Genomic DNA, 60,948 nt, shown 5'->3' with positions numbered 1-60,948 from the left:
GGAAATACAAAATCATTGGCTAACTTTGTACTTTGAAAGACTAGAAATGGGTTAGCATGGTCATAAATAGGCTTAAGGCTATAAGGTAGCTTGTGTAAGTGTCCAAAAGCTTGCACACACACACACACACACACACTCTCTCCCTCTCTCTCTCTCTCTCTCTCTCTCTCTCTCCCCTTGGTACATATATATATATATATATACATATACACTTATGGTATATAAGTATAAGTATGCCAAGTACAAAGAATCTAGGAAGGTAACTTTGGTGGGTAATTTAGGGTTAGGCCTATTAGTTCATAGGGTTGCATGCATGTATGGCTAAGGTATCTTCTTTTGGAAGCAAAATGATGGGATTCTTTGTATGACTTGTCTTATCATATACATATCTTCATTGGCCAAGTCTAATATTTATTGTCTGATGGACAATATTTTTTCTAACATTTATTGTCCAAAGGTCAAAGGGATTTTGGATATAATTAGGGTTTGAAATGACTAGTCATGGGGTAATAATGATTACCTCTATGCTCTAATGGTTTAATAGGGTTTTGAGGGGTTCATAAGGCTCAAAGATGGTCAAAAAGGTCCAATTAGGGCTAGGGTATTGTAACTCGGTGGATCGGTGGTCCGGTTCTTTAAACTAATCGGTTGGAAACTAACTTTACTAGCCAAATAGGGCTTTTAATCAAGAAATAAAATTTGAAGGGCTAAAATCTAATTGTGACGAATTATAGGAATTAAAAGAAATATTTAAAGTAATATCGAGTAATTAAAAAGAAATAACAAAATTTAAATGAAATTTTTATTCAATGAAAATTAGAGTCGTTACATCTAGTACATATTATGTAGAGAAAAACAAAGATAAACAACAAAAAGTGACGTGAAAATCTATGCCAATGCCCAATCCATCATCACACTTGTGAAAAGGGTGGGTGGAGTGACCCAGATCTCCTGCCAACTGAGTTTCTCTGACTAAATGACTAGGACTATCACTAGATCCTTATAAATGTCGTCTGTGTAGCTGTTGAACCGCTCAAAAAATCAATCGACGAGACCAACACGATTCAATAGCGTTGTATATTGGATGTGACTTGGGTCATGTTTCCACTAATAATTTTGGGTAACAAGTTATGATATTTTAGTTTGTTGTTCACACTAAGTAACAAGTTTTGCATGTCATCTAATCATCTTTAACTTATTAGTTAGTGAAAACAACTTAATATTTTTTAACAATTCTTTTTCACAACAAACTTAAAATTTTCAACAACTTATTGGTTAGTGAAAATAACTTAATATTTTTCGACAATTTATTGGTTAGTGAAAACAACTTGACATTTTTCAATAATACAAATCATCCTCAAAATTATTGCATACCGAAAAACACCCATGGTGTGGTAATTGAAACATTGTACTACTACTGATAAGGGATGTAATTTTGGCACTCCAATTTTAGCCAATGACATTTCACTTTTTGTTTTGTTTTTCTCACATGATCAAGATATAAAGTAGAGTGTCAAGCTAAAACTGGAGTGTCAAAATCAATTTTTTAATAATAAGTAGCCAATTCAAATAGTTAGACACCGTGGCCCAGCCCCGAAGACACTGTGGGCCCGAAGTCAAGGAGTATGCATAGACGTTGAAATTATCATTAAATTAAGGGTTTTTTTTGGATAAATAAGTTAATTGGCTATTTTTTGGTCTTTGTTTTTTTTTTTTTTTGCATTTATTATTTTCGCGGCAAATTTTTGTGGATTACTAGTTTGACTCGACGAGAAAAATCACAAAAGTAAAATATTATGGTCTAAATCTAAAAGTTTTTGAATAAAGAAGAAAAAAATTGGCTTATTGATTTATTTTTGTCCTTATCCAAAAAAAATTGAGTTTTGATCATAATTTTTTACTTCTTATATTTCTCTCTTCATGACAAAGCAATAATTTAAAAAAAATAAAAAATTAATAAATACAAAAAAAAAGAATAATAATAATAAAAAACTCATTGGCTTATTTAGCCAAAAAAGCCCCAAGTATAAGGTGGCGTTTTCACTCATCAATAAGTATAGACCACAAACTTTTTGTTTTATTCTTATTTAATTTTTTTTCACATTTGTTAATTTTTTGTCAAATACTATGTATTATTGGTTCATCTCCACAATATGAATAAAAAAAATATTTTTTTTTGAGTGTTACCCAAATTTTTAAAAAAAAATAACCAAGGAAAAGTCAAAATCTGACTTGGTGAGTTTTTTTTTGATATTTAAAAAAAAATTGTATAATACATAAGAACTTGAAGCAAAATTAATAAACGTGAAAAATATTTGAATAAACACAAAATAAAAAGTAAGTAATCTACGACTCGTTAATGAGTGGAAACAGGTCCCCGAATTGAAAAAAGTGCAATTAACAGTAGTAATTTGTTACAAGCATCAAATTCTAGGGTTTTTCTTTCTAATCGTCGCCGCACCGCTTATATCCAATTTCTACACGATCAGAACCAGCCCAAATTCGAGCAGGTACCTCTCTCTCTCTCTCTCTCTCTCGCGTCGTCGTCGTAGTCGTCCTTGAAAGAGTATTGGGATGTACGATCCACACACCAGGTGTGAATTCAATCTATCGCAGATGTAGTAGTACTATTCTCTTTGGGCCGGCCCTGGTTGCAATTGTAAACGTCGTCCTCTCTTTTATGTTTTTTATCACACGAGACATAATGGAGTTCGTGGATTTTTCGATAAAGATTCCAAATTTATGGCATTGACAGTTGTGCTGATTATGCTGCATAACGATTTCCATTTATATTTTCATTTTTACCAGACTGTTGGATCGTGAATTTTGTGGACGAAGATTTATCGAGCAAATAAATCTGCTTTTTAGCTTGTTAATCGTTTCTTTGACACCTTTTCGTCTCTGTAATGCCGGCGTAAATCCATTATGTAAATACGGCCCCAGTTTTGTTACGTTTCTATTGACAGCGAGATCTTATAGCCGGGTTTTATCTATCTGTTTACATATGGTAGGCCGTTAGGTTTTTGGATGTGTTTTTGGAAGAGAAGGGGGGGTTGGGTCAGCATTGGGTGTTAATTATAACATATGACATAATTAGAAGAAGCAACTGATGGCTGTGTATTTTGTGTGCTATCAGCATAGTTGGTGAAGAATTTCGTTGTCGCGGTTCTTTTCTTCTGTTGTTGACGAGATTTATTTGTTTTTCTACAATTTTGTGTGGCCAGTAGAGACAAGTGGGTGGAATAGCAGAACAGTTGCGAAAAACAGATCTGATGTGCTGGAACTAATCAAAGAAGGTCAAGAAAACACTGGACGGTTGTGTAAGTTACTTGTAGTCCATGTGGCCTTAATCTTACTTGTACACACGCGCACGCGCGCACACACACAGAGGTTTGTATATGTGAATTATGTTATTGTTTCTATTAACTTGACTACATGATACTCATGATTTGTTGATTTAGAGCACAATACATGTTGCTCAATCTTCATATGGTGTTTACCATGTTTCTTTTTGATGTTATAGGGCTAGTACCAAGTGCATTATTTTTCCCAGCTAAACAATTTAGTAAGATGAGTTGCGATTGTATGGGTTCAGAGTCTCTTTAGACTATAGAATAGAGGAATTGTGTGTGCTCCATTGACATTATTGGGAGGTTCTTACGTGTATCAGTTACTCCTCACATGTTAGCAGCCGTGGGCTACTTATGGTTATTTCTACAGCTGGTGGATCATGTGCAAATCATTTTCGTGTTCAATCGCAAAACACATATCTTCTTTAAACCTTCTTCAGACAGCATTGCAGGCTTTGCCGTTTGCGTAGTGCTTGGGGGTGCACATCGTGAAATCTATAATCAGTAGATAGAACATGTGAAAGTAGCAATGGTTGGATGACTATGTAATCCTTTAATATTTCTGTATCCAATAATTAGAAGATGAGAGAGTGTAATATTTTCATTCATTACTATGATTTCGATCATGATTCTAAAACTGACCAAGCTGGAGGTGGGAATTAAGATAATATTTCCACTCTGTGTGGCTCATTGGTGCAGGCTACTTTGAGTGCCGGTGTTCATTTTGGCTGTTTAACCTCACGTCATCCTGCAGATAATATATTGATTTATGAATTTGATGGTTTCTGCTATCGAGGCCATTTAATTTTTTGTGTTAAGAGAGTATGAAGATGGATGTTTCTGGGAAGAATTTGATATTTGACGAGTCCAGTAGAAGGGAGGCCAAGTTATGAGGTTTGATTCTCGGTTCTCAGAGGCGTAATTCTATTGTTTGTGCATCCATTACAGGAAAGGTTTCCAATCGTCCGCTCCTGAAATTTCTGAACGATCATCAAGAGCTTTGCAGGGAGTATCTGGTCTTGCAAGATATGGATCCTGGTCGTTATGGTCTTCAGCAAGGATGGGAAAATAACAGCGTAATTGTGGTTTCCTTCTTAATCACCTATAACGGATGACATACAAGAATTAGGGCTCATGTGATTGTCCATTTTTTCCTGGCATTTCATCCTTAAAGAACAATGGGATAAAGCCGTGGGACAGTGAGGATATGGAATGGAATTGCCTACTTGATACCATTACTATAAGTTGCTGACATAGCTTATTCTTGAATCCACAGGCTTTGGAGGGGTATGGTGCAGTCCATGAGCCAAACTTCCGGTGAGTGCTGATTGATCCTAGTCCCAAGGGAAATTTAGCTGCTCATTGGTAAAGAGCGTAGTTCGATGCCTGTTACTTGCGGCGATGTGAAATTTATTGCTGTAGATATTTTGTGACCATGGAACAGAACTGTTATTAATTTACAAGGATTGTACTTTTCGTTCTCGAATGCATGCTATACGTTATATGACCTTTCAATTTTTTTGTGTTCTATGCAGTACAATTTACAGTTTTGTGTTGTATGCTGTATTATTTACATTTTGCTATATCATTGCTTCTTTTCCTTTTCTTTTTATTGTGTCCTTTGGATCTGCCTTATACTCTTTTGGCAGGGCTGGTGGTTCCTATGATGATAGGAGGTTTATTGAAGAAAGACTACCAAGGGATAACCTCTACCCCAGGAATGCCTTCCACCGGGATACATTGGAGAGGGAGAACTATCCACCTCCACCTCCTGCTGTTGGTCCATGGCCTCGATCAAGAAGGAGAAGTTATGAAGAAGAATATCCACTTGAGAGGGACTCTAGACGACATGAGAAGCCATATGCTGATTCATATAATGATTTGGATTCTTTTCACAAAGCTGACAAGTATCACGAGATTGATACATTTCAGGAGATTGATACATTTCAGGAATATGACAAGTCTCGGGATGGTTATCGCAGGATTGACAACTACTCTGATCACGTCTATGACAGGCCTTCTAGATATGGGGGACGTGGGCGTGATGATCCGGCATATGAGGATTATGCATATAGATCTCGTGTTTCCCATCAAAACCGGGAAGATAGCCACGAGAGGGATTATGATTATGGAAGGCATAGTTATGATTCAGATTACGATAGAGGTAGTAGGAGAGATAGTAGTTGGAGTCGTCGTGAATCTCGTGATCGTGACAAGATAAGCCGTGAAAGAGATAGGAGTCCACATAGAAGACATGACCGTTCTAGGTCTAGGGGACATGACGATCACCCAAGGTCGAGGTCGAGATCAAGGTCTCCTCGGAGTCGAAGTCGCGGTCGGAGTTATCGAGAGGACAGCTACGACGATGGTCGATATGAGAGAAGTGAGAAGCGAAGAGATCGTGACCGTACGCATGAGCATTACTCTGTGGTATGTCTGATTTTGCAATGTTGGATGTTATTGTTACAAAAATAGTTCTGAATTGTTTAATTTAAAGGGGTCTAATTCTTGATGTTATTTTCTTGCAGTCTCCATCTGCCACTGTAGTTGTTAAGGGTCTCTCCCAAAAGACAACAGAGGAAGATTTGTACCAAATCCTTGTACTTTTCTACTTGATTGATCACTACTTCAATTTGTAAATGCCTGCTGTTTACCTAATTGGTGACGACTCATCAATTGTTAACCATCAACAGGCTGAATGGGGACCCCTTCGTCATGTCCGTGTGATCAAAGAACGCAATTCGGGCATCTCTCGTGGATTTGCTTTTATTGATTTTCCTTCAGTGGTACAGCTAAGCATGGCATGTCAATAGTGGATGTTATAATTTCTCTGTGGCACATGAGGGCTAATTGTTGTGAAACAGGGAGCTGCGCGTGCGATGATGGATAAAATTGGAGACGACGGTCTTGTCGTTGATGGTAGGAAGCTTTTCTTTGAGTACAGGTATATACATTTTGTGTGCTTGTTACATTTAAGATTAACTAATGGAGCTCTTTTATGAGCACTTCTGTCGTAATTTGTTTTCTCTTGAGTATAAGAATAAAGTTATTGATTAGCACTTTGAGCTGCCAGTGCCTCCTCATGTTTTTATGTTCATCTCGTGTATAAATTGTGTTTTCGTGGGATTGTAGCACATTAAACAGTGACTTCGATAACTTTTAGGAGTTAAGTAAACAAATGATGTCATGTTATTATTTTCTTTGTTTTGGTCATGTCAAATGTCTGAGTCCTAGTGCTTTCTTCTTATTGCAATAACCAAGTCACTGTTTATGTTTGGCACAAATTCTAATGAGTCATGAAGCATGCCTTATTTGACTTTCTTCAGGAGCTTTAGTTTTTATATGCTTTTTTCCAGTTTTGTTCTTCTATGCAATCAGGACGTTCCTCTAGTTTATCGGTAGATTTAAGCTTTCCCATTGAAATTTTGGTATTTATTGCAATGTGCAACTCTTTCACGTGACAGTAGCAAGCCAACTGGAGGGGCAGGTGGACCGTCATTTGGGCCGGACAATGCATTTAAATCAGGTCATGCTAACCACAGAAGTGTCACAGTACCATCTGATTGGATGTGCACAATCTGTGGCTGCATCAATTTTGCAAGGCGAACATCCTGCTTTCAGGTCATTTCTCTCTTATCCTGCTTTCTGTAAAGCACTTTTATGCGACTCTCTCTCTCTCTCTCTCTCATTATTAAGAAGTTGGTAGCATTTTTTGTGTTCATGAACAACTTCATTGCTGTCGGTCTTGCGCTTGTTGGCTGGTTCTTTTATGCATCTTGTTCATTGAGATCAGACTGCAATGGAGACATTTGTCTGTTGCAGTCTTGAAACGTTTCAATGTTTCTGGTTTGCGAGAGGCCTGATCCTCATTGCTGGTACTGAAATGCGGAGCCAAAGACGTTGCCTGATGCATTGTTGAGTACCTTCATATGAACGTTTCTCTTTCTTAGGAATCAGGATTTTGTCCAGGAAACCATGTACGCGTGAGTACTTTTGCTATATTGTATGGAGGCAGCCTCATGTGTGCTTGACAGTTGACAACAATCCAACTCCTCTGGTGGTGTTTTCTGTTACATACATACATATTAGTTAGCACGTTGTATAGATGTGTCTGCTATTAGTTATTTACTGGAGGTCAACTGTCCATAACTAGCCCGCTTTTATGCTCTCTTTTTTTTATTGGCAAAAGTAACATTTTATTAAGGGGAAAGGGAAAGGGGAATTCCTACCAAAGTTGGAATGTACAATCAGATGGGACAAAGCCCAATCATACCTATTGGGACAGACCCATTACACCTGTTGGCCTATATGCCCAGATCTTACAATTAAAAACCAAAAACATCTGATGGCCTAAAAGCCCAAATCTTACAATTAAGCACAATAACCTAGCCCACCAAAGTGGGCTAAGCCCAGCCCGAGAAAACCCGAAACCTAAACTACATACTTCCTCTATAAACTTGGTTCATCCAACCCTATGAACATCAAGATTGTGAGAGTGAGAATCTAACTTTTCGGTTCATAAACATATGTTGCAATTGAGGATCTACCTCAGGGATTCTTCATTAAGTCAGCCAATTTTTTTGTTCTTCCCGTCTATGGGGTATTATATGCCTTCAGTTCTATTTCCCAATTAGTTATGGGTTATACCAAGTCATCTATTTTCTTCCCCTCTTTGAAACAGTGTAACGAGCCACGAACAGATGATGCTCCACCAGCAGATATGGCATCATCAAATCCCACGCCAATGGGGAAGAAAGGGGAGGCAGGTTAGTTTCTCAGATGCTTTCACCTTGCATATGCATTAAGTTGTATGGCAATTTGCTAAGTTGACATTTCACCAGGTCCTACCCATGTTTTGGTTGTCCGTGGATTGGATGAAAATGCTGATGAAGAAATGCTTCGTTATGAATTTTCTAAACATGCTCCAATTAAGGTAAGACACACTGAAGTTGTTACTTGACTGCCTTGTTTCATCAAAAAATGCAGGGACGTCATATGATTTAGAATTGCAGGATCTTCGTCTGGTCAGAGACAAGTTCACTCATGTTTCAAGGGGATTTGCTTTTGTCCATTTTCATACGGTAGGTGTATTCCTTGTTCTTGAGTCAGTTATTGCAGAAATGAGCGAATTTATATATATATATATATATATATATATATATATATATATATTTGTTACTTTGCTGATGTTGTTGAATTAATATGTGGCAACTGGCAACCAAAGTCCTATGATTTATTTTTACCACCTTTGTGATTACCATAAACCCATGCATGCTTCAAAGTTACAAGAAAACTGAGTTTCTGAAAGGTCTTGAGATCCATATTGGATCACTATGATAAGTTCTTTCCGTCCTTGCTTTCCACAAAAGCTTAGGTCACATCCCCCCAGTTAATAATGAGACACGAGTCCGCGTCTCCTTATCTTAGCAATCAAGATTGGTTATGTTACATAATTTGATTTTATTTTACAAGTACGCGAATCAGGTGCCCCCCCTAATGAGAAGAAAACTTGTATTATTGTTTGCTGAAACATATTGGTATTCAGGCTCATAATATTGGTTTTCCTCGTGTTCTCTTGTTCTCCAGGTTGAGGACGCAACTAAAGCTCTTGAAGCAACAAATGGGACAACTCTGGAGAAGAATGGGCAGATTTTGCGAGTAGCATATGCAAAAAGCATTCTTGGACCAGCATCAGGGCCATCAGGATCATCTCAGTCGAGCAGTCTTGCTGCAGCTGCAATTGAGGCTGCAGCATTTTCTCAACAGGTTTGTGCCAAACATGCACACACGTGTACATCTATATTTTATTTTTCAATATTTCAAGGTCCGTACAATAATCTGAAACTTTTGGGCGTTCACTTTTTTGGTTACAATAAATCTCACGTGTTTTGAGCTCTGCAGTGATAAATGTTATGGTGCAAAATGTTAGGCAAAATGTTAGTGAAGCTAAAGGGGTCAGAGAGGAAAGAAAATAGGAAACTAATTCTTGGGGAAAGAGTTGATGTAGCTGGTGACTTTTAGCATTTTCACCGGACATGAAATCTTGCCACTTTTCACGCAAGCACTCGTTTACTCCCAAGCCAATGATTAAGTTTGGAGGGATGCCCTACAAGATGAGGTGCTGGTTTTTTATTTTGTAGGTTTTTTTTTTTTTTTTACAGTTATCCATTTTTTCGGTGTAAGTAGTGGGTACTCCACTGGTATGTAAATGAGATTGGTGGTAGTAGATTTTCCTGTGTTCACTACGAAACATTACTTTACAAGAAAACCCCAATAGCTTGAAAGTTTTCTACATATTGTGATTTGTTCCCAAGCTAAGGCTTGTGTTCCAGTCAATTGGGGTCAGCTACGTAAATCTTTTTTTTGCTTTTAGTTTCTTTTTATTCAATAATTTTTTCTTCGGAGGTTGATTAATTGACATTTTCGTAGGTGCCTATGTTTCTTCATATATTACCAGTGTCTTAGAATCCAAATCGGGAATTGAGAAATTTTACTAACTATAATTTCCTTGACACCCATTAAGAACAAAGATCCAAAAGCATTAATTTACCCAGCAAAAGGCCCATAGGCAATCACTACAACTCACCCTCTTTCCTCATTTATTGGTTTGTTTAGAGCCGTGCTATTTACGCATATGCACAGGTTTTTTGTGGGACCCACACAAATGATCCGATCCGTTCATTAATTTTGAAATGTTTTTTTGTGCAACTCTGTAAAAAATCAGCTCAATAGGATACATGTAAGTGCTTCATCCAATCTTATAACTCTTTTCATTGAGAATTCCAGATTAAAATTCTGAATGGAAAGTTGTAAGATTGGATCAAGCACTTGCATGTTTCCTTTGAACTGATTTTTTACAAGGGTCGCTCAAATATTTTTTTTAAATTGATGAATGAGTTGGATCATATTTGTGGGCCCCGCAAAAAATCTGTGCAACAAAGTCTGTGTCATCAGTGTTTTCGTTTGTTTAAATGCAGTTAGGCCGAGTCTCTTTGACAGACCTTATCGAATAACTACACTTGTCAAAAGAAGACTGATTGAATAATTTTTTGTACCTCTTGTCCTTGTAGTATGATGCAGTTGGATGGGCACCAAAAGAATATAATGCAGATGATACGCAGTCCACTGGTGGGCAGGAGCAGGGTAGTGGAGTGGTTGCAGGCCCAAAGGATGCTTCTGCTCCACAATCTGGCTTTGTGTGGGATGAAGCATCTGGCTACTATTATGATGCTACTTCTGGGTTCTACTATGATGGAAATACAGGTATTTTGAATTATCAAATCTGCCCGCATTGGAATAAATTTTTTGTGCACAAATTAAGCACATGTTGCATCACATGGTCCGCAGCCCTCTTGATAACATTGACTTTATCAGATTTAAAAGTCAACATTCGTGATATGCGTTGCTTGTGCAGTTGCTTTTGACCTGGCATCCTACATCTTTAGCGATGTTGTCATATGCATCAAATTCTTTGTTGCAAGAACAATTGCTGATTTGCGTTTGTGTTATGTGTTGCTCGTACAGTTGGACTTGGCCTGGTATCTTAAATCTCGAAGAAGTTACTTCATTATCCACCAAATTTTGTTTAATAAATAGTCTTTTGGTGCCGTTGAATTTTTTTAAAATCTGATTTGGATTTAATCTGTCAGTGACCATAGCATTATTGAAGCACATTCTTTTTTGTTGATGTTGTTGATAGAGATGGAAGGAGAGACATTGCGCATTAAGAATTGTCTAGCCTTAGGATACTTATTGATGGTGGTGCTGCGGAAACTTGTATAATTAACTAATTGGGATTCTGTGAACAAATGTTCATTGAGGGTCTTTCCTATCAAGTTTTGAGTTTACAAAAGGTATACCGATTTGCAAAATTTTCATTGGTTAAATTAAGGAATGCTTAATTGGGATATCACAAACATATGAACTGAAGTCTATGAGAAACGTTAAACCCCCTAGCGACATTATTTTGTCATGAACATAAACCAAGGGAGGATATGATTTCTTGATACATTTGAAGCTTGTCGTGTGCCCAAGTCCTAAGTTCTCTGAGTTAAATTGTCATTTTGGTTTTTATTCCAACTCTTGTAGTACTCAAATGTGAGGAATCTCGTGCAAGTATTAATGTTTTCAAACTCTGTTCAATGCTCTGAACTCTGGCGATGATATGTCTATGTTATACGAAGCAATGATGGGATGGATTTCAAGTTTCGTCTTAGTTAATCAATGAATATGCAATGTGCAGTATAAATCCCTTTGACTTTTAACACATGATAAAGGTGATTTCTTTGATAATACAACCTTTTGATAACACAAAATATGCACCTTGTGAATCAATGAATATATGCAATAGTCCCTCCTGCATTTGCTATTTACTAAATTTCTCTTGTTGATTTATTCTTTGGCATTCTGCAGGTTTGTATTATGACGGTAACAACGGAATTTGGTATTCTTTCGATCAGCAAACTCAGCAGTATGTCCCTTGCTCTGACCAGAGCGACAACAAAACATCTGGAAAATTAACTGAATCTTCCAAGCCATCCGATGTTTCTGCCAGTAGGAAAGTGGTTATTTCTGCACCAGCTGCTACGATAACTTCATCAAGTGTCAAGGCTGTGTCGTCATTGCCAGATGCCGTTCAGGCCGCTGCCAATGCAGCTATAGCTGCGGAAAAGAAAGAGAAGGAGAAGCTGAAAGAAATTAGGCTTGCTTCAAAGAGCAGTATTCTGGCCAACAAGAAGAAAATGAGTAATGTGTTAACGTTGTGGAAGCAGAGGAGCCACGAAGGGCAAGCACCACGTGTTGCAATTGAGGAAAATCAGCCATCTGTTTCAGCTGAAGACAGATCTAATTCTGTTGCTGGAGTTTCCACAAAGAGTAGGTACAAAATGGAATCTGCCAGTATGAAGGAGAATGTTGTAACCAGTTCTGGGTTTACTCCAACCACAATTGCTGCTCAGTCGGTTAGTTTGGAGGCTGAGGTTAGGCCAAGGCCTGTGAGTAACAGCTCAGGGGGTACTTTAATGGGGGTAATTAGAGGGTCCGGTAGGGGTGTGGTGAAATCAGATACTTCATTCTCTTCATCTCCCGCTCCATACTCTTTATCTCCCGCTCCTTACACAGCAACAAATGCAGATGCACCACCCACAGCAACTGTGACACCCTTTAGAACGGATGCATCTGCCTTGGGTTCTCCTTACGTTCCACCTGTAGCAGCTGGAGGTGGCAAGAGGAGGTTTTCTGAGATGCCAATTCAGTCAGCTTCTACTACTCAGAAGGAACAACAGGCTCAGACTGCCTATAGGGATCGTGCAGCGGAGAGGAGGAGCTTGTATGGTTCGTCATCATCAATTGGAGACGGCGCATCTGACATTGGCCTTGGGGATACAAGTAAGCTCAGTTTAGAATTTTGTTTACAGTCTGCTTCTTTTACCTTGATAGTATTCTGAGTCATTGTAGATCTATGGTTGTCAAAACGGTATGATTTTGTGTGAAATTGATACGACTGTTATCGGTGAATCTGTTTTGAAATTGAATCGGTGATGAATCGAAGCAGTTCATTAGATTCTAGAAACTATAGCGCCTAACCAATTTAGAACCTTTTGTTACGTCTCTTTTTTGGTGAATAGAAATTATAGAAGTTTGTAGAGTGTGCAGTACAAAGTTACTAATGGTCATGTGTAATTCATTGTCCAATTGGTGATTAGAGTATTTCATAGATTCGAGACTACGTTCATTTTTTTCCCCTTAACTGTTTTCTTACAAATGTCAAAATAGAAATATGTCACTGCTATTGGAACTTCAGCTAGCCTTATTTGTAGCTGTGTGATATTTGCAAACAATTTGCACAATATAGTGTAGTCCTTGAGTTTAAGTTACGTGAGCTCAGTGGTCCATTGTTTGCTTCGCTGTTGTATTAACTTGTGAGAAAATCCCGTGTTTTACATATTCCTGAACTTTGAAGATCGAGATTCGGCATTCAAAAAGGGTTTAGTCGATTCAATGCCTTTTCCCCCTGGTGTTGGGGGAGGACGTGGTTCTGGAGAGGCTAGCACTCCAAGTTATGAAGTCATTACAGCAGAGAAAGCCATTGATGAGAGCAATGTGGGAAACCGGATGCTTCGCAACATGGGCTGGCAAGAAGGCTTGGTATCATTTTGTTCCACTCTTGCACTTTGTTTACATCCCAAGTCTTTAAATATTTGTAGAAGCTATGGAAAAGCCTCACAGGTGATGGTAACACTCTTTTCCTAGTGAGTCGAAAGTTTTTGGTCAGGTTTGTTGTATAAGTTGGCCCATGTATATTGAATTTTTGTCTATGCTTTTCTGAAATACCTGTTCCCTTCATAAATCACTCTCCAAAATTCTATGATCCAAACTGTGCCCTAGGGTGTCAGAATTAGGAAAGCCTTTGGGTACACACTGAACAACTTGCTTTGTAACTAGCTGCAATAGTTCATGACAAACACCAAACATTTTTGTAACAAGCACAGTACTAGGTAACATTTTCACGCGCATTATACATGCTTATTCGTAGCTAGTAAGAATAATCCCTACGTAACACCAGAAGTCATAATTAAAAAGGGCAGACGTTTACTTGCAAACCATACCACAAAAACGCGTAAGAATGAGCCACAATCACAAAAAAGCATTATTCCTATTCGGCATTGTGCAACCCATCATATCTAGACCAAAGATATTCGTGACTAACACCACAAAAGTGCCTTCTGTGATACACGTGTGTACCAAAGCTTTCTCCTCTAGAATTGGAAGGTGTAGTGGTAGCCAGTGGGTGTTTTCGTTTATCGTTTAGATTGGATTCTGACATTATTTTCTGGTGGTGGTGCTTTTTGGGGGGCGTCTTGTTTCCTCTTTGATTCAACGTGCAGGGACTAGGCAAGGACGGGAGTGGGATGATAGAGCCGGTGCAAGCAAAAGCCGTGGAACACAGGGCAGGACTTGGGAGTCAGCAAAAGAAGGTGGTGGATCCAGGGTTAGAGGTGCAGGCGGGAGACAGTTATCGGACTCTTATTCAGAAGAAGGCCATTGCCAGGTTCAGAGAGATGTCATCATAGGGCTATTAGAGGATTCGGGGGCTAGTTGAGAATTTAATCGAATGTTAGGTGTGGGCTTCATCGTTGTATGAATTACGAGTGGTCAAATAGAAAAATGCTTTTAGGTTATGAAGCTGCTCCCCTTATAGGCTGCCCATTTTCTTCGAATTGTCGTTTACTGAAATTCCAGTTGTTGCTTTTTCAGTGTATATGTGCTTCTTGTAGTTCAAGCAGTTGCAACTCTTGTAGATCTCTGAGATGAACTATATACTGTGATCTTTTTTTTTTTTGGGCAAATATTTTAATAAGAAATCATTTTGGTGCTTTTTTCGGATTAGTTCAAAACCTATATGGATTCTGACATCCTAGAAACTCGGGAGAACGACAAACGGTCACATATATTGTTTCCTCTTGTTTCAAAGGGGAGGGGGACAGTGAGCAAGATATTTGTTAGAAGCGAATTGCGAAGAAGCTTGCCTTAATAGACGTGTAGAAAACATAGTTCTAAGAGCATTCCTTAATAGATGTGTAGAAAACATAGTTCTAAGAGCATCCATATTGTAATAAGCAAATTGGTATGGATAAGCAAACTTAACAATGCTAAAAAAACATCTCACATTGTAATAAGCAAAGTTACAAGTCTTTTAGCAAATAACTAAATTTCACTCATTCCATAATCAAATTTAACAACTTTTACCAATAACCAAAACTCAATAACCAATCCTAATAACCAAATTCAAAACTAAAAAATTAAAAAACACCTCACATTAGAATCGTCTCATTGAGACGAATAATTTGGTGTGGTCGGGGTGTGTGATTGAAACTCGTTTGCAATTGGACATAGGTGCATTGAGTATTGTGGGGTTTTTTTTATAGGGATACAAAAATAACCAGTGTGGAGGTCAAGTTTGTTAAGTTTGATTATGAACTAAATGGATAATCAAATGCTGACGTGGCACATTTTGGTTATCGATTTTGATTATTCCCATTGCGGATGCTCTAAGACTCCTAACATGCTTATATATATATATATAGACACACACACACACACACACCCACACCCACCACGGATCAAGTGAGAGATCTCTTACCAGTCTACCGTGTGGACCTCCCCTTTCCCGATCGAATTGCGACGATCCAAGCCACTCAATGTGTTCAGAACGTGATTTTAAGAAAACCCGGAAGAAATCAGCAAAAAAAATGATCGAGAAGGGCTTGATCCGAGCAGTTTTTACTGAACCGTTCAATAAAAAACTGCTCGGATCAAGCCCTTCCCGATCATTTTTTTTGCTGATTTTCTCGCGGGTACCCTTAAAATCACGTTTTGATCACTTTGAGCGGCTCAGATCGTCCCAATTCGATCGGGAAATGGGAGTCCCGCACGGTAAGCCCGTGTGGGATCCCTTAAGGGAACCGATATATATATATACATATATATAGGAATTTTCAAGTGAGGGATCCCTCATTTTGTTAAAATGAGGGACTTTCATTTCCCGATCAAATTTTGAAAATCTGAACCGTCCAATGTGTGCAGAACGTAATTTTAAGGGTCCCCGTGAGAAATCAGCAAAAACAATGACCGGGAAGGGCGTCATCCGAGCAGTTTTTTTTGAACCGTTCAATGAAAATTGCTCGGATGAAGCCATTCCTGGTCATTTTTTTTGCTAATTTCTCACGAGGACCCTTAAAATCACGTTCTGATCACTTTGAGCGGCTCGGATCATCGAAATTCAATCGGGAAGGGGAGTCCCGCATTTTAATAAAATGAGGGATCCCTCACCGGAACCTAACTCTCTCTCTCTCTCTATATATATATATATACACGCACACTACAAGACTTGGCGGCTAGGAAACTTGAACAAATTAGGAAAACATGCCGAACATGGAAACAAAGATTAATTAGGAAACATGACTAATAGGCTAGTCTAAACAGGAAACCCAAGAATAAAACCTAGATAACAAGGTACTAGGAGCCATGAACCAGGACCGAGACAAATCCAATACCTAGCCACGTTCAAGATAGATACTGATTCTTTAGGCTTAATTGCAAGAACACCCCCTAAACTATCACTTTTTGGCAACTTCATCCCCTTAAGTTTAAATTCAAGCAACTCACCCCCCTAACTACCAAATTCGAGCAACTACACCCCCTCCCCCATTTTCCGTTAAAAAAATGGATAGAGACCAACAAAATTACGTAGGTACCCTTTTTTTAAAAAAAAAATACATTGATATCTCCTCTCTCTTTTCCTTCGATTATTTTCATCTTTTCTTTTCTCTCTTCTCTTTTGCGTCTATCTCTCTCCCTCCACTCTCACAGAGATGGAAACCCAAACCCACCCAACGTAGTTCTCCTCTCCTCCATCCAGACATCTCCTCCAGATGACGCAGACGACGACGTACAACGCCGACGCCGACGCCAACCTAATTCCCTAGAGAACGACGACGACGACCTGATTCTTCACCATCTGTAAGTCCCCTATTAAGTTAAGTTGGTTTAAGGCAAAAAAAATTGGGTGTTTTGATGTTTATTGACATGCATAAGGGCTAAAAAATTATTTATTGTTGTTTCTTGTTTTCGAATTTAATAAGCCCTAAATTTCTGAGATTTAAGGCTAAAAAATTGAATGTTTTGATGTTTATTGATATGCATCCGAGTAAAAAACATTTATTGTTGTTTGTTGTTTTCGAATTTAATAAGCCCTAAATTTTCAAGATATCAATAACAAAATAAAAAAAAATAGATTTCCCTTACAAATCCGCAAGTCTGAGAGATTTGGCGTGAAAGAATCGGGGATTTGGGGATTAGGGATTACGGCTAATATAGTAAATTAGGGCTTACAAAAGTCATATTCAATTGTGGGTTTTAAAAAATCCTGTCTTTTAATAGTAGAATATTGTTGTTAATATAGTAAAGTAGGGTTTAAAAAAGTTGTATTCAGTTAAGGGATTAAATTTTTTTTGTGTTCTAGTAGTAGAGTAAAATATTGTTGTTCATGGTTGGGATTAAACAACTACTAACCATTTTCTGCTTGTGTATTGAGCTTTCTTGTAGGCATTTAGAGTTTCACTTTGTTCTCAGAAAAGGAAAAACAAATCCAATGCCATTATGGGCTATAACAATTCTTGGTTAGGATTTTTAGAAAGGAAAAGGGAAACAGTTACTGAATATTTTTCTTCTCATTGTTATTGAGCTCTTGTAATCATTTTACTATCTATGATTCTTGGAATAGAAGCAATAGTAGAGGAATGATTTTAGTAGTCAAGTTCCAGAATCCAAAACTAACTTTCATATTGATTGAATTCTATCCCCTTGGCCGTGTTTTCTTTCTAACTTACACCCTCCATTTTTTTCTTTTTCGTTTCTCTAATGGAAATTCCGCAACGATAATAATTTTTTTTCTTAGTTTTTTTCACGATCAAAAGGTTACAAGTCCTTTTCATGGTAGGCAATATTATAAGCCATATTATGAGCCTCACATGCAATTATACCTCTCCTGTTATTAATCTAAGTTAATTGTTGCAGAGAAACCATGGTGGAGCTCAGGTGTACATTGTTCATACGCGTAGGTGGTAAACTAGTAAGGGGTTCGCAGTCTAAATACTTGAATGGGGTTATTAAGGTAGATCCAGATTCCTTCAGCTTTTATCAATTGATGGATATAATTAGGCGAATGGGGTATGGACTAACATATAGTAATGGAGTAACAAAACATGTAACTGTGTTTTATAAACTTTCAATGCATGACATGAATGATGGATTAGTTAACTTGACTTCTCATTATGACATGGTTGAAATGTTCGGAGGTATAGGTCAAAGTAAACTAGTGACAACATCTATAGCCCCAAGGGGTTGGTTTGCCATTACCACAAGTATGAATGGGTGGAATAGTTTATAAATTTAGTAGTAGTATTATGTATGAATGAAAATTTGAAAAGGTGCATGTACATGTGTGTAAATGTAGGGATGGATGAGATCGACAATGATAGGGAGTGCTATTTTTTGGAGTCATCCAGCAGGGTCATTTGCAGCATCTTGTGGGAGTGGTAGTACCACTGGCAGTGCAACAATGCCAAGCACTAGTGTAGAGACCCGTAAATTTCCGTTATATGTTTTAATAATTTATAAATGAATAAGTGTTGGATTATTGAGAATATTAAAGTTGGGGGTCAATGTGAGAGAATATGGAAATCAGGGGTGTTGGTGCAATTAGTGCATGTGTGTGTGCCGTGTATACCAGGAGAACTTTTTCTTTTTTTCCATTTTCTTCTTCTCAGCTCTCTCTCGATCTCTCTCACTCTCTCACCCAATCACTCAAAACTCACAACAATCAAGCTTAACTCCATCGTCTACTAGTATATTCGAGCTTGTATCGCGTTGGACAAAGCTTGGTTCGGTGTATTGTTGCTTGATTTGGACTCTGAAAGCTAGAGTTTGCACAATCTTCTTGATTTCGGTTTGGATACTTGAGGTAGGAAATTCTATCTCTCTTTATATGTTATTTGGGTTCTTCTATGTCTTATTTGAGTATTTCCATGCCTTGTTTGAGCTTGTATTGGTTGTTGTTTGATTTGGATCAAAATCTGTTATCTGATGAAAAATCGCCAATTTCGGATTCCTACCGGTAGGATATTTTCTTCTACCGGTAGAACTTTGTTGTTGTGAAAATATGTACTCTCTGTTTTGATTTGGTATCGGTAGAAGTTATTTTCTACCGGTAGAATTACTAATTTTTCTCGAACTCCTGCCGGTACCATTTTTTCTCCTACCGGTAGAATTCTTGCGAGCCAAAATTGTGTCCCCTCTGTTTCCAGTTTGTACCGGTAGGTACCCATTTCCTACCGGTAGGTAACCTGTTAAAAGTAAAAATTTCCCTGACGCTTGAAGTCCCATTCTTTCTTTTTTTCCAAAGCCTTGGACCATTTAAGGGTACTTATATTATTATATACATACATAATGAGAAATCTGGTGGCCTTACTTGTTTCCCTATTTAACGTGGCATGCTTTAAGATTGTTCAAAATTGGTAGGACCGTGAAGTGATAAATTTGGACTCCTTGCACGACATTTGTACGAACGATACACTTGAACTTGTGAACGACGCGCGAACACTCAGGGCCCATCGACGGGTGGGTGCCTGGCAGGGGATATCAGGGTCCCATAATTAGCCTGGCAGGAACTAATGCTCAAAATAATTACTCAAGGCCTAACCTTCAAGGTGGGTGCTTGGCAGGGGATATCGGGGTCCCAAAATTAGCCCGGCAGGAGCTTCGGCTCAGACACACAAACGACACAACATGTTGAGACATAAATTGAGCGGGTATGATTTATGGGTTGAATAAAAGAAAAGTTGGAGATTTTGGGACACTTGTTCATGAAAATTGTGCTTCCTCCGTTGTCTTGTGATCTTTCATCATTCGTTCATTCGTCTCGCTCATTTGCATATAGAGTTTGCGTAGACTTTTCTACTGGGCTAGTGTAGCTCAAGCCTTATATTATTTTTAGGTGCTAACCCGGGACCATAGCTTGCATTGCTTGGCGTGCTTGGAGTGTGGACATTATTTTTGAAAGCTAACCGAAGGAGTTACTTATTCATCTTTGTAAATTTATTTTGAAAGATGCATTTGTAACTTAAATTGTAATTCTTTTGACTTGGAAGTGTAACTAAGGGAATGAGAACACAGTGATCTTTTGGGTACCGTACGGATATTTGTGAGTATTTTTATTATGTAAATCATTTATAATTATGTTTAAAATCGAGGACGTGACAACTAGCCCCAGACAGTTATCCCAATGAGAATCATCAACCCTAACCAGTACCCAGAAGGCTAACACTTGAAAACCAAATTTAGTAGTATTTTGGAACCTTATTGACTTGTTAGTAGTCTTTTGGAACCTTTATCTTAGTTTGGCAACAGTAGTTGTAACCTTATGTTGACTTATTTGAAAGTACTCATTTAGTATCTACAAATGACACTTCTCTTTTTAATGTAATGAATGGGTACTATGTATTGATCTTTTGTGGGTATTTTTTGTTGACAATCTGTTATGTTTTGGAATCAATGGAATTGTGTCCTTCATTATTTTTGGGGTGCTTTATGGGAATTATGGACTGAATGTTTTTGATCAATGGAATTGTGTCCTTCATTTGTTCTGAAAATACATTGTGTAATCTGGAAATACATTTGTATAATATGCAAGCTTTGGAGCTTAAAAAGAGTAGGGTTTGGTGGTTACAAACACCAAGGTTGTGGTGTTCAAAAAATATAGCTTTTTTAGCTTCAAAACTGCAGGGCATTGTGGTTCATAAAGGATATGGGGTCGGATACGTATAGTTTTTGAAAGGAGACGATATGAATCGTAAGATACGAATCCCGAATTGTAGGATTTTGACCACCACGGACTGCATAGTACTTTGTAGGCCAAGTTACTCCTTTAGGGGCCTAATGTATAGTGTATGGTTTTCCTAACCAAGCTTTACATGCAATGGTATGGGAATGTGGGAGGCCAATGGCTGAATTACCAAAAAGTAGTATTTTGTTTTAAATTTTTAGTTTGATGTGGTTGAAAGATCTAAGTGAAAAATCCAAAAATAGTGGATATTGGGGAGAGAAATGGATGCACGTCACTCGGCGTGCGGATAGTCCTGGTCCGTGGAGCATCAATGGGAATGTGGAACCCTTGTGCCATTGATTGCAGTACGATTGGTGTATACTTTTATAAGTTGCAATAGTAAAATTTGTTGCTTTCAAACAATAAGCATCTAGTTATGGTTTGAATCATCATAGTAGTTTTTTGCAAATTTGGATATATAACTTCATCATTTGGCATGAGTCTATGACTGTTACAGTGTTTCGGAAGGGGTGCTCAAAAATAGAAATTGCCAAGGGATATAAATCTAGGTTGAGTTGACACTTAACACCTAATTGGTAAATATCTTATTGTGCTTAAAAAGAGCAGGTTTTGTTTATGCTTGGATAGTGTAAATATCTTATTTGCATCATTTGGAGTTGTTGGCGTACTTAGGATATGATCCAAGTCTGAGTCTCCATTTATTTTTCGAGCTTAGGGAACCGGATGTTTGGAGGGGTGTTGGAAATTGTGTTTTAAATTTTGTGAGGTGGTTTGGGAGTGTTATGGATGTGTTAGAAATGATTGGAAATGGATCCGGGGGATGCAGAGTAAGAACCATTTTCTACCCAGTTGCTACCCGTAGTGCCAAAAAAGCCCTACCCAGAGCCAGAGATCAGAATCTGTGCAATGTTAAAAATTTGGACGGCTACCCGTAGCCCAAAAAAGGCCCCACCCATAGCCGCTGGAAAATTTTGAAAAAATAAAAAAAACCACGATCCACCCCACTATATAAAAGGAGGGAGGAGGAGTAGTAAGAGGGAGGAGGAGGACAAGGTTGAGATCTCGTGGAGGTGTTGAGTGGAGGTAGTGCTAGTGGTGTGGGGTGGTGTGGTGAGAGGGGGTAATTCTGGGGTAGAAGGAGGAGCATAAATGGGTTTTAGGTTTAGGATTTTTCTGGTGATGGGTGTGGAGGTGGGTGTGGAGGAGAGGAGAGAGAGATCATGTACGCAGAGATAGAGAGAGAGAAAGAAAGAAAGTTTTATCTGGTGTAGAGGAGAGTTTTTATAAAGGGTGTAAAATGGCATTTTTGTAAGTTGATTTACTTTTCCATCCAATTTTGAACTTTCCATCCAAATTCCATAACAGAATTGGACGGAAAATGGGGGAGAGGGTGAAGTTGCTCAAATTTGGTACTTAGAGGGGTGAAGTTGCTAGAATTTAAACTTAAAGGGGTGAAATTGCTAAAAAGTGATAGTTTAGGGGGTGTTCTTACAATTAAGCCATTCTTTATGGCTTGTACCATGGATCTTGTGCAAGTTCACTTGAGACAGCAGATGAAGCAGCAGGGTTACTTGACACGGAGAGAAGTTTCTTCAGGATCCGAACCTGCCCGGAGCGAGCGCCCCATAGAGGCTTTGATCAATAGCAAATGACGCAAGGCAGTCCACTCTCATTGAACCCTCAATCTATAATTGCGAAGAGAAATCAAGGACCGGTCTGAAGTCTTTTATGATCCCATCGTTGTGAGAATATCCTTGATATCATATCACTACTAAATGCTGAAGACGCCGGAGCACTGCGGGTTGGGGAAACAAAAGCAGCGGGACCAACATTACCAGCAATACTAGATGAAGCAGCAAAATAGTTGAACTGAGCAACATTGTTAGCATTTTTATCGGTATTATGTGGGCAATTATTTCTTTGATAATGGCAATGCTTGCAAACTCTGACTGGGCAATTGAGTAACAAACGATCTGTCCTATCAGGCAATAGTGGCAAGGTTTTAGTATTTATTTTGAGTGGTGATTACTGAAATTCGAGTTGTTGCTCTTTCATTGTATAAGTGCTTCTAGTAGTTCAAACAGTTGCAACTCTAGAGTAGATTTGGAATTAATAGGAGACTGAATCTTGTTGTGGCGTCGTAAATACAAAATGCAAAATCAGAGTAGGGTCACGTGCCTCCACTAGTCCCTTCTTCCCTCCGCCGTTATTTACGATAACGAATATCTATTTTGTCAATAAAAAATTAAAAAGTGAGGTGGCCCCGTGTTGTGGGTTTGCCTAGGGTCCCAATGTGGGTGTTTGCGACAAATTATATTGATAGATTTTTAGATTCTAGCTTGTAAAAATATAAGTATAGAATGTTGTCAAAAATTCAACATAACTAATTTCTAGAATCTAGATATTTTGAGAACCTGAAAAAGGAAAAAAAATTATCCAAATTTCAAAGATGGGTTTGGGTAGCTTTTGAGATTCTATAGCACAAAATTTTAAAAATAAGAATGAAATTCTCATAAACTCGTAGCCGCAACAAACAAGTTTTTCAATATTTACTGAAATTTGGAAATATAAAACATTCATCAAAATCTGAAGCTAAATCTAAAATATGACAGTTAGGAAATTTATAGTATTGAGTAAGATCCGACATGATATTTACCATCTCATTGTTGGACGAATCTAAACATATAAAGCTCTCCTTCATCTCTTTGGTGTCGTGCCTTTGTCACAATCAAATAGGGGATTTTGATATTCGCGCTCTATTTTTTACTGATGGCGCTCCACTTTGTTCATGAAATTACTAGTAACTTCACGTTAAAAGTGTTATTCTTACCATTCAGCAGAAATACCTTCTAATGAATAAATTCAATACGGCGACACCACAACGTCGACAAGCCAAGCGTGCTTACAGCCATTCCAGGTGTTTATGGCTGCAACCTTAAGATAAAATTGGTGCCATCCAAGTACCAAAGTGAGGGCCTCAAGATTATATCAGAAAAATCAATCATGAAGGAGTTAGCTTCTTCATGTTTCCGAACTGCTAACATGATTCTACATCAATTCAAACAGCTCTTTTCTACTAAAATAGCACATACCTAAAAACAAGATAGAAGATTACCTTTGGGCTAGACCTTGACGAGATACTCGCCCCCATCCCAAGTAAACCCTAAGCATTGCGCATAGTTTAAAAGGATACAAGCAAAGTAAACTTAAGAATTTTTCAGGTTTTTTCCCTAAATAACGAACCGGTAATTATAAACTTTTTTTTACCAAGCGAAAAGAAAAAAACGAAGATAGAGAACAATTACCGGTAAAAGGAAATCAAAATAAGGCAGGAAATGAGATCCATGACCAAGGGTTTATTCAAATTTTAGTTTTAAAATCAGATCAGGTATGCAAAACAAAATTCGTGGGAACATAATATGAAGCCAGAAATTATAGGGAAATCCCTCTTTTATAATTTTATCATGGGCTCCCAAGTATCTTGGCCAATAAGGCATCCTGAGTAGATGAATTGGCAGTTGAACTACTAGGTTCGTAATCTAACCAGAGATGGGCAGATGGAAATAAAAAGGGATTCCATAGCATAAATGATGCAGTCAACATTGCTCAACTGGTCCATGACAGTGGAGTTTACATTGGGAAAAACCCATTCAACAGAAAGCATAGAGGTTTCTTAGAACAGCAGACAAAAGGAATCAAAGATGTTCTAACATGTACTTCGAAGGAACCGCGCAGTAGTATAGCTTTTACCAGCGGCGAATAAAAGTTTAACTCCAAAGAAAATAAGGATTATGTAGAAGTTGGTATTCTACATTTGTAAAGATCAGACGCTATGAAGTATGTTTAACAAAAACCTGACAAATGTGAAACGAAGGACAACCTTATTTTAGGAAAGGTTTACCACACCACTAGCAGCCTAACCATTGTTGGTTTGTCAAGTTGCAGTTGCCTGGACTGAGGCCATCATAAGAAATACAGGAGTCTTTTCCCTCAGTAGTTTAAAAAACATGGGCCTTCGTAGCAGAATACCAACTGAGACCAGTATACAAGTGTATTTCTTGTTTGGAAAGTGATAGTACCTGTGCATTTGCATGTTGTACTGTAAATGGTACAATCAACAAGCAAGTGATGTATAATTCGCGTCATGATAAGATAACAACACCGGTACATAACATGTTGTATTATAAATGTATAATTCACGTCATGATAAGGTGATAACACCGGTACATAACATGTTGTATTATAAATGGCACAGGCAACAAGCACGTGATGTACTATTCACCTCGTGCAATAAACTGCTGCCCTCATTCAACGTGTGGAACACCTGCTTTATTCTTGATGGAAGTACTGGGTTACTTATATGCTGAAAATCGAAACTGTATTGAAAAGAAAAATATGCATAGTTTATTCAAACTATTTCATATATAAGGGAAAATCACACAATCCAGCTTAGTAAGGCTGGAAGGTTATAGAGGATGAATTTGGATTTCAGCCCTCAGCTCCAAATTACTCAACAAGTTATAATTATAACTAGAGAAGTAAACAAAAATACAGGCCAGCAGCCAAACGTTCAAACATGCGATGGCAAAAGCAAAAAATCCTAGAACCTGATATGATTTCTCCTCAACTTGCCCTGTTTTTCCTGCCTTTTTTTTATTCATATACTTATCATACTTAGCAACCATGTCGCTGAAGTCCTCTGGCAGACTACGCAGCTTCTCCACCTCCTCCTCCTCCTCCCTCACTAGCTCATACTTTGCAGGCAAAGCATCGTCCATTACTTCCAACTCTTCCGGTTGTAATGTGACATCAACCCCATCTGATTTCCGACGCTGCAACAATTAATCAACCCCTTTGGCAGCAGTCTTGTCTTGAGTGCCAGAGCTGCCAACGACATATACATGAGGTGTTCCAAGTAAGGTCCCCGGAGCAATCCTTTCATCCTTTTTGTCAAGTACTCGATAAAGATACTTATCTGGCTCTGTTCTTGGCCTCTTGCGAAGATCAATAACATCCGGTGTCTCAATGCCAACAGATTGAATGTTGGCCTCTGATTCCTCTCCCCCGGTCTGTTCCTCTTCCTCGGTCTGTTCTGACACCAGCTCCTCCTCTTCTTCTTCTTCCAAATCACCCCAATGCTTGGTGTTGCCGACTAATTTTTCCTCCTGGTTGTACTGGTGTTGAACCCCAAAGACATCCCCGTATTCACTGACAGGAGGTTTGCCCAAACCTCCGGGATGATAACCATAACTAGCACCGGGAGGAATAGGAGCATTCACCCCAGGAATTTTCAAGTTTGGATAAGAAGGAGGTGGACCATGTCTCTGCATACTGATGAGCCACGGGGGAGGAGCGCCGCCTCGTATCATACCAATTGCTTCTTTCAATAGCTGTGATAGTTGCATCCCAGGCTTCATCTCTCTCGTTAGCTCGACCTCAAACTCTTTTCCTTGGTAATAGATATCGCCGTGTGCTGTCAAATTCGGCTTCTTTTGGTACTTGAGAAACGCATCATGGAGAACCCGATAATCGATATCAGTTCTCCCCATCTTTGGATGCATCATCTTCTCACTTTGCTTCTGTTTAAGCTTCTCTTGTTTCTGAATGTAGCCCTCCCTGATTTTGTCAATCCCCGTAGCAGCAATAAAATCAGGGAGTTGAAAAGGCTGTTTCTCAATACCATGCTTCCCCTGCAAATACTTTCTCTGATGACTCCTCCAATGTCGTGGCACGGGTACAGAGTTCCGATGCGATTTGAGAAACACCAATAACTTAGGGTGAGCAGAAGTCACATCCCAAACCTCTACCAAATCAGGCCTCGAACAAATTTTCTTAAGTTCAGATACTTTCATTCGTCGATCGCATCCCCGGCATGTGCCTCTGTGTGATCTGTTCTTGGTCATTGGCGTGTTTTCTCACCGAACCGACCAGTTCGGTTTGAGTATTATTGGTTCGGTTTGGTCGGTTTCTATGAATCCAGATTTTGAGTACGAAACAGAGAACTTTTGGATACAAATTTCAGATTTTGCATACAAAACATGGAGGGATGACAAATAAACCTTTCACAAATCTTTTCGAGTATTTTGAATTTCGAACTTGCTATCTTCGATCTGTTCTTCAGATGGGCGATAGACGGACAGAGTTTGCGACATGTTCTTCGTGCGCGCAGAGAGAGAGAGAGAGAGAGAGAGAGAGAGAGAGAGAGAGAGAGAGAGAGAGATCAGGCTATGGCTGGATTGTATAACAAAGTATGTGACTCCGACGTTTAATGCGTGGTGGGCAAGTATTCTGGTACTCCAAGAGCAAGAGTACTGAATAGTCTCACTTTATATTTGCAGGACCAGAATCTTAGTTGGAATAGGAATATAATTATTAGGAAATAAATTTTTAGGAATTTTCTTGGGTAGGAATAGGATAACGATTATCATGAATCAAATTTCTGGGAAATTTTATGTTGAAAACAACTAGCATCGAACCCGTGCTATGCACGAAAATTGTCACACACATAACAATATTAAATTTCATAGAATTCGCCCCCTTGTTTTTGTATTCGGAACTTGTCCTACCGGATCTAGGGGAAGACGAGGATATGAATGAAAGAATCCGGATTTCGGATACCTCAAGAAATTCCTACTCAGAGCTGGATAAGAAGGAAGCTGGATGGTCCCCAAAATCGCTATGGAATCAAACCTGGGAGACACTGGGATGGAGTTGCAACGGTTTGTTTTCACTTTCACCCCTTTTCATTCATTCAGATGCTAAATTTCCCTTTTCCCGTTTCGAACTTTTTTCCCATGTGAATACTTACACCTATATCATATTGATCAGGTATCGCAATCATAGAGACTTCAAATGACTAGGATTAGGCAGAGATCTTAGGATGTATTGCTGTGTTTTTGAAGGTGGTAATCGAAATTGGGAATAAGTTTTCCGCTTGCCAAGTGTTTTTTGGGTAAATATGAATTCTGGATTTAAGAATTTTTTTTTTTCATACTGTGCATGAGATAGGCCTGAGAAAGTTTTCAATCTTCGGTAACTAACGGGAACGATGATCTTGGGTCGTGCCTAGTCTGGAACCAAGTGGATTGACAGAGTGATGGGTAATACTGGAACTAACTATTGTAGTGTCTAGGACTTCATCCATTAGTTACACTGTCTAGTGGAGCCTCTGGAATAAATAGAGGTTGCTTTTTTCCCTGTCAATGAGAGGTACCGATCAATGTCTGCGGCTATCTTAGAACTGGGCCTCTTTTAGGTATTTTACCAATTTAGTTTAGTTTGAAGTAATCGATTAGAGGTAATTTTGGAGACTTGGATCTGTCTCAGCATAACCTCTGTTTTCAGTGTCCCGAATAGGCAGTGTGTGTATTCTTCCAGCTCCGGCTCTTGCTAATCTTTAAGCAGGTGAAGGTGAATGCTGAATTTTCGTTCATGGAGGATTTCAGTAAATGTTCATTAGATTTTTTGCTCGTAAATCAATCAGGCTTGATAAGTATAGACTTAACTCCAGATATTCTTATTGTTGAGGATTCATAAGATACTGTGTTTGTGGTAAGACTGATAAGGCTAAGTAAATCTCCTATACCAATCTCATCATGCGTGGAACTACGATTTCATTTCGGAGGAGCAAAACCTTGTAAGTCAGGTGGGAGAGTTCCAAATAGGCAGGAGGACATTTTGCTTTGATTAGTTACTTATTGACCCCTAATTAAAGTTGTTAAATATTCAGGTGTGGGAGGGGCCAGTCATGCTTGAAAACTTGCAGCATACTACCCTAACCACACATAAATGCATATAAAGAGGGCAACACGCAAAAAAATGAAGGGGGACCACGGCCAAAGCATAGTTCTGCCGTTCAATCCAATTGTGGTGGCCTCTAGGTTGAATCATTGGTACTTTGTGGCCAACAAAACCTGAAAGACAGTCAATGCTTGGCGATATGAAAATCCTCTAGCTCCTTTAAATCTGATTGAAGCTACTTAGAAACAGGACTATACAAAATCCTGCACATAGCAGCAGTTAAATTGTTTGTTTCTATGTCATCCTTGCAAAACACCCTCCTTGCAATATTATGTCATAAGAACCATACAGCAGCAATTGAACTTCTGAGACAATTCATTTAACCGATGGGCACATTCTTTGTCATATGCATTTATGATTCCAAACTTCAGAGTGGAAGAGTTGGTAGTTGCTTTAAAAAAAGTGGCTCTTTGGCAACTGATAAAATTGTGACGTTTCAATAAGGTTTTGTTTTATATTTTTCTCCATTGGCAGTTGTACTTATGGTGGTATGTCTGTGCTTTTTAACTCTGTATCTCCTTAATCTATAAATCCTTGTGGTTTTGGCAGGATATGAAGCAAACGTATTCAAGGGAGAACTTATCTGCTGAAGAAAGGGGTTACAGACGTCGAAGAATGCCAATATCAGCGCTAGAAGTTGAACTGGTCTTCAACACGGTTACAAAGCTACTTCAATTCATACAGTGCATAGTTTCTTGGTCACCTGATTTCTGCATCTTTCGTTCCACATCTGCTTGATGAAGACCACCATGTAATTGTCGATTGTGTGACCAAGCTAGTTTCCTGTTCACAGTTTTCATTGTAAAATTTTTCACCTCTGTCAACTACTTGGGCTACATTGGGCCGCGGAATTCAGGGGCCCAGATTGAAAATTTTACAGTGCTTGTGATGTGTGTTTCTCCTGCAGATGCACTTGGCCTGGTATCCTAAATTTTACTTCTTTATGCATCAAATTTTCATCAAATTTTCATTAAGAGATAGTCTTTTGATGCCATTGAGTTTTTTGAATCTGAGTTGGATTTTATCTGTCGGTGACCATTACGTTAATATAGTATTTTCTTTTTGGGAGGTTGGGGTTGGCTTTGATTGTTCTGCATTTGGTGATGGTTGTGACACTTGACTACTTGAGAATATGTTACTTTAGTAGTTATGTGAATTTTTGTACCTAGATATAGGTAGATGTTGATATTTGTTGATGTTATTGAGAGAGATGGGAGGAGAGACATCACCTATTAAGAATTGTGCAACCTTAGGATATATAAACTCATCTGCTGGTGCTGGGAAACTTGTCTAACTAACTAGTTTGGATTCTGTGAACAAGAGTTCATCAACAATCTGTTCCATCAAGTTTTGAGGTTTACCAAAAGGTAATTGTGGATTTGCATAATTTTCATGGGCAAACTTAATTTATGCTGAATGCTGATCTTGCAAACTCATGAACTGGCGTGCATGAGAATCTCTAAATCTCCCGTCGAGCATCGACGATAATGTGTCATAAGCACAGGGAAGGTATGGTTTGTGGATACATTTGAAGCTTGTTGCTTGCCCAAGTTCTCTCTATTGAATTGTCATTTTAGTTTCTATTTCCTGTCTTGTACTCTAGTACTCAAGTGTGGAGACTCTTGTGCAAGTATTGGTGTTTTCAAACTCTGGCAATGATATGCCTGTGATATCTGAAGTAATCAAGGGATGAATTTCAAGTTAAGTCTTAGTTTATCGATATGCCGTATAAATCCCTTTGCCAAACTATGCATCTTGTTAATCAGGTAATCATTGGTGGCTCTACATTGAGCCGTAAGGGTATTCCAATGAGCATTCTTCCTATTCGTGATAATCTGTATAATTCGAAGGTCAGTCCATTGTTATTCAAATCAACTTTGAACACCAAACCCATTTAAACTTGAACACCTGATGGTTTTTTGGCATTCTTGCATGTTTATCTGTGGCTTTCTAGTCTTTTGATTATGCGCCAATGCTATTTCTAAGTGATTATCTTGTGTATTTCTGTTTTCTATCAATGAAGTTATTACCATTTTGTCCACACAAAAAAAAACAAAAACAAAAAACAAAACCCAGCAATATGTCCCTTGCTCTGATCAGAATGGGAACAAAGCATATCTAGATGAATCCTCCAAGCCACCTAATGGTTCCACCAGACCACCAGTAGGAAAGTTAGTTATTTCTGCACCGGCTGCTACGATAACTTGATCAAGCAACAAGGCTGCGCCGTCATTGTCAGAAGACGCTGTTCAGGCCGTTGCCAATGCGGCAATAGCAACAGATAAGAATGAGTAGGAGAAGTTAAAATAGATTCGATCAGCTTGCTTCGAAGTGCAGATTCTGTCCAACAAGAAGAAAATGAGTAATGTGTTAATGGTGTGGAAGCAGAGGAGCCACGAAGGGCAACTGAGGAAAGAAAATTAGCCTTGTGTCTCAGCTGAAGGCAGGTCTAATCGTATTTTTGACTCTTTTTTTTTTTTTTGTAGTTTACGCGTGGCAATTGAGGAAATTTTTTTCGATCATACCAGTTATATCAATCAGAAAAAAATTACAAATAAAACAACGAACAAAATACAACGAGACAAAAAATACAAAGGTGGTTAACTGAAGAAAATTTGATTCTCATGAATATGCATGCTAACTGAGGATTGGATTGAACCTCTTCTTGCTGTGTATTCAACACCTTCTCCATGGTACAGATTTTTAGGGCAGCTCAACCAAATGTAAGTGTGAAATTGGTGGATACTCATACAAATGATTATTGGATTAATTTTTCTTCCAATTGTTATTTTTTCGAAGGATCTTTTTCATTTTCGATTCATCTTTCATTATATGAATCTAAAATAGAAAAAATATTACTACAAACAACAGAAATTAATTCATCAAAGACAAAGAAATATTAGACTGCGGCAGGAGGACGGGTGGGAATGGGAAAATTTATTTGGTGATTCGCGGTGGCCTAGCACCCTTATCTACCACTTTTAGCCACCCTTATCTACCACTTTTTTCTGAGGCCTAATACTAAGTGTATGAACCCTATACAAATATGTGGTGTGGATAAAAGTGTTGGGTGTCCCAAGACACTAAAATATTTATCGATGAATAGAGGGAGAGAAAGGGATGGGGTGGACTTATCTTAAGCAAAATCAGGCCTTGAAGATGCAATTTGTTCGGCTTAAGACGCTGATCTCCTTAACTTTTAGCACTTTTTAGAGCTTATCTTTATTTGGAAAAAAATTACATTTGTTAGTTTTATGTCAAACTTTTGTGAATTATTGATTTATCTCGACGGGAGTAATCAGATATTTTTGGAAATATTTTTTACTCTTACCTAAATATTTTTGGAAATATCCAATTTTAAGCCAAGAAAAACCAACTTTATGACTTTTTTTTTTTTTTTGCTGGAAATGATTATTTTTTGAAATATTTGGATAGGTAAATATTTTTGGAAATATCCAATTTTAAGCCAAGAAAAACCAACTTTTTGACTTCTTTTTTTTTTTTTTGCTTGGAAATGATTATTTTTTGAAATATTTGGATAAAAGTTATAGGCCTTGTTCGTTTTCAAATTTTACTTTGTTTTAATTTTGTTTTCCAATCATTATCCTATTTTTTCAATTATTAATTTTATTTCTCTCTCTATCTCTCTCCACTCATTACCTATCTTTCCAATTATTACCTCTCTCTCCACTCACTATCTTATCTCTCACCACTCACTACCAAAACTAAAATACCCAAAATTACCAAACGAATAAGGCCATAAAAAGTAAAAGTAAAAGTAAAAATTATTACCCCTCTCGCCAATTGTTTCGATTGATGGATGAATCGGGAAAACCAAAAAAAGCTCTGTTTGAAACCTGTGGAAAGGAAAGAAAAGGAAAAGAAAGGAAAATTAAAAAAATTTCCTTTCCATTGTTTGGTTTGAAGAGAAAGAGGGAAGAAAATAAGAATTTTAAATGTATTGAATAGTAAATTTTTCCTCCTATTTTCCTCTCATTTTTATTTTCCTTTATTTTCCTTTCCTTAGGTTCCAAAGATAGCCTAAAAGTCCAGAAAGTTCTTTTATCAGAGGAACAACAACTCATAACTCGCGCTTTGAAGCTGGTAGATTCGTTCTTCCCGAAGGCGAGTTTAATGCTTTGGACCTCGGCATTCCCAGATTGCAGAAGGGGAACCCCAAATCGCGTACCCCATTAAAAACCCCTCTCTCTCACCCCGCGGCAACTGCCAACAGACGAGAACCCCGTCCTCCATCCACCACCGCACCCACCGGCATCCTACCACTGCACCACCAAGGTCTCTCTCTCTCTCTCTCTCTCTCTCTCTCTCTCTCTCTCTCTCTCTCTATATATATATATATATATATATATATATATATTCATATACACACATATATAAGTGTGCGTGTATTTGTTAGGGATTTTGCAAATCCTTATTGCCCATGTTACCTAAGAGTTCCTTGGTTGTCTTTGGCTTTTGGTTCTTGATTGTTCCTCACTGCTTTCAATTTTTTAGTGACAGTCATAAGAAAAGCTCTCTGTTTATCTCAATGTTGCAATCCCGTCCTGTACCGGTACACATACCTAGTGGCGGACCCAGAAAATTGACACACTGGGGCCACAATTTTTTTGTAATCTTGAGGGAAAAAATAACAAACATAAGATTCAAGCCCAAATATTCAGTAGTGAATAAAAGTTTATAATCTATATGTTTGCATAAAGTTTCTTAAATGAATATACGTTTTCCACGTTTTTTCCCGAACAAAAAGATATTTCAACCCAAAGAAATTTGGCCGAGTGAAAGAAATTTGGCCAAGTGTGTATGAGAAAGTAATTAAATGGCTCGTCCCTCACAAGTTCGCAAGCTCGAATACCACGAAAGCGAAACATTTCAAATCTTAGGGTCACTGGAGGTTGCCCGGTCATTAACTTCAGCACCCCAAAATTAGTCGAGGTGCGCCCGGACATCCGTTTTCCAATTTCTCTTGTCTTTTACACAAATTAAATACTCCTACCTAGTTAGACGAAAAGCCTTACTAATGATCAAGTAAACATTTTACAAGCGAGGCTACAAAAATACATTAAAAGGCCTAGTTCTCTCAAAGGATCAAGGATAAGGTTATAGTCCTAATTTTTAAGGATATACTTATATGCTAGGTACGCACATATTTAGGAGGTGGCCAGGTGGGTGGGTGGGTGAGTAGCGGTGGATGTGGTGGTGCTATGGAGTCCGGTCGTGGCAGTGTGAAGAGCAGACAAACAATTCTTCTTCTTTGAAACCTTCAGTACTCTGATATAAAGAGCTACTATAACACATACAAAAAAAAAAAAGAAAAGAAAGAAAAGGATTTGGGTGGGGCCGTGGGGGCACGTGATCCCACGTGTCGCATATTGGGTCCGTCCTTGCACATACCTAGGTGTTCCATACTGCCCCAAATACTGTCCTATAGCAGGTGTACCAGTTGGTTCCGGGTTTGTACCGGAATCACAGCCGGTAGAAAAAATTGCTTATTTTTTCTTTTAAAAATGCTTGAATTTTAAGATAGTTTTACAAAATTTGGAGTCTATAATATGTTAACTGTCTTAATTTGTTATTAGGACTAATGTTAAGGCATATCAAAGTGTTAGAATTTATTTACTTCTCTACTTTAAGGTTTTTGGTTTCTTGTAAATATATTAAATATATGTTGCGGTCAACTCGGAACGGTACTGAGATAGACGCCGTTACCGGTACGTACCATCCTAGTTGAGAAAATAGTACACTTGCTGGTATGAGATTGACAACTTTGGTTTATCTTTTGCGCATTTCGTTGGCAGTATTAATGTGGGGGTTCAATAAATTTATTACTTATATAAAAAAGAAGAGGAATTTTTTTCAAAAGGTCTCTCTAATAAACCCTATTATTATCAGGCCTGCTCTTCCTTCTTTCAAAGTTGGGGGCGATTGCTGATGAATGTCTAGTAATCTCTGCATTCACAATTGAATCAGGAAGGTAATTGAGAGAACAGACAATGGCGGCTGCTACTTCAAAGTCTGCATCACTCAAGGAATATCTGAAAAGATATGAGAATAAGGTTGAAGAGGAGAAGAAAAAGAGGAAGAAAAAGAAGAAATCTAAACCTGATGCATTGGGAGTTGTTGTTGTCGATGAAGACCCTGTTTGGCAAAAACCTGTAAACCTTGAGGAAGATGAAGATGATTCTGCGGGTAAGTGATCAAAATATGTCTCATCTCTGATGTAGTTCTCCACTTGGTGAATAATTTCTTTGATTGGGTTAATTGACTTTTGAGGACTGATGTAGATGAAGAGAAGCCCATGGTTGATGAAGATATCGAAGTCAAACGGATGAAGAGACTAGAGCAGCTTAAGTTGAGGCGCCCATTTGGTGCCATTTCTGAAGATGGTAGCGGTTGGGTTCCAGTCTCTGATGTTCCTACCCAATTCAATTCAGAGGAGGAAAATTTGGATATATCTCCGCCTCGTAGACATAGGGTTCAGACTGACACACCTTCTCTGGATCCGGATTTGTCACCACCGCGACAGTTACGGAGACGTTTTCATAGTCCATTGCCAGAACCTGAAACAGAAGCTCTACATTCTTCCGGATCAGTTCCTAAACGTTTGAACCCGAATGATCAAGATGCTGACATCTCTCCTCCGCGTAAGAGGAGAGCGAGGAATGACACACCTTCACCAGAACCCCATCCCCAAGCATCAAAGTCTGGCAGGGAGGTTAGTGATCTGTCGCCACCGCGGAAACAACGTCGTTATACTTCATCGTCCGAACCTGGAATGAAGCGTCCAAATCTTGATTCTTCCCCCCCTCGCCGACCTCGTCCTCAAAAGTCAGAGATGGATAGGCCCGCATCAGGTGATCTCTCTCCGCCACGGTCAAATCGCCGGTCAAATGGAGCTGATGCTTCAATTGTATCTTCAGGGCGGAATACCCGAAAAGAATCAGTTTCCCTTAAAGAGCAACCGAAAACTGGTTTAGTAACAGGCCAAGATATCAAAGAAGAGATTGCTCGAACAAAGAAAGATGATTGGAAGAGGTAACTGATTCTGTTTTCAAGTTAATGTTTCTGCATTTCCCTTTGGGGTTGTCACACTCTTGATGTTTGGTATGTGTGTTGGTCAATGAAATGGGTACATATGTTACATGAACTTGTTCAGTGTAGATAATTCATACACACCTACGAAAGGAATATTGTTGAGATTAGTTGGGCGGATGTTGCTGCTTAAGCCAAAGTTGATTGGAAGTTGGGTGACGATGGTTTGTATTTCCGAAGGCTAAACCCTATCTTTGAATCACTAGTTTAGTGATTGAAATGAGCTGTTCCAGATGGACAACTCTATAGCTTCGAAGACACTTAACTGAACGTTTCTCGAAAAAAGTAGCTAACTTCTGGTTTTCCTTCTCTCTGATTGTGATGTTTCTCTCAGTGTCAAATCATCTTAAACTCCTCCTAGAAGCCTCCTTCTCTTTCGTTGTCAACAAACGATGCTTAACTAGTTGTTTTGTGTTGGAAGCTTAAGAAATTTACTGATGCAGAAAGAATATATTGTGAGATGATTCTTCCAACCGTGCTTGTTCTGTTTGACCTTGTTTTTAAGCCAAAGTCAAATCAGTGTTGGATAGTAGACTTTGAGTTTATTTTTCTTTAAATTTCTTGTTGCACTAATGGAAATTATTTTTCTGCATGGAAAAATAAATTTTTGTGCCATTATTTTCTTAAAATGAAGTCACCAATGTGTAGGTGGTGCGTTTTCTTCCTGTTGTATTTTTCTTTTATCTTCTTGTAGGATATAATTTCCAGTTGATAATAGCTTATTTTAACCTAATTATTTATATTACTGTAGGTTTAAAGATATGGATCCTTCTGTAAGTGGTCGAGGTGCTGAACCTGTATACCGTGACAGAGCAACAGGTGCAAAAAGCATCCTTAGTTGGTTATTCTTTCTTTGGCAACTCATGCTTGCTTTTGTCTTGTTCTCACTCGATCCTTTTGCAGGAGAACGCATATCAAAGGACGAGTTACTGAAAGCAACAAAAAAGGATGAAAAGCCTAAGGTAGCGTGCTTACTTTTTCGTGTTTGGATTCTTCTAGATGGTACTTCTATCTAGCATCTAGTCTTGGTTCTATTAGATTTTCATTTAAATTTCAGATATCTGACCTCCGAATGTGCACTTTTCCTGATTCTTATGAGTGTAATTGTGCTTAATTCTTAGGAAAAATTACTCCTGATCTATTTGTAGCTTGAGCCTTATGTACCCTTAATATGGAGATTTTAGGTCATATAATCATGGAGGATAAAGTAACAGTATCGCAGCTCTAGGAAAATACTCGAGAGATTTATGGATCAACGCACTATCATTTTATTATATCACAGTCTATCACATTCACATGGATGAAAATTTTGATTTTGGGTTGCTAATTACCTTGGGTTGTCTATCTTATTCCGTGATTGTTGAGTATTATGTTAAATGCTTGGGGGATGAGACTATGAGCAGACAGATAATATGTGCATAAAGTTGATGACCTCATTAGCAGGTTGTGTCCTACATGCTTTGCAACTTGAAATGAAAATATTGGAATTGGATTGAAACAAATAATTTTGTCGCTGTCTGAGCATACCAATAACTAACTGGACTTTAGTTGTTGGAGCCACTAGGATTAGCCACGTCTACTATAGCTGGTTTTCCTTCATCTACCTTATTATATGCTGCAACTGTGGGGTACTGTTTGGTAAATCTCTGGAGCTGCAATTGTCTCTTAGAATCATTACATAGCTATTGCTATCCGATGCATAAATATTCTTAAAGGTCCTGTGCCATTCCGTTTAACGCTTGCAATTTGTAACAAATAACCAAAAGAAATATTGCTAGGAAATGCGTCTTTGTATTTGTGATTTTTATAATTAAAACAATGCCTTGATCAGGAGATAAAATTGGAGTGGGGGAAGGGCTTGGCTCAAAAGCGGGAAGCTGAAACGAGGCAACTGGAACTAGAACTTGAGAAGGACAAACCCTTTGCACGGACAAGGTAAACCAATGAATCATAGCAACGGGAATTCATTCTTTTTTTTGTTAAGAATTGAATTATTTTTTTTGAAAAGCTAATAATTTGATAACTTTCGCTATTTCTCTATAATGTATGTTCTTTTTTAAGTACTTTCTAATGTCTATGTATCTAATCTATTACAGAGATGATCCAGAACTTGACAGTATGTTGAAGGATAGACTTAGGTGGGGTGATCCAATGGCACACTTGGTGAAGGTACTAACGACTTTCTTGTTAACCAATGTTGCTGAAATTGTAATTTTCATGTTCTCTTTTTCCTGAAATTTGTAATTTTCCCCATATGTTTCAGAAAAAGCACTCTGAGCTTCTCCTACCAGATCTAGGAGATGATGATAAGATGAAAGAATCAGGTTTTGTGATCCCCCAGGACATTCCTAGTCACAGCTGGATTAAAAGAGGACTCGATGCTGCACCAAATCGCTATGGCATCAAACCTGGGAGACACTGGGATGGGGTGGATCGCAGTAACGGTTTGTTCACGCTCACCCTTTTTCATAAAGATGCATTTCCTTTGCCTTGTGTCATCTATCTTTACACGTTGGGACTCCTGGAAAGAAATAAAATAAGAGAGTTTGGTTTTAAACAGAAAAGAAAGAAAAGCGAACGGAAAATAGTTATCCTTGTTCAGTTTGAAAAGGAGGAAAGAAAATATAGAAAATTAGTCTTAGGTCCATTATGTAAACTTCATAAGCCCACAAGTCCACCTATTAATTTTGTAAGGTCTCAAGTCCATTTTAGGGTACTCTAGAGTAGGGTAGGGTACCCTAGGGTTTAGGCACTTTCATAAGATTTTAGGGTGCACTTTTTTTATTATAGGATAGGGTGCCCTAGGGCTAGGGTAGGGTAGATTACCCTAGCGTAGGGTACCCTAGGGTTTAGGCACTTTTATAGGGTTTTAGGGTGCACTTTCCTATTATAGGGTTTTAGTGGTTTAGGCACTTTTATAGGGTTTAGGGTTTTAGGCACTTTCATAGGGTACCCAAGGGTTTAGGTTTTTTTTTTTTTTGGTAACTAGCGCATTTTATAACCAACCACCAAAACAACAAGAGGATTTAATCCCACATACAAAAACCTTTACAAAGGACTCTACTTGAAAAGCTACACATTTGACACCCCAAGAACTCTACTTGAAATGTTCCAACGACAACAGAGATGCTGATTTTCAAGAGAATTAGGAAAATGCTCCCAATTGCGGACTCTAAGTCTTACATTATCTTCAATGCAAGCCATCACAACATCAGCTCCTCTAGCTTTCCCTCCAAAAACTCGAGCATTCCTTTCCAACCAGAGGTGGTAAATCCCAGCTGCCAGAACTAATTTGTACAAGAAGGATCTAAAGCCCTTGCCTCTACAATGATCAATGGCCTATATCAATTCACTATCCCGTTCCTCCAGAGTCCTCTGAATCTGGAATCTACGGAGAACTTCCTGCCAAATATGTTTAGAGAAACTACAAGCAAAGAACAGATGTTGCAGCGTTTCATCCCTCTGAGAACACAACACACAACGAGGATTAATGGTCATCCCCCATTTGCAAAGTCTCTCCTTTGTAGCTAATCTCTTTAAGCAAGCAAGCGACAAAATGAACGACCACTTGGACACACTTCTGAACCACACAATAGAAGCCCACTGGACTTTCTCTCCTCTGTTCCTGAGAGCCTCCCAGGTATGCTTGGTATTGTACTGGCCAGTAGGTGAAATAACCCATATGACTTCATCTTCTTTATCAGGACAAGGTTGAATTGAACTAGGGATTAAGCCTTCAATTTGCTGAACCAAAGAGGATCTTGGTCTTGGCCAATTCCATTCTCCATCCCAAATAACAGTACACACTTTTGCAGAAGCTGAACTTCCTAGATTAGCAAAGGCACGATCACTAAAAAGCTTATATAATGGGCCACTTGGATGCCAATTATCAAACCATAGGAATGTCCCCTGTCCATTGTCAATTAAGTACTTTACCCAGCTCTGACATTGCTCCCTCATCTTCATCAGTTTCCTCATTGTCCAAGAACAATCCTGGGGTAATTTCATAACCCAAAGATTTTGACTTTTAATGAAGTAGCTGTGAATCCATTTAACCCACAAGTTATCCTCTTTTTTACACAAAGCCCACAGATGGCGCAACATAGCTACTTTGTTCCAGATCTTTAAGGACTTCAGCCCTAGACCACCTTCATTTTTTGGAGTGCAAATCTCAATCCAGCTGACTTTAGCACTTGCTTTGGTTAGATTTAGGCCTGACCATAGAAAGGATCTAAGCATAGCTTCCACCTCTTTGATAATCTTCTGTGGCAAAATGAAAATAGATCACCAATATGTCTGCATGCTGAATAGGACTGATTGAATGAGCAAGGCTCTACCAGCATAAGTAAGAGACCTATTTGTCCAGCTCTCAATAGTCAATACGTTGTTGAGTCCTCTCTTTTAATTGAATACAGTCCTCATACCGTAATCTTGTTGAGATGAGAAGCACCCCTAGATACTTAACTGGTAATACACCTTCTAGGATTGGAAGAATATGCAGAATTTCCTCTTTTATCACAGCATCTACCCCCGCAAAAAAAAATCTGGCTCTTATGTAGATTAGGCTTCAAACCAGAACAAAGATAGAATGCATCCAAAGCATCCTTAATGATCCCAATGGATGATGGGTCAGCCCCAGCCAAGAGAAACAGATCATCAGCAAAAGCAAGGAAAGAAATAGATTGAAGGCTACATTTAGGGTGGAAGGTAAAAGAGCCCTGGCAGATCCTCCTCTGCAGAATAGTATACAGGCCGTCCATAACCAAAAGAAAGAGAAAGGGAGAGATAGGTCCTCCTTGTCTTAGCCCTTTCTCTCCTTTAAAGAAACCTTCAAGTTCTCCATTAATCACAACAGAAAACATAGCAGAAGTAACGCATGTTCTGACCCACGAGATAAACAATGAAGGAAAATCCATAGCAGCCATGACTTCAAACAAAAAATCCCAATGTACCGAGTCATACGCCTTCATGAGATCGATCTTTATGGCACACCTAGCGCGCCCCCCCAACCGAATCCCTCTGGTAATTCCTCACAAGTTCTTGCATCAAAAGAATGTTACCAGATATTGATCTACCCTTAACAAAGGCTGCCTGAGCTTTATTTATGACATAGGGTAGGACTGGTTGCAATCTTCAAACCAACACCTTGGTTATAGTTTTGTAAATTACATTACAGCATGCAATTGGCCGATACTCTTTCATGGACCGAGGACAAGTAGTTTTAGGTATTAATGTAAGAGCAGTAGCATTTACATCGCGAAGTAAAATACCAGAATGAAAGAAAGAACAGCTTCTGTTACCTCCTTGCCAACCACAAGCCAATTCTTTGGAAAAAACTGGCATTAAACCCATCTGGGCCTGGGGATTTGTCTCCATCAATAGAAAAAAGAGCCCCTTTGATCTCATCTGGAGTAATAGGAGAGGTAAGACCTTCTTGAAATGCAACAGGAACAGTATTGGCAAAGTGAAGCCTTTCCTCCAAAGGTTGCTTCTGAGAAAATTTTGTGCCCAACAGTTGCTTATAGAACCTAATGATCTCCCCCTTCACTTCTTTAACATCATCCAGACGCTTACCATTCTCATCACATATGGACAGAATCTTGTTCCTCATCCTATGGCTTGTAACTTTTTTATGGAAAAATCTAGTATTATTATCCCCCAACTGAAGCCATTTAATCCTTGATTTTTGTCGAGACCAAGCCTCTTCAGCAGCACATAAATCATTGTACTCTAGTAAACACATCCTTTCATATTCCATCAAAATAGGATCCCCAGGTAATTGAGCACAACAAGTCTGACTTCTGCTTAGCTCCTCCCTGGCCAGTAACACCCTATTCTGAATATCACCATAAAATTCTTGATTAAACTTCTTCAGACAAGGTTTTAATCCTCTGAGCTTCTCATAAAGGAGAAACATAGGAGAACCATCTTTTTCCACTGGACACCCACATGACTGAATAAGCAGAGGAGAGAAATTATTATGATTCATCCAAAAATTGAAGAACTTAAAGGGTTTCCTGCCCCCTGTAAGGAAGCACTGTCACTAGAAGAGGGCAGTGATCAGACAGTAGGAGCAAGGACTGCCACTTCAGATTCTGTAAACTCATTCTGCCAATGAGAATTAACAAGTGCTCTATCCAGTCTACAACTACAATGACTTGTACCAACGTGCTTGTTTGACCAAGTAAACCATAGACCTTTTGAATTAAGTTCCTCCACTTCAATGTCCTCTATACATTTAGTAAACTCCCCAGTAGCATTAGCATCAAAATGACTAGAGTTAAAATTTTCATTCTGCCATCTAACGACATTGAAATCACCAATGACAATCAAAGGCAGGTCACCAACAGTACCAAAACCAATCCTAAGCTCATCCCAAAGCTGTCTTCTAGAAGCAGCTTGATTAAAACCATAAACAACAGAGAGCAAAAATTCTGTTATCCACCATTACTGAAAGCAGCATCATCTGATCAGAGGAGGCTAGCACATTAACCTTAGGGCCCTGAGTATCCCAAGCAACAATTATCCGTGCAACAGATCCTACCCAATATTATGGACATAATCCCATCCAGCAGGCAGACTTTTCTTCATTGAAGCTACCATATTTTCCAGTCTGAGTTTTGACTCAACAATACCCATCAAAGACAATCTATGAGAGTGAATAAACTTCTTTACCTCTCCTTGTTTAATGGGGTTGTTTAGACCCCTAGTATTTCATGAAGAGAGTTTAATCATCGATTCTTGGGCTTCCTTCCCCTCCTAGCTGCCCCAGGGTTCTTCCCTTCCTTAGGCTTATTAGTGTCCACCATTTCCATTGACCTTCAGGCCTGGAACAACGCATCTGGATCTTCCATACCCTCCCCAAGAACATTTGGTAGAGTTCCATAATGAGGCTCCTCCATGACCTTACTAGAACTGGGGTCAATCCTAATAGAAGCAGCACCCAAGGATTCCTTATGCATGACCTTACCAGAATCCAAATGCACCTCAGCAGCCTCTGAAACCATGACTGTCCCAGAAGTATCCTCTTTATCCATCAACTGTAAGGCATCAAATTGATTAGAACATGGGAGTTCCCTAACATAGGAGGCTGGTACAATCACAGCAGGCTCAGAAACCACCAATGGATTTGGAATAGAGTCCCCCCCACCTGATTTCACAACCCAAACCTGACCCTTTGGAGTAGTCAGAATGCCCAAAGACTACAGTCAGAATGCCCAAAGACCTTGCATGAACCACATTTAACTGGTCGCCAAGGGTACTTAATAGCAATAGCAACCGTCTTCCCAGATGCAGTAAGAAGGTCCACTGAGTGAGGCAAAGAAGCAGTGACATCTACTTCAACACAAATCTTGGCATAGGTAATTCGTTTGGCAGTTTCAGTCATCTCATCTGCATAAAGGGGTTTGCCTACAGAGCTCGCAATATAACTCAACCCCTCTGCAGTCCAAAACTGGAGAGGAACATTATAAAGCTGAATCTAGATAGGTAGTTTTGACAGGCCCTCTCTTTCATACTCAATATCTGGATGCCAAAGCTTAAAGCACCATCAATCTTGCACCAAAATGCCAAGGCCCTAACTCCACAATTTGTATACAAGCATCTGCTGACCCAAATTGAAAGAAGTAAAATCCCTTTTCATTAGATAGCACATTAACTAGCCCATAATCAGCCCACTTCTTAAATGCAACAGATCTAACTGCAAGGAAGGGAATCTTCTTATCCACAAAATGCTCAACAAGACAATCCTTCCATTTTGCAGCCCTTTGTAATTCCACAGCACTGGGTGGGGACACTGTAATCCTTTCCCCTCCACCGTAGGAAGAAAATATTGAAAGTTCATTCTAGTACTTTTAACACCAGGAGGAACTACTTTATCTTTCCATGAAGAACTCTTCTCTACTCCCCCAGGGAAGGCAGGACCAGAACCACTGATGGACTCAATCAACTTGTTCTTCTCATCAAGATCAGAACGTGAAGCCCTAACTTCCTTACTCAACCCCTTAATTTGTTTAATTGTAGGTGTATCATCATCCTGAATCTCAAGGTGATCACCATTCGTGACAATTACAGATTCCAAGAAATCAAGCAAATTAACACGACCAACAGATCTAGAAATCTTCTGATCATTACTAGGACCAAAACCATCAACTAAGTTAGGAACTGAACAACAGTGTAAAGAATTAGCCGAAAGCAACGAAACTGGTTTGCGTAACCATGAAACCCTAACTTCAAACAGAATTAGAAGAAGACAACCCTAACAAAAAGAGCATCGAAATTGTTACCAGGAACAATCGAAGCCATCATGTTAGCAGGAGAGTGCAGCAGAAATCAATGAGAGGAGACGATTACGCCAAATTGCCATTGTTAATTTTTTGTTGCGTTTTTTCTCAAAAGTGATTGGAGGCTGTTCTTGGGGCTACCACCTCCTGTTTTCGAGAGGAGGGGAGCCTCAATCGAGGGCGGCTGGGATGGGAGATCAGTGGCGGAAGCGGTGGCAGAGGTGGGTTTGAACGGAGGAGGCGGAGGGATTCAACGGTGGTGGAGTTCTCTCTCTCTAGGAGTTTCAGAACTGCGTTTTTATCCTAGGGTTTAGATTGTGTGGATTTGTGGCTTTACAAGACTATTAGGTGGACTTGTGAGCTTATGAAATGTCTATAGTGAACCTATCACTAAATCCCCCCAAAAAATAATACAATAACTTAACAAAGGAAAAAAAGAAAGAGAAAGAAAGGAATTGATAAGCTATGTTTGGTAGCACTTTTATTTTCTGTTTTGTGTTTTTATTTTCAAAAAATAGAACTGAAATTATGTTTGGTGCACTACTTCCATTTCCAAATAATGTAAACAATTTTCACTATTTCGATAATTTGAGAAAGCAACAAAATCTTTCTTTCACTATTTTCAGAAACACAAAACCGGCTACCAAAAAGCTCCGCTACAGTGCTAGGGCACTTATCCTAGCCTAGGTGCGGGTTTGAGTCTTTGGAGGTCCTCTATTTTTTTCGCTTGTGGTACCATTAGAGCATTCAACGGTAATATCTTCCCTCTCTTTATCTCTTTCCAACCCCAGTTCGGAACAATCTCTTCCCTTCCTATACCATTGATTTCAAGCGGCCATTGAAGGTCTCTCGGTCTGATTGTAGAAATTGGTTTAAGAAGGTTCGACCCATCAATTTCAAGCGGCCATTCGGTGCTCAAGAAGGTTCGACCCATCGATTTCGAAGCTCGGAACAGCAACCCAGACCTGCAAAGTACATCTTCGCTACTTGAATCACTCGAATAAGTCTCAAACAGCCTTTGGTTCGGTTAAGTTGAAGTTGATCCAACATGTTCGAACGCGACTCAGCATATTTTGGACCTTTTCGACTACAATTCAGTTGATTATGGACATTTTCGAACCTATTTTACACCATAACTGACTCGCGAAGTTGATACGTGTGATTTCAATCTATTATTCAGAGGTACTTCTCAATCATTCTAACTTGAATCATCTTGGCTGAGTAGGTTTATTGATTTAAGCTCGAATTTGATGTTTCCTTTTGCGATTTCAATATTGGTTGTTGATTTGCTGTGTTTGGTGGGTTTACTGGGTCTAGTTGTGTGACTGGGTATTGAACTACTAAGTTGACTGGGTGCTTAGTTGACTGAGTTATGAGGCTTATTTTCTTGACTGATTGACTGTGTTTGGCCATTGTTTGGTGAGGTGTTCAAGTTTTATAGCAATAACGACTTGATTGTCGGGAGTGAGCCAAGTAATAAGGGCACTTTGTAACAAATTAATGAGACCCCATCTCTTCGTTTCTCTCACACCGAACACCAAACAATCCTCATTAGCTTCTGAAAATGGCTGATCCCCCTCCAATGTCCCCAATCTTGCATTCATCATAGAGGAGAGGGTACATGAACACCTTATTAATTTCGAGAAGGCCGCTCAAAATCTGAGACATTCTCAAGAGGACTTAAATCGAAGGAGGAGAGAGGTTTTTTTGGTCTCGATGCACTCCTCTTCGTGGAGGAGAATATGATTCCAATTGTCACTGAACGGGATGTTGATTTCATAGAAGAGTGTGGGCCTATTTTTTATTGGATTGGGGTTGCATTCTACCCCGAACCAAACAATATCAATGTCAACGATGCTTTTGAATTTGATGAAATCACTCAACTTGCTACCAATCGGGTAGATTTATGGACTCAAGCTGGTGACCATGAGGATATAATTGAACATGCACAGAATCGACTCCAACAATTCGAAGTCACGTTTAAGTCCTTTTAAATGCAACAACAGCAATAAAACAACCATTAGAAGCATACACGGTTGTTACAACCCTCTGGTGAAGTCTACAATAATTCCAGTGGCTATTCCACAACAATTAAGATTAGCTAGTGTTTTGGAGACTAAATTTGGTTGGATGCATTGCCAGTCCAAAACACTACTGGTTTAGTCCAACCAAATTTAGTCTTCAAAACTCTAGCTATTTTTAATTGTTGTGGAATGGCCACTGGAATTACTGTAGACTTCACCAAAGGGGCTGCAACAACCATGTATGCTTGGTTGTTCTATTGTTGCTGTTGCATTTACAAAGGGTTGAAACACGTCTTCGAATTGCTGGAGTCGATTGTGTGTATGTTAAATTATCCCCTCATGGTTGCCAGCTTGAATCCATAAATCTACGCGATTGGTAGCAAGTTGAGTGATTTCATCAAATTCCAAAGCATCATTGATATTGTTTGGGTCGTTCAGGATAGAATGCAATCCCACCCCAATCAAAAAACTCTTCTATGAAATTAACATCTCGTTCAGTGACAATTGGAATTTTATTCCACTCCACGAGGAGTGCACCGAGACCAAAAAACTCTCTCCTCGGATTTAATTCCTCTTGAGAATGTCTCAAATTTTGAGCGGCCTCCTCGAAGTTAATAAGGTGGTCGTGTACCCTCTCCTCTATGATGAATGCAAGATTGGGAACATTGTGGGGGATTAGCCATTTTCATAAGCTAATGACGATTGTTTGGCATTTGGGGTGGGAGAAACGAAGAGATGGGGTCACATTAATTTGTTGCAAAGCACCCCTATTACCTTGCTCACCCTCGACAATCAAGTCCTCATTGCTATAAAACTTGATCACCTCACCAAAAAGTGGCCAAACACAGTCAAGAAAATAAGCCTATTAACTTAGTCAACTAAGCACCCAGTAAATCAACGACCAGTACTAAAATTACAGAAATAAATACCAAATTCGAGCTTAAATCACCAGGATGATTCAAGTAGAATGACTGAGAAGTACCGGATGGGCTCTAAATAAAGGATTGAAATTGCACGTATCAACTTCGCAAGTCGGTTATGGTGTGAAAAAGGTTCGAAAATGTCCATAATCAACTGATTTGTAGTCGAAAAGGTCCAAAATCGCGTTCGAACAGGTTGGATTGATTGATTCAACTTAACCGAAGGCTGTTCAAGACTTATTCAAGTAGCGAAGATGTACTTCGAAGGTTTGGGTTGCTTTTTCGAAATCGATGGGTCGAACCTTCTCAAGCACCGAACGGCCATTTGAAATCGATGGGTCGACCCTTCTCAAACCAATTTCTTCAATCAGATTGAGAGAGACCTTCGATGGCCGCTTGAAATCGGTGGTATGGAAGAGATGGTTCCGAACTGGGCTTGGGAAGATATTACCATCCGTTGAATGCTTTAATGGTACCACAAATGAGAAAAAATAGAGGACCTCCGAAGACTCGAACCCACACATAGGCTAGGATTGTAGATGAGCTTTTTGGCAGCTGATTTTGTGTTTCTGAAAATAGTGAAAGTAAGGTTTTGTTGCCTTTTCGAAGTAGTATAAACTCTGTACATTATTTGCAAATGGAAGTAGTGCACCAAAACATAATTTCATTTCTATTTGTTGAAAATAAAAGTGCTACCAAACATAACCTATACTTTTCAAATGTTTTCTTTGCTTTTTCCCTATTGTTTCCTTCCAAGGTTCCATACGGATAGAGTTCTAGATATTCTGTTCCTTGTAAGTAGGACCCCTGTGGACCACCCCAGGACCCCGTCTTATTTCCTTTTCTTTTTCTTGAGTAGATTCTCATCGTTCTTTATTGAAACTGGTAAATTTGGATGATTAGTATGGACTCTGGGCTCATATTTCGGCAAGGCCAAGTTAAATAGTTTCTGTTCTGTTGTGCAACTTGTAGGATTTGAGAAGAAAATGTTCACCAGAATGAACGAGAAGCAAGCAACAGAGAGGGAAGCATATCTTTGGTCTGTCTCCGACATGTAGAGTACTAAGAAGGCCGATACCAACTGGGTTTTCACTGCTTAGGAAGGGGAAAGACAACCTGCAGAATTGATGATTCAATTTATGAGTGCAGCGAAGTCCGTGGTTTCGACTTCCGATTGTCTTATTTTCCTTTCTTGGTACAACGGGAAAGCAATTGTCTCTTATTTATGTATTTGTACTACGTGAGTATCCAGTGATAGGTATGACTGATCACTGATCACTTGGCTTTTGCTACTAAGTGTAACTATTTACAGTCTTTTTGGACAGTAAATATGGATCTCAGTTCCTCGGATCACAAATCCCCTCTTTTTTGTGTTCTTTTCTTTTTCTTTTCCCTCTTGCTAGTGTAGTATGAAATGAAGGGCATTCTCGGCATTCAACTAATTGGTCTGATAAATAACACTATTATCTGAAATAATTTTCAAACGGATGGCCATTGGTTTTTGAAGACCTGGTAGAATCTTCTCTATATCAACTTCTGAAAACCTAAATTACAACTTAAAAGGGTGTTTGAATGGAAGAATGGATAGAACTAGTGGAAGGCAGTGGACTGAGATCCTAGTCCAGTTTTCATCCATTATTTCGTAGCCCGTGTAGAGGTCATTTGCCTTAAAAATTAGTTTGGCCGAACATCGATAGTAATACAAATAAGAGTTGTGCCGCCTATTTTTTTCACAAGTATGATTGGTTAAACATCTATCGATGTGAGTTACGAGATGATTGGTTACATCTTTAGTGGATTTTGGATGAGCTCACTGCTACCTGACCAAACCGAAAGGAATTCAAACTGGACTAATTTTGACTAAGATTGAGGAGCAATGCTGAAACACAATTAACATAGCACTGAACACAACTGTGTTCGGGGCTAATCAAAGCATCTAGGGCCACATACTTCGACGTTCAAAGAGTCTAGGGCAACATCCTTCGACTTTCAAGTAGTTAGAACAAATAGTCTAGGGCAACATCCTTCGACTTTCAAATAGTTAGAAGTAGTGTCCGGAGCTGTGTTGTAAAATTGTGTTCCTAGGAAGGCAATTTCCTATTTCTGGAAGTCACAGAAATTTTTTGGATAATGCGGAGGAAGGCAAAACCGGTGGTATCCAACGGCATTCTGAACCCATATCCTTCCCGCCAAATCAAAATGTGAAGACAAAAATCCATGGCCAGAAAAACCCGCTTATCTTCACGAGCTCTAGAAAAATTCATCCAAACCCAGAAAAACCTCTCCAAACCCACGCCCCGACTATGGCCGGATTCAGACCCAGACGACCCACGAGTGCGCACGTTAACCCTCAACCACCCCATCCTGTGCACCTTAGAATCCTGCAACGGCACGCTGACAGAGTTCAACCAAATCCACACCCAGCTCATTGTCTCCGGCATATTTCAACATTCTCTCGTTTCGAGCCGAGTGGTGAAGAAACTGTGCTCTTCTTCTTCCTCGCCTTCAAGGGTTTCTCACGCGATCTCGCTCTTTGATCGGTTCGAAGAGCCCGATGTGTTTCTGTGTAACACGATTGTTAGAGGTTTGGTGGGATTGAACGACCCACTTGGTGCTCTTAATTTTTACTATGATAAAATGGTAGGGCAGTTTGTTTTGCCGAATAATTATACTTTTCCACTTTTGGCGAAGGTTTGTGCGGAGATTGGGTCAGTTAGAGAAGGGGGAAAGACCCATGGTAGGGTTGTGAAATTCGGGTTTGAGTCGGATTTGTTCGTTCGGAATGCTTTGATTCACATGTACTTTGTTTTTGGGAGAATTCGGGATGCACGGGAGGTGTTTGATCAAAGTCCCAAGTCGGATTTGGTCACTTGGAATTCGATGGTGGATGGGTATGTGAAGAACAGGGAAGTGGGTGTTGCGTGTGGGGTTTTTGACGTAATGCCTGAGAGAGATGCTTTTACTTGGAATTCTATGATCGCGGGTTATGTAGCAATTGGGGACGTTGAGGAGGCGAAAAAGTTGTTTGAGGAGATGCCATTTAGAGATATTGTTTCCTGGAATTCCTTGATTGATGGGTATGCTAGGATTGGAGACATTTCATGTGCTCGGGAGTTTTTTGATTGAATGCCCGTTAGGAATGTAGTTTCTTGGAATACAATGTTGTCTCTTTATGTGCGATCCAAGGATTATATAGAGTTTTGAATTTGTTTGAAAGGATGATGGAAGGAGGGGATGCTCAGCCGGATGAGGCCACTCTTGTTAGCATCCTAACTGCATGTGCACACCTAGGGAGGCTTGATAGAGGTAAATGGGTTCATACTTGCATTATAAATCATAGGACGATTGTACCAGACGTGCTACTTTCAACTGCTCTCTTGACAATGTATGCAAAATGTGGGGTTATGAATTTGGCCCGAGAAGTCTTTGATGAGATGCCTAAAAGAAGTGTTGTATCATGGAACTCTATGATTATGGGCTACGGAATGCATGGGTATGGAGAGAAGGCGCTTGAAGTGTTTCTTGAGATGGAGGAGAGAGGAGTCATGCCAAATGATGCCACTTTTATATGCATTTTATGTGGCTGTGCTCATGCGTGATTGGTTTTGGAGGGCTGGTGGTACTTTGACCTAATGTGCCAAGTTTACATGATTGAGCCAAAGGTGGAGCACTATGGCTGCATGGTCGATCTTCTTTGCTGGGCTTGCTTACTAAAGGATTCTGAAAAGCTAATCAGGAATATGCCAATGGATGCATGTCCTGTTCTATGGGGAGCTTTGCTTTCAGCTTGCAGGAACCACTTAAATCTTGAGCTTGGTGAGATTGTGGCCAAGCGGCTGATTGAGTTGGAACCAGGAGATGTTGGTCCTTATGTGTTGCTATCAAACATATATGCAGAAGAAGGGAGGTGGGCTGATGTAGAAAATATGAGAAAAATGATGACGAATAAAGGGTTCCACAAAAAGGCGGGGTCTAGCCTGGTTGAGTCTGCAGATTTTGGTACTGATTTTTTTCAGGGAAGAAGTTCAGTACATAAAAGGAGCATGGTTTACTCCATGTTGAGTCAAATGGGTGCTCAAATAAAGTTGTCAGGCAGAGATATGATGGATTAGAGAAATTCTGATAGTAGTACTGCCTACTCTTGGAAATAGATGAATGAAGCCTGGCTATTTATGTTGGACTTTCCATCAAGACTTCAAGTAGATGGATTCTCAAGGAGGATGATATAGCTTCAAGGAAGTGAGAGAACACTACTCCAGGATCATGTTTATTCCTTGTGCAGGATAGCAGAATAATGATTTTGTATCAGAATGCACATATGAGGTAGGCTCTGCTATGTAGAGCTTAAGAGGATTCACAAGAATTGCTTTAGTACATAAATCATAATCCTTGGAAAGTTATAAACAATCTCATGGGAAACTCTGAATCAACGGCAATGATGTTGGTTTACGTTATTGGGTTCATGGAAAACAATTGTTGGTATGTAGTCAAAAGAGATAGACGGCATCGAAGAGTGGAGTGGTTAATTTATACAGGATCTGTAGATATTCAAAGATTTGTGCTGGAGGCTTAAGTTGTGATGAATGTTTAACCAGTTGGTCTCTCTCTCTCTCTCTCTCTCTCTCTCTCTCTCTGGAATCCTACCTCATTTCAGTGAAGCGCTCCAGGTGACCGACTGACCGTAAATGATCTCTCACCATGTTGTGGATTCTTATTTCAGTGTTCATGGAAAATCACAATTACTTCAAACACTTATTTATGTCCTTTTTGTGGGTTCTGTTATCTACTTATACATTTTTCTGAAAAATCTCAAATGCGACAGCGAATGTGGGTTTCATAAGTTCGGATATTATGATGGAAATTCTTCCAAGCTTCTGAATGCGAAGTTTTTTAATTGAACAAATACAACAATTTCTGTGTTAATGATTCCTTGAGTTTAGTGTGAAGCAATTTGACTAATTTCTAAGAGTCAGAACTTATTTCTTTTGGATCTGCCAGGGTTTCATTATTTTGTCCTGTATTTAATATTGAAATTTGAAATTACAAGGTACTGCTTGCATTTAAATGGCAATATTGTTCTACAGTGTGTTTTTTTACCGGCGATATTGTTTTACAGTTGTGGCTTGGTGGCTATAGACAAAGGTTTTGCCAGCCGGACCACTTCACGTAGCTTTGACCAATGTTCTGCCTAGGGCAGTCCAACTGAGAGAAAGACCTCTCATATTTCAATAGATTGTAAATAAGAGTGGTCGTATTTTTCCTGGAATCGCATGTAGGAAAAACAAATGAATATACGCGTGTAGAAGGGCTGAATGTACGTTTGGAAAAGGGCTGAATTTATGTGTTTGATCTGCTATGATGATTTTGAACATTACTAGTATGAAACTACAGACCAAGAACAGAATACGAAGGTATGTTGCTTATGGTGCCCTGCTAGGTTTAGCCAAAACCAAAGCTTGTTGGTCAAGAAACCAAGATTAACTGTTAAATTCACAAGGTAAAATGCTAGTTGGGCACTCTCTTGATTGATAGTTGAAAAATGCCTCTTACTGTATGGGGTCAGACATCTCCACTGCTTTTTAAGGGCAGAAGAGGGGGCTTGACGCTTTACAATGGAATGTTAATCGGAAAGCAGATAGATGAAATAGGTAAGATTTTGTACTGTCTGGAATGACTGCTGTAGTTAACAATGAATTCCATACATTCATTATCTAGTTTTTGAGATTATTATTCAATAATACAATACAATACAATGTCTACAATTAAGAACTTCTCTATGCTTATTCTACTTTGAAATGAAAATGAAAATGAAAATAGAACATATGAAAACTGCAAAGTCATGGATGTTTATTCCAGGGGTATGAATCTGTAGTCATCGAATATTAGAGACCCATTCATTTGGCTACAAGTTCACTTGTACTCCTGAGTCATATGTATTTCCAGGTTTCCAATCTTCTGGTATGTTATTAACTGGAATTAGCCACGTCTCCTCCTCATCATTGCTAAATAGCATCCTTATCGAGAGGGGTCCCCTAGGGGGTGAATTAGTTGTCCATACTGCTCCGTAGCTCCTATCGAGTAGCTTGCACACAAAATTTTGTGTCTGCAAATGTTATATTGATTGTCAGTAATGTACATGATAAGATGTTATATGCAGTGAAATGGGTGCTAGCTATATACTATTGCTATGGTAGGAAATGGCTTTCTTGTTGAGTATATTAGCTTGTGCTTTGGGGGGGTTACCTCGCAGAGCTGCACGGCAGTGATATCCTTTTTGCCTTGTTGATGCCATATGATAAAAGCCAGGTAATGAGGGTAGTTGCTGTTCTCATCAATCTTGATAGTTATATTTTTACCTGGATAGCTGCATGGGACACTGAGAGAGAGAGAGAGAGAGAGAGAGAGAGAGAGAGAGAGAGAGAGAGATTTTGTTTATGTTGAAGAAACATAAGTGGCTAAACAATTGTAATAGGGACAAGACAGTAATTGAGCTATTAATCATTGTCCAGAAGTCTTCAAACAAACATGGAATAGACATCATGATAAGACCTATCCCTTGTGTAATCCCATGCACAAACAAAAACAAGATAGGAATTCTGTCCCCTCATATAGTTCTTGGATTATTAGTCTATCGACTAATAATTCCTTCACCACAATCCCAATTAAATCCAGCGACCCTGCCAAGCGCATCCGGATCGTCCATCTCAGCAATCAATTATCCGAATTAAAAACAGTCTCTTCCAGGGAAAGGTCCGTTTTTTAATTCAAACTATTGAAAACACTTTTGAACGATCCGGATGTGCTTGGCAGCGTCTTTGCTTGGCAGCATCTCCCAATAATCTTTATTTCCAAACAAACAAGCCCCTGTAGTTCTATTATTTTGGCTGTGGAATAGAATCTCAATTCTGACTGACTTTGTCAAGAGGAAGGAATTAATTCGCCACCACAAGTGGCCAACGGCAGAATCTTGAAAGCAGATTACACACGAAAAATTAGATAACCACGCCCCCACATGGACATGGGAATGGGATCCCCATGAGGGCTTCACTCTCATCACCTTCAGGTGAGATTAATGCAATTAAATGCAACCAATAGAATTCTTTCTTGGCAAAAAAATTAAATAAAATAAAACCGTCTGATTTTTTTTCCCTTCAGTTTATGCTCCTTGGAATCAATAAAATTCTTGCTTTGCAAAAAAACAAAAAACAAATCAAACTTTCTGATTTTTTTCCCCCTTCGGTTTATGCTCCTTGGAATCAACAAAAACAATGGAAAACTTCAAAGAATGCATTTTTTACGCAAAATTTACAATTAAGAAATATGAAAACATTTTTCAGATTTTGTAAAAGTAGGTTGCTTGCATTTTTAAAAATTGTTTTCCAAGAAGTATTTTGAGTGTTTTGCAAAATAAAGCAAGCGCAGAAGCTCGTGTTACGAAATAGAATGTATGAAACCAGGGAGGTGCTGTGCACATCCCGGCTGTTGATCTTGGCAATCAATGGTCCAGATTGCTCGGGCCGTCGACTAAAAGTGTTCTCTATTTTGAAGATGACACTATGTGATAAGAGATTGCAAAAATCACCAAAAAAACAAAATGGTTTTTTTATAGCATACAATCAATATTCATGAGTAATATAGGAGATTCTCCGTCACTGTGCTTGTGTTTTGTTATCCCACCATGTATTTATTTATACAATTGCCCTTTAGATTTCCAATATATGTATTAAGCAAATCAACTTTTATTTTATTATCACAATCTAGTTTTATTCTTATGTCTTGCTATTGGAACAGCTGTGCTTTTATCAAGCTAAACAAAATGAAATGAAAAAAAAAAAATGTACTCTAATACATTTTTTACACATTTTTTAAATTTATTTTTTATATATTTTAATACACTTTTTCAACTTTAACAAAAGTTAAGGGGACTTTTTTTTATAGCATTTTCCTCTGCTCTTTGGTTGACCTAGAAAAGTCACCTGCAGGTGATTTCACAAAGAATAAATTTAGTATAAAGTAAAGGAACCCCACTATAGGTACCGACACGCTTCAACGGGAATGCGAGGTCCATTTTGAATTTTGTACAGATAATTCGAGATTCTAAAATCTTAATGAAAAATAAAAAAAATTAGATCGAGCACATACACATATTGAATTGAACTGATTTCTCATGAGTTCATTCAATTTTTAAAAAAAAATAATTGAACGATTCAAATCATCCGTGCAAAACTCGGAATATATCCTACGTGTACGTTGCTCTGATCGTCAGTTCGAATTGAACTACTAGAATCATCCAAGTAAGATGCCTCACGCCTCATTAAACGGTTCACGTTGCTCATTTCAAAACTACTCCTACCTCTCAAGTCTGATCAATTAAAGCCACAATATCAATTCCCCCTTTGACCAAACCCGTTTTGGGCAAGTATAAAACAGGACCCACTGAGAGTGCCAAAATTTGGAAAGGACCCACAGTTTTCCGGCACTCTCTCCAATGGATTCCCAAACCCACCAAAACCCGCCTCTCCATACCCTACCGGAAACCATCGCCCAACCACCCATTTCGGGTTTTCCGGCCACCGTCGTCGACAGAGCGAAAAACAATCTTCTTTTCAGGTCAAAATGGGCTGAACTGAACGGTGCGATGGGGGATTTGGGCACATACATCCCTATAGTATTGGCCTTGACCCTGGCCAAGGACCTAAATCTCGGCACGACCCTGATTTTCACCGGGGTCTACAATATCATCACCGGCGCTATTTACGGCGTCCCAATGCCGGTCCAACCGATGAAATCGATCGCTGCAGTGGCGATAACCAACCCAGATTTCGGCATACCGGAGGCGATGGCAGCCGGGATTCTAACGGGGGCGATTTTATTTCTATTGGGTGTCACAGGGCTGATGCAACTAGTATACAGGTTTATACCGCTTTCTGTTGTCAGGGGGATTCAATTGGCCCAAGGGCTATCATTTGCTTTAACTGCAGTTAAGTACATAAGAAACGTGCAAGATTTTTCAAAGTCCAAATCGAGTGGGCAGAGGCATTGGTTGGGCCTAGATGGGTTGGTTTTGGCCCTTATTTGTGCCGTTTTCATTATAATTGTCAATGGTGCGGGTGATGAAGAAATTGAGGAAAGAGATGGTGATTTGGGTGATCGAGAAAGGGTTGGGAAAAGGAGGAAATTGACGAAGATTGTAGCTTCTCTTCCCTCTGCTTTCAACATATTTTTATTGGGGGTAGTTTTGGCAATTATTAGAGGGCCTAAAGTGGTTAAAGGGCTCAAATATGGGCCATCACCTATCGAAATTGTGAAGATATCTAAGAATGCATGGAAAGATGGGTTTATCAAGGGTACAATCCCGCAATTGCCCTTGTCGATTCTGAACTCGGTTATCGCCGTGTGTAAACTGTCGTCGGATCTTTTTCCGGGGAGAGACGTCTCGGCGGCGTCGGTGTCGGTGACGGTTGGGGTGATGAATTTGGTGGGGTGCTGGTTTGGGGCCATGCCATGTTGCCATGGTGCTGGCGGGCTAGCTGGGCAGTACAAGTTTGGTGGGAGAAGTGGTGGTTGTGTGGCCCTTCTTGGTGCAGCTAAGTTAGGCTTGGGCTTGGTCTTGGGAAGCTCCTTGGTAAAGGTATTGTTGCATTTAATTAAGGCTCAGTTTCACTTAACTTTTTTTGAAAGTTAGCGTTTTGTCCTTATTTGATTTTTTTTTTTTAGTTTTGCTTCTATTTTTGGTGGGTTGTTGATTCTGGGAGATAAGTCGGAAAGGTTAAATTTTTTTACTTTTATCCAAATATTTTGAAAAATAACCATTTCTAAGGAATACTACAGGTATTGGAGCAGTTTCCTGTTGGGGTGTTGGGGGTCCTTCTGCTGTTTGCTGGGATAGAGCTGGCTATGTGCTCAAGGGACATGGGCTCTAAGGGGGAATCCTTTGTGATGCTTCTTTGTACTGCCGTTTCGCTAGTGGGCTCGAGCGCAGGCCTGGGCTTTCTATGTGGGATGGCTGTGCACTACCTTCTTGGGCTCAGAAAAATGGCCCAAAATGTTCAATCTTGTTCTGTGTAGTAGTAAAAAGTATGAACGTGTGCGTGTTCTAAACTTCCTTTTATCTTGTGTGATAGAGTTCTCTGCATCCGGCAGAGGGTGATCTAACCAAAGGCTGGGGTTCAGTTCTACCAATAACTGTTATAATCTCATTCGATAAAGTAAGCCTACCGGATCGGTAGCGAAGAGGTACTATATATCCCGTGTTTTGTGGGATATCCGTAAAAGTTTCAATCAAAACTGGAATATGTGGTTCCATTGGATATACAGTCCTATGCTTTAACGCAGACAAACAAACAGGACCCAAAGGTTCAGTTATTTCTTGTAGCATAGTGATATCATTTTCTGTTACTGTTTATCATAAAAATTCCCTGGTTGGCTTATATTATGGTAAAAACTGTATTATCTGGAAATTATTCTCATGGTTATCAGAAGGATACAGTTATGGCTATTACCGTCGATATTCAATGTCAACCACGCCAAGGGCTAGTAGAGATGCAGCTGCATCTGTAGTCTGAGCTATCCGACTAAATGCCCGCCTGCTCATGATGAAATCAGTTTGATCGCTTGAACCATGGTCAGTGACGACCACAGTCGTGCCTTTGTCTGAGCAATAATTACTGTTGGTGCACCTTACCTGGTGAAACAAAGAACAACCATCATTTTAGTCCTATATAGTGCAGAAAGCAAAACCATTAGTGGATTTTCAAATTTCAGCCTCCTGTTCTTTTTTCTTTCTTTTCCCGTTCAAAATAATTAGATACATCACCTGGTAGCAAGCACCACAGCCTACGCCATCACGATAGAGATCAGATGCAGCTGCTACATCCCCACCATTTATTGTTGCTCCAAATGTTCCAAAACCACATCTCCCAGCTGCAATTCAATCAAGATCAATACGGTTCAGACGTCAATAAAGGTCAAGTTATGGATACAAATGTATGTTTTTATGCAGTTAGAAATCCCACTTTCTGTTCCCTTTTCATCAGAATTCGGGTAGTAAGCTGCTCGAGAACGAGTGAAACAGTCACTGCATGTTGCTGCATCCCCCGGAGTTTGCATGAGAAGAAAACTTGCAAATAGGGACAAAACAAACAATTGAGAAAACGCCATTGATAATAACAGAAGAAAGCAGAAGAGCAAAGAAAGAAAGAAGGAAAAAGTGGTAGTGCATCAAGTGAGCAAATGTTGTGCTATTTATAGTGAACTTGCTGGCTGACCTCGTTGAATTTGGTAGTAAAAAAATGATGACTACTACATTTCTTTTAAAATCCACTCCGAATTAGGACCATTTCTCAGCAACCTTCTTAGACTTCGACTGATTGTGTTTACCTGTTGTGGAAAAGTGCATTCTGACCTTCTCTTGTAAAGGTGACGATTTTAACCTATATTTTTTTAACATGTTCAATCTGTCCACTTATAACCTAACTCAACTCTATTCGCCCATATTATATAATGGATTGAACCCATATAAATCCATATTTCAATGGGTTTAGATGAGTTAAAAATGGGTTCAATATGGACTGATATTAAAATACCCAAATAAAATCTAAAATTTTCGAATATCTGCATTTCACGTGCTGGCATTAATTCCCGTATGTCAGCTTTTCTATCCCTCACGGCTCTGTTCTTTTACTCCCAGGAAAGGAATTTTCAAAAAAAAAAATAGAAAATGGGGTCCACATGGATCCCATTTACCAGCCAAACCTTTTATTTCAATGGGAATGGAACCAATTAAAAGTCTTTACAAACTACCCACACTGATTCAATTATTCTCTTCGCATTCCCTAACGAAAGACAATAAAAATTTTACGTTTTTAAATTTTGCGTCAAATTTTTGTGATTTTTTGACTCGTTTCGTTGAGAGGAAACAAAAAATAAAAAATTATGATCAAAATTCAGAATTTTTGGGTAAATCATCAAAATTCAAAATTATTTTAAATAACGAAAAAAATAAGTCAAAAATTATCTCTCTCTCTCTCTCTCTCACACACACACACAATTTTTTACTTTTTTTATTCGTCTCTTCGAGTAGAACAAAAAATTCATTAAAAAAAATGATGCAAAATTTACAAATACAAAAATTCATTAAAAAAAATGATGCAAAATTTACAAATACAAAAAAAATAAAAATAAAAACAAAAAAATTCAATTAGCTTATTTAGCTGAAAGACCCATTTAGCTGAAAGACCCGTGGGGTTCTGCCTCTTTTTGAATGTGTTTGAGTGTGCAGGCGACGCCGCGACTGTCGAAAAAACTAGGAGAAAAGAAAATGACAAAAAACAACCACCCGTATTCGACATTATGATGCCATGCTAGTAGGACTAGTGATGTCAGAAACTAGGGAAACCCACTGCTATCTGCAACTTCTCTTTGGTAGTGGAGTACTGTACTACTTTTCTGGTAGTGAACAAAACGGGTCGGGTAGGGTTTGGATTTGAGCTGATCCATATTTGACCCGACGTGTTTCAAACCGTTAATCATTAACTCATATTTGACTCGCCCATATTTGATCCGTAATCCGTTTCAACTCATCCAAACCCGACTCAACCCGCCCATTTGTCACCTCTATAAATCTCTTGCATAATTTATGGTACTTGTCTTCCACTTCTTTGAAGTTTTGTACTTTGTTTGTTAATTACTAAAATCAAATGATAGAGATGATTTGCTGTTTGGATTATGCTACTTTATGATGTTGTCTCATATATCTGATTCATACACCATGGTTTTTCCTATCGAGTAATTGTAATACTGAAACGTGGAGCGGGCAGGAACAAGTTTTTATTCTCTTCTGGCATTGAGGTGCTAGTTCAAGGCATGGGAATTAGCCTTTTCGCGACAAAGTTGGGGGAAGGCTGCTACCTATTGTTAGAATATACTAGTATTAATAGTAATCCCACATTACTTAGTTTACCCTATTTAATATGTGAGTCGTCTACATAAATTAGATTGTTATGTGTTAGGGTTATTAACACCCTACGCATTTTTCTTATCCTTCCTAACAACATGATATCATAACAACCCTTAACCTAAACCCTAAACTTGCCGCCACCCACCACCCCAATCCACCATCATCAACCATTGTTGCCCTCCCTACATCGACCAGTAGACCACACACATGAAATCCCATATGTAAACCGACACCCAGTACTTGTACCCTCTCGAAAACCTTAAACCAGTCACACACACACTCGAAACCCTAAACCATGCTCATTTGACCTTGAACCCCTCACCTACACACTCGAAAATCTCACCCAAACACTCGCCAACTATACCCAGCACTCGCAAACGCCATCCGAGTGCTCAAAACCACCGGTTGCCACCTTAAACCCTTTGAAACCCCTCCGAAAATCCATTTTCTGTACTCAAACCTCTTTACCCATACTCGAAAACTCCACCCTCATGCTCGTTAGCCTTACCCAGTCCTCGAAAACCCTAACTCTGTCCTCAAAATCCTTTCTCAGTTGCCGACAATACTAGTTGTTGTATTTCTCGTTGTGATCTATCTTTATTTGCCGTGGTTCTTGTTCTGAATACTCTCCGGTTTGCACTCATCCACTATTCGCCCCTCTATTTCTCGCTGGGTTGGTGTATGATGCTGTCTCGATTGGCCTATTGATGTTTCGAGTTGTTGCTGGTTCTGCTTTTGGTTGCCGAAGGAATATTCATATTGGTATTGTTGGTAGTTGTCTGATGCTTATTTTTAGTTGGTGGTTCATTGTTTATTGTTGATTAGTTGTTAGAAATTTCATCAGTTGGTTGGCGGTTCAGTTGGTTGTTTTGTCTGTTGAGGTTGTGGTGATCATTTCTTCCATTGCTCTTGTTAGTGGATTTTGTTGGTTCTGATTGGAGGTTGTTGATTCGGTGCAATGGATGAGACTGCTAAGCCTACTTTGGGTTCTAGCTCTACTGTTGTTGGTAATTTGTTGGGCTCTTCTTGGTTTTGTAACACCCCGTCCCACATCGAAAGTCTACATGGATGATCTTGGGCATATAACAAACCTTGTGGGC

General features: G+C 39.1%; 5 protein-coding genes and 2 pseudogenes across 14 annotated transcripts; 5 read left to right on the top strand and 2 right to left on the bottom strand.

Moving 5' to 3' along the window:
* Window positions 1–2,360: 2,360 nt before the first annotated feature.
* LOC131333675 (SUPPRESSOR OF ABI3-5) lies at window positions 2,361–14,723 on the top strand. 8 transcript variants are annotated; one of them, XM_058368323.1, is made up of 17 exons: window positions 2,362–2,510; window positions 3,225–3,320; window positions 4,299–4,426; window positions 4,627–4,667; window positions 5,000–5,780; window positions 5,879–5,950; window positions 6,044–6,136; window positions 6,215–6,294; window positions 6,818–6,971; window positions 8,032–8,116; window positions 8,192–8,283; window positions 8,363–8,431; window positions 8,937–9,116; window positions 10,421–10,613; window positions 11,763–12,737; window positions 13,312–13,496; window positions 14,237–14,723. In XM_058368323.1, exons 3-17 carry the CDS (start codon window positions 4,379–4,381, stop codon window positions 14,420–14,422), a joined length of 3,234 nt encoding a protein of 1,077 aa, XP_058224306.1. In that variant the 5' UTR covers window positions 2,362–2,510; window positions 3,225–3,320; window positions 4,299–4,378; the 3' UTR covers window positions 14,423–14,723. The 8 variants fall into 8 exon arrangements, with proteins under 8 accessions (XP_058224308.1, XP_058224306.1, XP_058224302.1 ...); XM_058368319.1 differs by having other exon boundaries at window positions 6,815–6,971; XM_058368324.1 differs by having other exon boundaries at window positions 2,384–2,510; window positions 3,228–3,320.
* Window positions 14,724–25,164: 10,441 nt separating this feature from the next.
* On the bottom strand, window positions 25,165–26,807 carry LOC131333688 (uncharacterized; annotated as a pseudogene).
* A 162-nt stretch (window positions 26,808–26,969) lies between these two features.
* Window positions 26,970–29,431, top strand: LOC131333730 (uncharacterized). The gene is made up of 2 exons (XM_058368438.1): window positions 26,970–27,473; window positions 29,104–29,431. The coding sequence occupies exons 1-2, from the start codon at window positions 27,348–27,350 to the stop codon at window positions 29,290–29,292; spliced, it is 315 nt and encodes a 104-aa protein (XP_058224421.1). The 5' UTR covers window positions 26,970–27,347; the 3' UTR covers window positions 29,293–29,431.
* Window positions 29,432–32,598: 3,167 nt separating this feature from the next.
* On the top strand, window positions 32,599–48,247 carry LOC131333685 (uncharacterized). 2 transcript variants are annotated; one of them, XM_058368349.1, is made up of 9 exons: window positions 32,599–32,850; window positions 34,543–34,761; window positions 34,857–35,607; window positions 36,416–36,483; window positions 36,568–36,626; window positions 37,496–37,599; window positions 37,761–37,833; window positions 37,928–38,108; window positions 47,863–48,247. In XM_058368349.1, the coding sequence occupies exons 2-9, from the start codon at window positions 34,566–34,568 to the stop codon at window positions 47,946–47,948; spliced, it is 1,518 nt and encodes a 505-aa protein (XP_058224332.1). In that variant the 5' UTR covers window positions 32,599–32,850; window positions 34,543–34,565; the 3' UTR covers window positions 47,949–48,247. The 2 variants fall into 2 exon arrangements, with proteins under 2 accessions (XP_058224332.1, XP_058224331.1); XM_058368348.1 differs by having other exon boundaries at window positions 32,606–32,850; window positions 34,465–34,761.
* Window positions 48,248–49,003: 756 nt separating this feature from the next.
* On the top strand, window positions 49,004–51,730 carry LOC131333680 (pentatricopeptide repeat-containing protein At4g18840-like; annotated as a pseudogene).
* Window positions 51,731–52,544: 814 nt separating this feature from the next.
* LOC131333707 (expansin-like B1) lies at window positions 52,545–58,271 on the bottom strand. 2 transcript variants are annotated; one of them, XM_058368393.1, is made up of 6 exons: window positions 58,158–58,271; window positions 57,906–58,009; window positions 57,707–57,813; window positions 57,393–57,574; window positions 53,134–53,266; window positions 52,545–52,993 (listed from the first exon to the last, which is right to left on the bottom strand). In XM_058368393.1, exons 2-6 carry the CDS (start codon window positions 57,997–57,999, stop codon window positions 52,793–52,795), a joined length of 717 nt encoding a protein of 238 aa, XP_058224376.1. In that variant the 5' UTR covers window positions 58,000–58,009; window positions 58,158–58,271; the 3' UTR covers window positions 52,545–52,792. The 2 variants fall into 2 exon arrangements, with proteins under 2 accessions (XP_058224376.1, XP_058224375.1); XM_058368392.1 differs by having other exon boundaries at window positions 57,906–58,271.
* On the top strand, window positions 53,711–57,391 carry LOC131333689 (molybdate transporter 1-like). The gene is made up of 2 exons (XM_058368352.1): window positions 53,711–56,521; window positions 56,722–57,391. Exons 1-2 carry the CDS (start codon window positions 55,379–55,381, stop codon window positions 56,956–56,958), a joined length of 1,380 nt encoding a protein of 459 aa, XP_058224335.1. The 5' UTR covers window positions 53,711–55,378; the 3' UTR covers window positions 56,959–57,391.
* Window positions 58,272–60,948: the final 2,677 nt, after the last annotated feature.

The sequence above is a fragment of the Rhododendron vialii genome, chromosome 7a (assembly GCF_030253575.1).
Source record: "Rhododendron vialii isolate Sample 1 chromosome 7a, ASM3025357v1".
NCBI lineage: Eukaryota > Viridiplantae > Streptophyta > Magnoliopsida > Ericales > Ericaceae > Rhododendron > Rhododendron vialii.
The sequence above is the reverse complement of the archived record's forward strand: the minus strand, read 5'-3'. Positions and strand labels throughout refer to the sequence as shown.

Bases quoted from the DNA above. Each gene is read 5' to 3' on its own strand.
- LOC131333675 (XM_058368319.1), top strand. From the start codon at position 4,379: ATGGATCCTGGTCGTTATGGTCTTCAGCAAGGATGGGAAAATAACAGC. The intron at 9,117-10,420 runs GTTTGTGCCAAA...TTGTCCTTGTAG, and splicing joins CTGCAGCATTTTCTCAACAG to TATGATGCAGTTGGATGGGC. The intron at 13,497-14,236 runs GTATCATTTTGT...TTCAACGTGCAG, and splicing joins TGGGCTGGCAAGAAGGCTTG to GGACTAGGCAAGGACGGGAG.
- LOC131333730 (XM_058368438.1), top strand. From the start codon at position 27,348: ATGAAAGAATCCGGATTTCGGATACCTCAAGAAATTCCTACTCAGAGC. The intron at 27,474-29,103 runs GTTTGTTTTCAC...TGGTTTTGGCAG, and splicing joins ACTGGGATGGAGTTGCAACG to GATATGAAGCAAACGTATTC.
- LOC131333685 (XM_058368349.1), top strand. From the start codon at position 34,566: ATGGCGGCTGCTACTTCAAAGTCTGCATCACTCAAGGAATATCTGAAA. The intron at 35,608-36,415 runs GTAACTGATTCT...ATATTACTGTAG, and splicing joins AAGAAAGATGATTGGAAGAG to GTTTAAAGATATGGATCCTT. The intron at 36,627-37,495 runs GTAGCGTGCTTA...TGCCTTGATCAG, and splicing joins AAAAGGATGAAAAGCCTAAG to GAGATAAAATTGGAGTGGGG.
- LOC131333689 (XM_058368352.1), top strand. From the start codon at position 55,379: ATGGATTCCCAAACCCACCAAAACCCGCCTCTCCATACCCTACCGGAA. The intron at 56,522-56,721 runs GTATTGTTGCAT...GGAATACTACAG, and splicing joins TGGGAAGCTCCTTGGTAAAG to GTATTGGAGCAGTTTCCTGT.
- LOC131333707 (XM_058368392.1), bottom strand. From the start codon at position 58,050: ATGGCGTTTTCTCAATTGTTTGTTTTGTCCCTATTTGCAAGTTTTCTT. The intron at 57,814-57,905 runs GTGGGATTTCTA...ATTGAATTGCAG, and splicing joins TGATGAAAAGGGAACAGAAA to CTGGGAGATGTGGTTTTGGA. The intron at 53,267-57,392 runs GTAATAGCCATA...TCTCTCTCTCAG, and splicing joins GTTGACATTGAATATCGACG to TGTCCCATGCAGCTATCCAG.